Below are 72,089 nucleotides of genomic sequence, written 5' to 3' on the forward strand. Positions count from 1 at the left end.
ATTGGAGATTCCAGGATCATGAAATGACCACTAAATGCAGTAACGGGTGATGAGTGGAACAGGCCTGAGTCTGCAAAATAAGCCATGTGTACTGAGGATGGCAGAGCCAGAGAGACAGGGCTACCCAAACTCTTTGGAGCCCATAAAGGCTCCAAACTTTTGGAGCTCTAGAAGAGACTCCAGAAGAGTCTCAGATATTAAACATGAAGGGTGTATTTTGCACTTTTGGAAACTTGGTTTTGCTTTTATCTGATCTTGACTATGCCCACTCATCCTGCTTGTAATTAAAATATATATATATATATATATGTATATATATATATATGTGTGTGTGTGTGTGTGTAATTTATTCTGAATGATTTCATCTCAAACTCAACACACCTACAACTAAGCTAATTGTTCTTCCAGGTCTTTTTTTTTTTTTCCTCCTCAGGTTTTTCCTACTTATCACAACTTCCCAATACCTTAATGATGATGGTGGTCGGTGATGGTGGTGATGCTGCTGCTGCTGATGGTGATGATGATGATGATGATGATGATGATGATGATGAATCTGATACTGATGTGTATACCTCCCTCACCTTTCATGTATTGCTATGTTGCTTTGGATCTTTATTACCTATCTCTTACCTACCCTATACCCATGGTTCTTTACTGATCACCAATTCATGTTCTGCTTTGCCATAGAAAGAATAAAGTCTGCAATTCAGTGTAAAAACCAAAACATCGTTTCCCCAGCTTCAAATTATTTGTGAAGTCTCCATCCAGCACAGATAACAAAATATATCCTTTGACCCAAGAACAGCTCCATGATTGTACTTTATTCTGAAAATGTAGGTCTTGGCCCATTTGTTTGTGTGGATCTTTTCAAGTAGGTTCTAGAATTTACCTCTGTTGGCTTTTTTACTCTCCCATCCCACTCTCACACTTAGATAAAACTAAGCCCCCTGTCCTTGGTGGTAAGGCTGCATAGCATAGAGATTTGACAATGGCTCCAGAATCATATTTAAGTTTTACTTCCATCTCCAGCTCTATTGCTTAGGACCTGTGGCCTCTGGCATTCATTTCTTTAATCTCTTTGTGGCTGAGTTTATTCATCTGCAATGGGGCTGGCAATTGGATCCTTTGTATAGAGCTAAGAAGCTTAAAGGAAGCAGCCACAGGAAACACATTTAGAACAATTAACGGCCCAAAAGCACTACTTACTGAGGGTTCTGATCATTTCAGAACCCTGCAATGGTTTGCAAACACTTATAATTACCTGGTACTTTGGCCCTTATGTGTTTACCCAAATGCCTCTTTCCTGTGCTCTTTGAAGAGAACAACAAAGTATGATTCACTTTCATTATCCATATATATATATGTGTGTATATATGTATATACACATATATACATATATATATTTCAGAAAAGTACAACATATTTGTGCTTTAGGGGAAACAATGCTTAAGTGGAAAATTGAATCATTAGATCAAGCCCTTGGATTTATGGGTTTATATAATATAGAGGCTTAAGTTATCAGTGATGATGAAGTACTTTATAGCTCTGTGATAGGTAATTGATAGCAATGAGTCATGTTATTTAGGACATGCAAATAGAGCAAGCTCAGGAGATATTCAACTGGCTTCTCTCACCTTTGAAAGTAAGAATTTTGTTTTTCCTATCCATATTTGTGACCAATAAACTGTTTGTTTGTTTGTTTGTTTTAATTCTCCCTTGACTTTTTGGTAACTTCTCAATGACCTCATTAATGATAAATAATAAAGTTGCTAAAAGTTATTCGTTGTCATCTGCATGACCATCATATAATAACTATGTTTTATGGCTATCCCTTTAACATCGACGATGCTGAACACTTGACTAAGATGTGTTCTTGAGATAATGGGAAGCTTTCTCCCATGGGACATAAGACAATGACCCAGAATTAATGAATCACATTCGTCATTATATGCCAAGTTTGGGATGCTCTGTCAAGATGAGGCCTGATTTCTGTGTGTTTGCGATAAAACTTGCACAATTCTCCTAACAATGCATGTCTTTCTACAAGACAGAGAACAAAGGAGATTTTTAAGCACGCAGACTCATATGGGCCCCTCATGGAGTTCCAGGCATATGGAGCCAGAGATGTGAGAAGACTCTTGTGCATTGCAGAAAGGGAGATTTGGCAGAATAATAAAGAAAGGAAAACTGCATCTTTGAGCACCCTTTCATTTTTTTATCAAATTATAAATATTACAAAGACCACTTGAGCATGAAGAATCTACCTTAAGTAAACCCTGACCTTCTGGGAAAATGGCAAAGTGTAAATTATCAAAACCTTCTACAAGGAACAGGTCAGCTTCAGACCAGCCACACAGAAAATCCTAATTGGAAATAAGTGAAGAAGAAAAAAACCCCAACCCCCCAAGTCTAAATGAACTGCAGAAGTGACTTCCAGTGAACTTTTGTCAAGAAACACGAGTTTACCAAGGTCAGGCCTCAGAGGCGCCGTCTACTCTGCTGTCATGAGCAAACTCCAGTCATTTGTAATCAACACATTAATTATATGCAAATGTTGCGGTTCCAGCCTCAGAAACAACAGGTTTCCATAGTTAAGCACTCTGCCTCCTCGAATTTTGATTACATTATTCATTTGCTTCCCAGAACAAATGTAAAAATTCCTAATTATCATCATAGGTAAGAATCTGCCTTATTACAAAAATCCAAATGATAAATTAATCAAGAAAAAAAAAGGGGGATAAGTCTGAGCCTTAAAAGATTTTTCTCTATATTTAACAAAATTTCTCATATACTCTGTTCACTTAAAATATGCAACTGTATATGCTTAAGGTGTAAGTGTCCATTGAGGTTTGAACGATTGTTTAGTGACCCTAAGATTTCATAGGCTGGCTACAGAATACGAGGTCAACAAACACCAGCTAAGCATTTTACAAAATGCCAGTCAGTACGAAATACCTAATACATAAACTCCCATTAGAAGACTCATTTTGTGGATGGGTTAAAGTATCTCTACGTTGCCTGCTTATTATTTCACTGACACACTCTATATGGCTAGTTTCTTAAAGTAAGTGTGTGTGGTGCGTGTGTCTCTGTGTGTGTGTGTGTGTTTAGGAGCACAGATGGACATGCATTTAAGGTGCACAGGACATACAACCTTGGGTCTCATTTTTTTTCCCAGATAGGGTCTTCACTGGCTTGGGCTCAACAATCAACTTAGGCTGGCCAGCCAGTGAGACGCAGAAATCTTCCTGTCTGTGCGTTCTGAGCTCTAGGCTTTCCAGCACATACTACCACACCTGGACTTTTTATGTAGGATCTGGGGACTGAACTCAAATCCTCATGTTTGTTCAGTGAACACTTCACTGAGCTATGTCCTCAGACCCCTGTGTGTGTGTGTGTGCGTGTATGTATATACGTATGTATATATGTATATGTGTGTATATGTGCATATATATGTGTGTGTATACACACACGTGTGCACACACACACACACACACACACACACACGTATGCATATGTAGTATCAACTCAAATAATTTCCCTAATCAGAGGAAGTGTAGCCCAAGCAACAATGTAGGCTCTTAGCCTTCCTTGATGCCTTGTGTTTCTTCTTCATGGCACTTACGGTAACTATCAAGAGAGATCACTTGGCTGGCTTGTTTGCTTTTTTCTCTATGCCTTACTAGAGTGAAAAATCTCCTGAGGCAAAGATTACATTGCTTTATCAATTCAGCAATTTTTAGGCACTTTAAAAATTGTTTTTGAATAAACAAAAGAGTTCTCTAAGCCGGTAGGAATGAGTATCTTATTTTCAAACCTAGACTTTGTAGAGGTAAAACTCAGTCCTTCGCAAAGAGCCTTTGGCTTGACACGTCTTGTTAGCTCACCGTCTCCTCAGTTTTGCCCCTTCACCTCACAGCCTCGCTGATGGAGCCAAACTGTCTTCCCTGCGAGCCAAGCTGTCTTATATGTCATGGTTTCCAGGGGTGGGTGAGTCGGGGCTTGTGAACCTTTCTTTATTGAAAACACTGTGTGGCTCTGATCTTGGTGGACATTGTCTTCACCCTGCTGTCTGTCAGCTTAATTGGAACCTGTTCTCCTCTTGGGAGGGCTGGGTTGTGCAAGGTGACTTCAAGACAGGCAAAGCTAACATGAAAGCGCTCGGAGGATGTTAACTGGTTAGGAAAGCTGTAGAAGGATGTTAGTGAAGATAAAAGGAATGAAAAAATGAGGGATGTTGACAAGCTGGAATACAGCCTTTGGTTTTGTTTGCCCTGTTACTTTCCCAGTAGGCTGTAATATTACAGCAGGCTTAAGAAAAGAAAGCACAAACTTTTTAGCTACAGTGCTCATCTAAACAAACAAACAAAATCTCTAATAATGCTAACAGCAAATATATATATTATCACATATATATATATACATATATACACACACATTATCATATATATACACATACATTATCATATATATATATATATATATACACACATTATCATACACACACATATGTTAAAACATGCATTCTTCTTTCATTTAATTAACATTTACTAGATAAATTTTGGAATGAGAGTTACAAAGTCGAAGAAATGTAAAGTGTCAGGCTGTATTTTAGTAGAGAGAAATACAAGCCAGCAGTGAACCACATAGACTGAATTATGGGGGCTTCTAGTTTGGCTCTTAAACATTCGTCAATTGGGAGGGCTTGGGTGCTAGCCTGTAGTGCTGCTGGGATCTGACAGAAGCTGGGGCTTAGCAGAGGAAAACTGTGTTGCTGGTATTGTACCTTTGAAAGGGATGCACCCTGAGAGGGATGTAGACCCTTGCTTGCTTCCTCTTCCTTCTTCCTTCCTACCTGCCAGGAGGTGGCGGCTCTCCTTTACCACACAGTTCCCCCCGGGATGCTTTGACTCAGAAGCCCAAAGGCAGCCAAACCAGCTGGCCATGAGCTCTGACCTCTGAGACCAGGAGCCAAAAATCATTTTCCTTCCTTTAAGTTACCTTAGGTATTTTTTGTCCCCATGATAAAAAGCTGACGTGGTGTGATGAGAGTGAATGAGCAGGAAAAGACTAAGCTTTAAATGATCTCACGTGAGCACTGTTCTCTGGATGAATACACAAATAAATCTGATTGTACTGACGAAGCTGTTGATGTGGGAAAGGCATCTGAGGCAGGGTGAAGGAGATGACTGAAAAGACAGAACTAATTAAAGAAGAAAAGAAGCAAAGAAGTCTGTGTCAGTGGGCATCGATTACACGTGTTAGGGCATCTTAGGACTGGGTGTAGAAGAGGTAACTGGGAGATGAATTGTTGAAGATCTTCTATGCTCTGCTAGGGAGTTTATTTTGTCTATGTTACATAAAACTATAAGAGGATTTTAAAAATTATCCTTAGGTAATAGAATCCTTATTCTGGCAGTTCTCTTGGTGCTACAGATATTGTATTGCAAGAAGATTCCCAAGGATACCCTCATGTTTTTGCATGTCTTCTGAAAACACAGGCAGCCCCAGGTCTTCCCCCAGCTCCTCAAGAATGTTTGTGCAGCCAACAGTTTTGGAAGAGAGATAATGCCCTCCCCGCTGATGGCAGAAGGGAAGCCGTCTCTTTAAAAGATTACAGTTTCCCAATCTTGTGTCCAAAACTGTGACTTGGACTTACTGCGTGATCAACCTCCACCTGCGTTTATGGATAGCTCTGCTATGAGACGTGAGAAGCCCCTGCTATGGGGAAGCTCATTCAGTCTGCTGTGCCATGGTGTATATGCACTTGTATTTAAGGCTACGGAACCTTCTAGCTTTGTGACAGCCATCATTTAACTAAGTCAGCCTAATGTGTAGTTTGAAAGTAGAGGAAAGCCTCAGCACTTTAACAGTCTTGGCAGACTGAAAACATGAAGTTTCCATAGAATCCAACAGAGTACAGTAGGTTACTAGCAGTGGGCGTGACACTTATCCCAGAGATAATGGAACTGAGAAACAGAAGCAGTTCTTCCCTTGCTGGAGAAAGCCAAAGGCTCACGAGTAATGAGAGAAGAAAGATCGTTATTCAGTGGTCAAAAGATGCTGAAGTGGGAGCCTCTTAACTCTAAGGTGATCCCATCAAGATAGGCGTACTGAAGAAGGCAGGCAGGATAAGAGAGGAATAATTGTATCTTTTCTTTCAATAGGAAGGCTTCTTCCAGGATCTTGGGTACCATCTTTTCCCATTCCTTTTATGGGTTAATGTCCCAGGTTACTACAGCAGATAGGCTGAGAAAACCAAAGGTTAAAGTCACAAAGGAAACCTGGAAATTCTGATTCCAATATTTATAATCTCACAGCTGTGAGCCTGTGGGTCATCTGCAGGCTCAGGGGAAGAGCAAGCGCTTCCAGAAAAGTGATCTTTAAGTCCAGGAAGGCAAGTCCAGGTAACTGTTACTGCAAGCCACGTGACTGAGGGCTTAAATATAGCACAGCTAGGGAGAGACTAACACTGTGTGGATGGCCCTGCTGTGTGACTTCCAAAGGTCACACAGAGTGCTGAGCTAGCCGAGAGCCAGCAATGCTGGAGGGTTTATTTATGCTTTTCCTTAGTAGGAATAACCAAATGTGTAGATAAGGAAAATAAGTCTCTAAATTATAATATTTCTGACCCTTATTGCCCATGATACGGTACTTGTCTCCTAAGAAATTAATAGGAAAAAAATCATAAAATGGGAGAAAACATTGCTTTTATAAAAGCATGTGGTTTTTTTTTTGGGGGGGGGTCAGAGAAAGATGTCCCTCAAATATGTCACTTTGAACATTAAGCAGAGCACCTGTGGACATGTGGACCAGCACACACAGCAAAAGACCTTCCTGTGATTCTAGTTCTTCCGAAAGCCTAGAACCACCAATGAGCATATGAGCTTCTAATGCCATTACAGAAATTCTATTAACCAAGGCAGATTAAGCCCAGATCACTGAGAAAGAGAGTAAAAACTCAAACATCACATTTGAAGCCCCAGAGAATTTTGCCAGTCTTTTATTTCCTCTAAAAAGAAAAAAAGTCATTGGTTGGATCCAGGGTTGGTTGCTCACACTTGTAATCCCAGCACTAGGAAAGGTGAGGCAGGAGGATTGCTATAAGTTCAATGCTAGTCTGGGCTACATATTGAGTTTCAGGTCAGCGTGGTCTATAGAATGAGAATATCTTAAGTTAAGTTCCTAGTACTGTAAGGAACACCACAACCAAAAGCTACTTGGAGAGGAAAGGGTTTATTTCAGCTTACAGTTGTTGTCTGTCAGGAAGGGAGGTCAGGAGCTGAAGCAGAGGCTGTGGTGAAACACTACTACCTGGCTTACTCCTCCTGGCGCATTCAGCTTGCTATCTTACACTATCAAGTCCACCGGCCCAGGGTTGGCACAGGTCCCAGTGGGCTCAATGAACAATCCAGAATATGCCCCACAGATTTGCCCACAGACAATTTTGCTGATCGATGCATTTTTTTCCCTCAATTGAAGCTTTTATCCTCAGAGAACTCTAGGTGTGTCCAGGTGACAAAAGACCAACCAGGACAGAGAACCTCAAAACTAAAACAAAACAAAGCACCAAAATCGAATAAATAATAACAATAACAATGATAATGATAATAATAATAACTTACTGTCCTATTTCTTCCAGGTGAGTTGCTATTGTAAGTCTGGATACAGGTTTGCTGCAATATGAAGGGTGGTCACCAGAGCAACGAACATGGAGATTCCCACTTAGAATTCTGGTTCTAAATTGACCTCAGGCATCATCCTGGGTGTTCAACTCAGAAGCCCAATCAACATGGAGTGTGAGCGCCCGTCTCACCAGCAAAAAAGACGCCACAACAGGATCCTTCTGCACACGTTTATTGGGAGAGCTTGATTGCAGAGGCGAAAAGACCCCGAGCCCCAGAACTGGCGCTGCTTATATAGGCCTAGGAGAGGCATGTCTACACCCGATTGGTTATGCTTTCAGTGCCTCATTTGCATGCCTCGAGCCAGGCAGTGACTTGGCAAAAAAACTCTACTATGCGCACATTGGTTGTTTACCCAAACTTATGGGTGGTGGCCAGCGGTAGCCAGCGCCATCTTGTAATGGCGTATGTGGCTTCCCACAATGGAGTAGAGCTGGATCAAATTAATCAAACATCACCTCACTCTGGCCTCCATGAGAAACTGAGGCTCAGTGGATTGTCCTACATGTGACACTCCTTTCTTAGATCCTCTATAGCAGCCATTCTCAACCTTCCTGATGCTGTGAACCTTTAACACAGTTCCTTAAGTTGTGGAGACCCCCAACCATAAAATTATTTTTGTTGCTGCCTCATAACTATAATTTTTCTGCTATTATCAACTGTAATGTAAATATTCTTGGAGATACAGGTTTGCCAAAGGGGTGGAGACCCACAGGTTGAGAACTGTTGCTTTAAGGCAGGCATCTCTTAGATGCTCCCTGACTCTGGGGAACAGCTTTGCCAGTCAGCCTGCATGGCCTTTTCTTCCTGTGATTCTAGAACAAGGCTGCCTGAATTCCATGATGAGTTAAGTGGCTGTTTGCCAAGGACATCTACCCAATGTGTGTATCAGGCATCCTACGTCCCTTGAGTAATACTGAATGCAAAGCATTTGCAATGAAGTCTTTAAAGCTGAGGGTAAAAGCCCCAAAGAAGGCTACTTCCTCATCTGGACCCTTCAGGTAGGAGATAGCTTCCTCTACTGAGAAGGCCTAGGAGAAGTTCCTCTTCTTCCATGTGGGTTTTCTCCCTCAGCACACTTCAAAAGAGACCTTGGTGAGGAACAAATCCTTAACTTCTTGTTTTTTGTGTGTGTGTTTTTTTTTTTTTTTTTTGTGGTAAGGTTAAAAACTGGGCAAAGGATCTGAAGAACTCACAAAAGAAGATATACAGATAGCAAATAAGCATGTGGAAATATGTTCAATATCTAATGTCATTAAAGAACTGGAAATTCAGTCGGTCATGAGATTTCATTGTATATCTACTAGAATGGCTAAAACCCAAAGCAATGACAACATTGAATGCTGACAAAGATATAAAGCAATAAAAACTCATATGCATTGCATGAAGGAGTATAAAATAGTATGCTGTGTAACATTTTTTGAAGGCTGCTTATAAGCCAAGACATCCTCTACCATATAATACAGAACTGGTATTTCCTGGCAATTTAAAGGGCCACTACCAGGTATTAGAAAACCTGCTTCAGTTTGCTGATCAGGGGTCTCAGAGACTCCCACAAAACTCTACAGGCTCCTGGTTGCCCACAATAATGTGATGGTCACACCCAATTGTCGAAGAGGCGCATACTTTGGTCACAGAGCACGGGAAGATCAAGTCCAGCTTGGTCTGGAAGCTAGCTTGTAGAGTGCTGGGAGATGCTTTGCAAACTTCTGGGGAAGAAAAGTCGACAGATTTACCCCATTATCGATCCTAGAATCTACAACAATGACTAGTGCAGCAAGATACGTCAATCCTTGCAATTGTGGGATGGATGTTAGGAAGCGTTGTAGAGTATTCTAATTGGATTTGAGGCTTAACCTACAGAAGAACGAAAGCCTGGCATCAGTTAAGTGGGCCAAGCACCTGTGCCTGGGAACTTCATAAACCCTAGGTTACGAAGTGTCCATAGAATCAGACTGACTTTTAAATGCCTATCTTTCTTCCCAGAAACTGATGCAGCACTCACCTATTGTCAGAAAAGCTTCCTTTTTGCAGTGGATTTTGTCCAATAGAGAGATAAACAACAGATAAAAGCACAGAGACTAAGAGCCTGTAGAACGCCCAGGCATAATGGGACATCTATGTCATGCTGCTTCCTGACCTGAGATTGGGGGCTGCTGGCTTCCCATCAAGAAAATGTGAGTCCTGGGTTTAGCGGAAGAGACCCTCACTCTTCAGGAATAGGCAGAGAGGAGTAGAGATGGACACCAGATGTCCTCTTCTGGCCTGTGCACATAACAGAGATGTGTAAACCCATGTGCACAAATATGCATATATAATTACACAGACACACACATATAAAATAATTAAATTTAAAAATATTTTTTAAAAAGGAGTTAGCACCACAGCCATTGGACTGAGCACAGGGTCCCCAGTGGAGGAGTTAGAGAAAGGCCTGAAGGAGTTCAAGGTGTTTGTCACCCCATAGGAAGAACAACAATATGAACCAACTAGACCCCCCACCCCCAGAGCTCCCAGTGACTAAAACCAACCAAAGAGTACACACGGAGGGACCTATGGCCTCAGCTGCATATGTGGCAGAGGATGGCCTTGTCAGGCATCAATGGGAGGAGAGGCCCTTGGTCCTCTGAAGACTTGATGTCCCAGTGTGGGGGAATGCCAGCCAGGGGAAGGAGGCAGAAGTGGGTGGCTGAGCACCTTCATAGAAGCAGGGAGAGGGAGGATGAGATAGGGGGTTTCCGGAGGGGAAACCAGGAAAGGTGATAACATTTGAAATGTAAATAAATAGAATATCCAATAAAATAAAATAAAATAAAATAAAGAGTTAGCAAAGTTTAATGTAATGGAGTGATGTAATACATTGCTCTATACAAGAGAAATTGGTGGTTAGTCAAGATTGATGGATGTGTGTGCCTGTGTGTGTGTGTTTAATACAGATTTTAAATTTACCATAAAGAAGAGGAGAGATGTGCCTTGAGAATCCCAGGAGGTGACCTAATAGAAATGTCAAATGGGCTGTTCAAAATATAAATATGGGGTTTAGAGAAAGTCTCATGACTGAAGATATCCAAGAGATACGGATAATACTTAGACGCAAAGGACTAGGTAAAGCTGCTGGCAGAGAAGGGAGGATGGTAGCAGAACTCTCATCTGTTTCCTGTCTCAGAACAGCATTCAGAATTACAAAAAGGAGTAGACATATAGGACTCAAAGCTGTTCACAAGGAGTTAAGAGGAAACACGGCAGTGTGGATTCCAGGAAGCAGGCAAGCAAAAAAAAAAAAAAAAAAAAAAAAAAAAAAAAAAAAATCTTGAGTCGAGATGGGAAGTTGCCAAGAGCTGTAAAGAGAGAAGTCTGGTTAGGTGAGAACGCTTGCTCGTTGCCACTGGTTTGAGCAGGATAGAGATCACTGCTCTATGCTCCGGAGGAAACCAGTTTTAGTGACAAAGCTGGAAAAGGGCTGAAGAAAGGTTGAGAAGACTTCAAATCAAATTTTGTCTGATGTGATCGTTTCAAATTTTACCACAAAAGAAAGCATATGGGTCTACTCCACAGTCCTCTAGAAACATCAGAGGGGTGGGAAGACAAACTCTCATATAAGAGAAACATGTTTCTTACCATGTGGACGAGTAATATTGTGTCACAGGGGTTTAAAATCTTCATTGGCTCGGTAAAAGCCTGTAGGGAATCCTATACACAGTAAATGCTAAGTACAATAGAAGAAATACAAGGCTCCTTGGATAATAACTTCTTATAGAGGCACTCAAAGAAATCTCTCTCAAATGCCACAATAGCTAGGAATCACGTGAAGAACAGAATCCAATGCCCCGTGAGATCAAAGAACGAAGCAGGAATCCAGGATTGCATAGCGCTGCTGGATGATTTTCCGCATGCGCAGATCCAGACGTTTTCCAGGAACTTGCATTCCGGGATGAGGGATTCGATCCTGGTTTCTCCCGAGTATAGAGACTACAGTAATGTGTCACAATTTTCTTTGGGTGACAAGGCTAGAGAAACAGAACATTGTGGGTTCTACTGAGGTTGGAAACTAACAACCATAGTAAGGAAAACGAGCTAGTTCCTTACGACTCTGGTCCACGGGGCTGACCACCCAGCTCCGGTACGTGTCTGCGGAGTTATATTAGCCAGATACAAGCAATATTTTGAATGCAGTTCTTCCTGAGCATCCCAGAAGCTTTGATTTCTCCTCTCGGTGTTGGTTCTTTTGTATACTGCCTTTTTAATTCTCTCGACACGGGTTTCTCTCCTGACTATTAAATTTCGTTCTATGTCATCTCATGTCATAAGTCTCTCTGGACCTTAAACTCAATACTATCAAATTAAAATGATGTAACTAAAATCTGTTATATACTTATGTTGAACAATAGTTATAGGTTTTGAAAGAAACTAAGCAGAAAATAAGGATTTTTTTCACATACTCAAAACCCCAGCTCCTCCATAATTTTCCAAACTGCTAAATACCTTGCATTGATATAGATTAAATACATTTTAAGGTTGATGAGACATTGTTGATATGTTATTATTAAATAAAGTCTGTAGAGCCACCTATTCGAGTGTCGGCAACCTACCAGAGTCTTCCTTCTGGAATTGGAGTACTTGTGAGCTACCTGATATAAGTACTGAGAAACCTAACAATCCTAACTCCAGTGCTTCTCCCCCATCCCCCTCCCTCTCCCCCCGCCCCCCTCCCCCTCTCTCTTTCAAACATGATTGCTTTCTTTTACAAACTATCTTTACTTTCATTGTTTGGGATAAACGGTGTGTCTGTAGTCCATCCAGAGGAATTAAAGGTATGTGGCATGTCTGTATTCCAGACAGATTATACAGACCTATCCCCTGACAGAGCAGCCATGTTGCTGGATTAAAAGTCCTCTACACGTATATACTATCTTAATGAAAATAATTAATAATTCATAATTTATTATTAGCAATTAGATTACCTAGACAGCTTGCTCTTCAGTCTCTGGTTTAAGAAATATTATGTGCCTTCTCTAACCCAGAACATGGAGATTATGTCTCTGAATAATAAGAAAAAAAAATTCCCCTTCCTGAATTCAAATTCAAGAAAGGAATCAGAAAACAAAACAGCAGGCGGAAAATATGTAATACCATGGAAGAAGACGACGCAACATTTAAATGTGCCAGAGGGGTGTTCTGAAGTGGGAAGGAGAGAAAAGCTCTCAATGAAGAGTGTGCTTGGTAAGTCTCAGAAGTAGCAGAGCTTTGAAGGCTTAGGAGGGTGGGGGTGAGGGTGGGGGTGGGGAAGATGCTCAGGCAGCCCGGGGCCCATCTTGTATGGCTGTGGATTTTATTTTAATAGCAGCGGGAATCTATTAGGGCTTAAAGCTAAGGGTGACATAATCTTTCGCAGTTGCACATTTGCTTTTCTTTTTTATTGGATATTTTATTTATTTACATGTCAAATGTTATCCCCTTTTCCGGTTTCCCCTCTGGAAATCCCCTATTCTCTCCCCCTCCACCTGCTCCCCCATCCACCCAGCCACTCATATCTCACCGCCCTGGCACTGGGGCATAGAGCCTTCACAGGACCAAGTGCCTCTCCTCCTAATGACCAGATAAGGCCATCCTCTGCTACATAAGCAGCTGGAGTCATGGGTCCCTCCGTGTGTACTCTTTGGTTGGTGGTTTAGTCCCTGAGAACTCTGTGCGGGTGGCGGGGGGGGGGGGGGGGGGCGTCTTGCTCATGGAGTTCCTGAGGGGATTGGCTGAGAGAACAGTTGCTAGGACTCTGGACGACACTCCCGCCTGTTCCTCCTCACACACCAGGCCTTGCAATGGTAGCTGAAGATTTTGGAATGTGTTCCCATTAACATTATTTCTACATTTTAGGGAGGGCTTGGCCAGTCTCTTTGGCTTAACAGCATCTCTTTACACTAAAGTGTGAAGGGAGAGGGGAGAGATTTCAGAGCGATCAAGAAATTCCCTGGCTGCCTGAGCATCAAGGAAGAGCAAGGTAGAAATAAAGACGATGTATAGTTTGGGTCTGTCCCACAATTTAAACAAACAAATAACAAAACAAAGCAAAAGGAACAAACAACAAGCGAAAGCAAGGCCAACCCCAGGAACGTCTCCTCCCCAATGGTTCCCTAAGGTTTAATGATTAATGTAGGCAAAACTTGGAGTCAACTGACCGCCTGAGGTAAAACAGTCCCGGGGTTGGCTTGACCTACAGGCATTCGGATGACCCCTAAGACTAATGCTTTTTAAAACACGTTTCAGCTCTCACATGGTCAGTCCATGGAGAGACATTTCCGCATCAACCATGATGTTAATAAGTAAAAGAGTTACTCAGAAGGTTGGGAAAGGCCATAGTAAGATCTGACCGTAGATGAAAAAGGAGCCAAAGAATGCTCTGAGAGACTCCATAAATTCACTTCCTGGTTTCTAGAAAGACTGTGTTTGAATATATTATGTTCTCTTAAGGCTTTTTGTTACTTTAATTTGAGGATTTCACAATCCTCCTTCTTTCTGCTCAAACTCCTCCTGTAGGCTTAATCACACCCTCTCAAGTTCATGACCACACACACACACACACACAAACGCATACATATACAAACACACACACAAATACAAACATATACACACACACATATACATAGAAGCACACACAAAATACACACATATACAAACACACATACACATACAAATATATACACACATACAAAATACACACAAACACACACACAAACACACACACACATACACACCTCCTCCTCCTCAATCTACTGAGTCCTATTAGCATTTCCCCAATTGTTTAGGGCTGGCAGCTTGGGAATCTCATCCCTGTAAATTAAAAAGAAGAAAAAAATCAGGTCCTCGCTCTCAAAGCAGCCATTGACTACCTATAGGTATTCATTTAGGGATGGGGACTTGTAAACTTGTCCTCTATGTCTGTGGGCATGTTGACTGGTACAGCCTTTGTGGATCTGCTCAGGGCCCCATAGTGTTAGTTCATAGGAACAGCACTCTATCCCTTCCAGAAGGAACCAGCACACAGCCGACATCCGGGTCTTCAGGCGCTCCTAGTCTTTCTGTCCCTTCTCCTACCTGCATTTTGTTTTGTTTTTGTTTTTTTTTAGATTCATTTATTTATTTCATGTATGTGAGTACACTGTCACTGCCTTCAGGGTCCCTTCTTCTACAATGTTCCCTAAACCTTAGGTGTAGAGGTCATGTTACAGGTGTCCAGGTTGGGCCTGGGCACCTCACGGTCACTGATTTCTTACATTTTAACCAGTGGATCTCTACACTAGTCTCAATCTCCTTCCAAAAGAACCTTGGGTGAGATGTGAGGATGGCACTTACCAATGAATTTAAGGGGGAGTCTTTAGGAGGCGCTTGGAGACTATGTTATTTTAGTATATGGTGGAAGTAGGCTCTCCTGTAGGGCCTATGACCTCTCCAGCCAAGAGTTCTTGGCTAGGTTTACAGGGCCAGGTGTGAGTTCTTTAAAGTTGAGCGAACTTTTAGTCTAATTCAACAGATGTTGTTTGCCCCCTCCCTCCAAATTCAAGTACTGCTATTGCACCTCTAGGGGTATCTTGCCAGTTTCTATCTGGTGGTGATTTGTAAGCTTTATAGTTGGGTAGGACTGTTGATAACTTTCATTCCCATGGCTGCTTGCATAATACCCGCTGCTTGCATAGTTCCTGCTCAGGGAGGAAGATTTCAGATCAGTATCAGTTCCATTTTTACAACATCCTGTGACCAAAGTGTGTGGTGTCTTCAGGAATAGATCTTACCTCTCTATTCTGGTAGGAAACCAAGGGTGATGACAAGAGTCTATATTGCTTTAGGGCTCTTCCAACAACTCAAAGGGAGGGTTCCCTGGGCTAGTGCTGGGTTAATGTTAAGCAGTCTATGGTTCCCGGGAGGAACACTGTTCCCTTATGAAGTAACTCCTGTAAAACTATAAATGTGTGAACATAGTGCATGCGTCAAGCAATCCACTTTCATTGGTTGGAACTGGGTTGGGCCATTTGAATGGGATGGGTGAGGATAATACAGGTAGAGTATTGTCTTCTCATCTTGGAACAACAATCTAGGCATTTAGCCACAGGTTAATTAGAATGCCCTTCCCCCCACCCCCTTCGCTTCATGTCTTCTTTTTTATAATAAGAAAACAATCAAGTCTCACGTGAAAAGCTTAAAAGAGAACTCTTGGTGGTTTAAAAGCTACTTAAACGAGAGCAAGTGGGTGTTTTCTTTTTGTTTGTTTGTTTGTTTGTTTTTGTTGCTGTTGTTTGTTTTTTTTCCACCTGCGTTTATCTGCGATATACTTTGTCGTTTCTTATGAAGCTGGAACATAAAGGCTATAGATTTCTTCCTAAACGAGCTTTTCCCGTGAATTGCTATTACTTTATCCTTCTTTGGGAACCAAGTTAGCCATGCATCATATTGTTACTCTCTTGAACAAATCTTTCTGGCTCGGAATTCCTCACTTGCTAGATCCTAATTTGGATTACAAATAAAATGTCTGTTTATTCTCGGTCAGTCATGGGGCAAGCCTGTGTTGGATTCAGTGAGTGCTCTGTCCGCTCTTTCCGTTTTTAGAGGTTAGTGTTTGGCATAAGCCTTAAATACCTCTGCCTAAGTCTTCTGTTACTATGACTCTACTTATAAATTTTCACTAGTGACCTTAACTCGCTTCCTAGGGTTTAATCACCATGAACTCAGAACCTAATCACACTCAGCAGCTAATGTAAACCCTTCGAGTGTGTCAAACAAAGGACTTATTCAGAGAGCTCCCAGAAAATCAGGCTGCCATTTACACTTAAGAGTCAAGCAATCAGGCACATATAGGCTTAAGAGTGAACTGTCCAGTGAAGCTGAAATGGTTATTTCAAAGTCCTGTTCTGTGTTCCTTAGTCTCTTGATGAGCATTGAAGTCCGAACATGGTTATGAATGCTAATTTGAAGAAAACAAACAAACAAACAAACCAAGATTAACTTCCAAGAGATCAGGTAGTAAAGTCTTTAGGCTTAAACAGATAGATCAATCATATGTAAGTGAAGGATTTTTTATTTTTTAAATGCAACCATAGAAGGGACATTGAGTTGCAATGACAATCCAGCAAATAGAAACCTAATAAATATCCCCGTGCCTTGTCTGTAGATTGTTAGCAATCAGAATAGATAGAGCAGAGGGAAAAGGCATACTTAGGCAGAAAGACTGGTGGTAGGTCACAGCAATACTCACTAAGGATGCTGAGCCCACTGAGGGCCCCATCTGGAGGGTCTGGATGTTGATCGGATTCAAGGAGTGCTAGGCTCAGGAGCGTGGCAAACCTTGGCAACACAAACGCTCATCCCTTTACTGAATCCACCCCAAGACATCAGCTACTCTTAGGGTCCTGTGCTTATATTCTTGCTATAAATGGGTACATTTCTCATCATAAACTAAAGAAAATGGCACTTCAGCTCCTTGGAGAACATTTAAGGTGAATCCCTTAAGAATTAGTTCCCCTTGCAACCCTATAGGTGGAACAACAATAGGAACTAACCAGTACCCCGGAGCTCTTGTCTCTAGCTACATATGTATCAAAAGATGGTCTAGTCGGCCATCACTGGAAAGAGAGGCCCATTGGACATGCAAACTTTATATGCCCCAGTACAGGGGAACACCAGGGCCAAAAAGTGGGAGTGGGTAGGTAGGGAAGTGGGGGGTGGGTATGGGGGACTTTTGGGATAGCATTGCAAATGTAAATGAGGAAAATACCTAATAAAAAATTAAAAAAAAAAAAGAAAAAGAATTAGTTCCCCCTGGGGAAAGATTGGGAAAGTTCATCTTTAAGGGCTGTCAAAGGCCTTTGAATCCCAGACAGCATCTGGCTTTTGTCTCAATTTGTATAAAAGGAGCATGCAGAGGTGGAGAGAGACACCAGGGAAGAGTCTACAGGCATCTCAACTCTACCATGGTCTGGTTGGACCTTTAATCACTACACCACAGATACCCAAGTTTTATTTATAATCATTTGTTACCAGATTTTAGTGACCGGAATTGTATTTTCCTCCTACACACTTTTATATTTCCCCTAATGTGATGGACATGGTTATCTCCTGTTTAGGAACAAACCACAAGTATTGTAAAATAAAAAATTTTTATAGAAGACAAAGAATACTAAATATTGGCATTTGTAATTGTCAACCACATTTACTTCTTTCTGAGTTATAATTAATGTAAGTACGGTTTGTTTATAACACTTTACAAAGGAGCAAGAGGGACTGTCCTCATAACATATGCTTTCCCCTCCAACGGGGACGACAAGGAAGGTTTTCATGGGCGGGCTGTGTGAGTGAAAGGAAAGGAAGCCTGGGCAGGAGAATGCTTAGGCAGGCAGGGATTAGATCAGCACACAATGAAGTGGTTGGAAGTCCCACCCCTTAGCTTTCCCCAAAGGACAGGGTGAAGCTTCCAAGGGAGACCAGAGAACTTCCTTTTCATTTTAATAGTTTAAAATGGGCGCTGACTCCATTACCCGCCCACTTCTGAGTCCAGGCCTCACAGCACCGCAACACCACTTTCTTGCCACCATTAGAAATCTTTGAGGAAATGAACTCAGTACTCACAGTGCGATACAAATATATCCAAGAACGCAGAAAATAACAGAGAAAAGAACCTGTTTTTCTAAAATATGTCATTAGGGTTTTTTTTTTAATACCTACTCCATTGACAATTATTGTTTGGATTACTAGTTTTTGAAAACATAAATATAAAGAGGAAGTGATCATCTTAGTATACATTCTTTGAAAACAGATCTATTCTTTCCTTCTTTCTCTCTTTGTTGCAGAGTGAATACAAAGTAGATGCTCAATTAAGCAGCTTGGCTGTTTGTTTTTGTAACAAATGGCATGACAGCAACTACATTTGCTGAGCATTTTTGATCACCATTTCTGACTATATGTAAAATATTACATTAAATCCAAGGAGGAATTCTTAGGTAATAGAGTAAGATGCATAAAGATACAGGAAACAGAGACACCACAAAACCAGATACTTAGAATTCAAAGAAACTTCAAAAGATCATTGCCTTGGTCACCTTGCAAGTTTCTTTGGTGCCTCTTATCAGATCTTTTAAACCTTGATTTCTAAACTGCTGATCTCACAATGGTTTTAAGACACCCAAAATATAGTTTCAGGGATAGCATTTAGGGTGTGTCCTGTAGAGAAGCCACTTCTATGGTGATGTGTTATGACTTTTTTTTTCTATAAGTTCTAATTTAAAGGTGTGTCTTATGCTTTTAAAACAGAGTATATCAGAGTGAATACGTCTTGAAGAAGAGAGGTTTCCTTCATACAGCTTGGCAGCTTAGAGAAATCAAGTTCTTTTACTGTATCGGATGAGTGCCTTCATTCTGCAATACTCTATAGCAGAAGGTGGAAGCTTAGGCATACATGTATGTGCGTGCGCGCGCGCGCGCGCGTGTGCGTGTGTGTGTGTGTGTGTGTGTGTGTGTGGCACGCGCGCTCGAGAAAGAGTGTATAAGAGCAGGAGGAGGTGACAGAGATAGAGAGAAGGGCGTAGGGGAGAGCATGCTGTACCAGAAAGGGCCTGTGAAAGGCTGAGTATGCTTTTACGGAACAATCTACCCTCAAGCTAAGAATCACTCCCACCATAACACTGTAAATGCCTCATACCCCGACCGTCTCTTACAGACTCCATCTCCACACTGTGAGATTGGCGATTAAGCCTGTAACATGTGACCCTTCGGGGACCCATTCAAGTCGCAGTAGTTTCCAAGTCGGAATCGGATACCCTGGAGGAAATACTGCTTTAAATACAAGGGCCCTGATGTTCCTTCTCCTGCCCTTTCTACCACCCCGAGCGAGCATAAGAATCTTCTCTGTCCCCTGCCAGGGTTTCCATCCCATCAGCAAACCCGACTCAGTGGTGACTGCATCACGGAGGGGTTCTAGGATCAGTCAGACTTGGAGTCTCCCCTCCTTTGTTTACCCTGTGCGTTCACCATGAGTAACAGGACTTGGCAGGGCTCCCATACGAGGGCACTTTTATCGAAATTTACTGGGAGTTTCTGCCCTTTACCCAGGTGTCATCTCTCCCTGCAAAAGCCCACTTGCCGTTGGCTCTCTTTCCTGGATTGATCTTTCCTAAGATTTATGAGGGACACTTCCAACCGCACCTCATGCTCCGCCCTACTCCGCCCTACTCCTGGATAACTAGACCGCAAACTCTGTAGCAATCAAGGTGATAAATAATGAAAACTTCAAATTTCAGCAGTTGAGGCTGGGGGGCAGAATTTAGATCTGATAACCATCGAATAGCTTTGTTTCTAGAAGGGACTCCGTCGCAAGCCAGTTTTGTGAACAGCGTGTCTCTTTTTCTTTCTTTCTTTCTTTCTTTCTTTCTTTCTTTCTTTCTTTCTTTCTTTCTTTCTTTCTTTCTTTCTTTCTTTCTTTCTTTCCTTCCTTCCTTCCTCCCTTCTTTTCTTTTCTTTTCTTTTCTTTTCTTTTCTTTTCTTTTCTTTTCTTTTCTTTTCTTTTCTTTTCTTTCTTTCTTTCTTTCTTTCTTTCTTTCTTTCTTTCTTTCTTTTTTTTTTTTTTCTGAGACAGGGTTTCTCTGTGTAGCCCTGGCTGTCCTGATACTCTGAAGACCAGGCTGGCCTCGAACTCAGAAATTCGCCTGCCTCGGCCTCCAAATTGCTGGGATTAAAGTCGTGCGCCACCACCGCCCGGCTGCATGTCACTTTCTTGAAGGAGTTAATTTGAGCTTTTTTTATAGATCTGAAAACTGTACCCACATCTGTGATACTGGTTCAGGATATCTTTCTGGAAAGATATTCTATGGCTGCGGCTGTGTGCGTTTGTGCATGACCGGATATCACCCTGATATATTGGGAAGTTAAACGAGTCCAGAAAGGTTTAAAATATAGAAATGGGATTGCTGTTTGGATACCACACTCAGAGTTTACTAGGAAGCTCAAGGAAGGAGCCACTGATTGAAAATTCTGGGGATCTGTTTTGCAGGTCTATGTGCCTTTATCTCCAATGTTAGATGCTATGACTACTCAGGGCAACGGGCCAGGATCTCTGCTTTTCAGACATAAATGGTCCAATAGGAGAGAGACACTAAGAACTGAATGTATCAGGGTGTAGAGGTTGACTCAGATCATAATGGCCATGGGCCGAGGAGATGAGGGCTCAGACAGGAAAGCGTCTGGAGTAGAAACCTGGAGACCTGATTTTGGTTCTCCAGCATCTGAGTCAAAGACAGGAGAGGCCGACGATACCACTGGTGGGCCCAGGGCTGCAGTGGGTAGGAACAGATTCCTGAAGCTCATTGTCCTACTGATCCATGAGCTTCTCACGTTCTGTATTACTTGGCGAACTAATCCTAACTCTCACCTATTACATTTAATGGTACTGCTAATAATGCATCAGAAATGTATTTTTAACAGTTACAAAGTAATGGCAGATATTGGTGAAAATTAGAAAGATGTGTGTGTGTGTGTGTGACCCCAGTCACTTGTTTTAATTGGACTTAATGAAGTTTTTAGGGAATTGTTTTCCTAACAGACCCTTGAAGTGTGCAATTGTTTTACTTAGGGGGCAAGGAAGGCTGTCTGAGTGGTATAAAAGAAAAGACCCAAGGCCCAGGTCGTTTCCTCTGCCCGAATAGATGGCAGAAAGGTGCATTTACCTGGCGAAGGGGACATCCCAGTAGCACTAGAAGCAGCTGAATGGGCAGCTTTCAGGAGTCCACAAGCGCGTTCCCAAAGGAATTTTCTTTGTCAGCTGCCCAGAACCCAGAAACCGAGTTAGAGTGGAACTGTTGCTGTAGGTCATTTCTCAGAAGAGAGAAACCTGAGTCTACCTTAAAAACAAACCCAGCTATCAGCCCTGGTTACTGAGTCATAAGTAAACACAAAGGGGCAGTCAGGAGCGGCTCCTCAGAGCTTCCTTCCTTTTTTTTTTTTTCCTTTTCACACAAAGATAAAAATAAACCCCCGAATGAATGCTCTTATGAGATCACGCAAAGGCAGGCCACTTCCCCTTTAATGATTGAAAGTGGCAGGCATTTAAAGGAGCTCCTTTGAAAGGAAAAGAACAACAACAACAACAACAACAACAACAACACAACAACCAAACAAGACACTTGGCTCATTAATGTTTGTTTCATTGTTCATTTGAAGTTGAGGAGAAGAAGTTATAGTAACTTAAGTCCGGATGCTTTGCAGGTTTCCAAATACCTATGGCTGAAAGGAACTTTGTGCTCCTATCAATTAAAAAAAAGGGGGGGGATGCAAAAACGAAGTGAGACACAAGACCCATTTACTTGAGAGCCTGGCAGCCGATTTCCACAGGGTTAGAAGAGAGGGCAGCCACACCAGCCAGCCAGCCAGTCTATCCACCTACTATCTCGCTGTACCATTCTCCACCTCTGCCCCAGCCACTCCCATAACTTGATATCTGTTTACTCTAGAGGGAGCGGGCTTTGAGAAGCCATCATAAATATCCTGACCTAATGCCTTAGCAGCCATAAGAAGGAAAAGAATGTACTCGCCTGAAGATAACGTTTGGGATATTTAAAGGTGTGGGTTAATTTTTTATCCACTCCAATAACTGGTTTTTTTTTTTTCCTGTTCCTTCTGTCTACTTCTTTGCTCTCTATTTCTACCCCGAAGCTGCAGGCACACAGATCTCTGCAGGCAAAATCTTTCAGAGCCTACGCAGGACAGCCTTCTACGGACTACTTCATTCCACTGTAACTTGGTGGCTGCCCCTTCTCCGAAATGGCAGGTGTGAGCAGCTGTTTAAAGTATTCTATGTTTTTCTTCAACTTCTTGTTCTGGGTAAGTAGTTTTCTTTTAATTCTCAGTTTTGTTCAGGAAAGAAGACCTGAGATAAATATCACAACTGAGAACAGACTTACATAGAGCTAGAGGATGAGGGGGAAAAAAACATTTTCCATTGAAATATTTACACTGGTTTGTCGCTGGCTGTTTGGGGAACTGAAAAGAAGCCAATGACTCCAAAAAAACCAAACCAAACCAAACCAAAACAAAACAAAAAACCCGGTGTATTCAAGTTCTCTGAGGATAAACATTTCCCGAATGTTTTCATATTGTTGCAAGACTAAACACAGGGGGAAATATCCCTTAATTAAAGGACAATTATTCTCAGTTCTCTGATGTCAATCAGCACTCTGGTTTTAAGACTCCAAAGAAAACAGTTTGATTCAGCATGGCTTCTGGTTCCCTCTCTTTGACATCTAGGTTTGAAACAGGTGACTGACTAGTGAGTGGCGGGGTGGTAAATACATGGGAGGGTCATTTTCAGAGCCCCCAGGAAGAAAGAAATAGTCCCTGGAGAAGCAGTAAGAGTATTTAATCATAAGATTCAGCTAAACCAGTGACTAGGTATTAGTATTTCGAAGTCAATATTTTGGTGTGTCGTCAACCCATCCTTTCAAATTACAGGGTTTGTTTCTTGCAAATTATGCCTTGCTTAAGTCTGATGATGGCTCCCAAAGGCATTGAAAGCATCATTTAACATTGAAAAAGCAAATATCATGATCTGAGGGGGTGGGGCGGGATGTTGGGGAGAGAACATGTATACATATGATATAACTAGAGGTGCTCACAAGTAAAGTAGTGGAAATGTCTCAGGATGCTGAAACAGAAAACAACTCCATTGTTTCTGGATTGGAAAGTAGTTTATGCATTACGGATAAGGACCTCTGGTTTTGTGTCTGAGCCTTTTGGCCTTTAATAGATGGCTGGTATCGGTCCAATACATTCATTTTCTTTCTTAGCTTTCGGTAAAAGGCTTAATAGAGATCTGGACAGGTCAGGATGAGGGAAAACATCTATTCTCATCCATTCATTGCATTAAAATAATAATGATTTAAGTACACTAATATAACTTTATAGTATGAAATGACTTTCTACTCAATGGCTAGTAGCCCTAATGAATAAAGGTGACATATAGTGAATTAAATTTGTTAAATAAGTATTTATTTATATAAATATGTATTTATTTATATAAATAAGAGAATAAAAACATTTTTGTTCTTTATACTTCGTCTTCTTTTCCTATGAAAAGGGGCTGTTTTTGAAATTACTAGAAACTAGGACAATAGTTTGAAACTCAAGAATATATGACAAAATTTTAAAAAGTAATCAAACATATTGCTTCTCTTCAATTATTAAAGTCATCAAGGGTTGAATATAAAGAAAGAAATGAATGTGTGCTTTGGCTTTTTTTCAAACTTTCCAGCATTCACAAATGAAGACAAATTTGGAAAATTAGCTCTATTACTCGGCCACCAAAACCACGAAACCAATCTATACATGCGTAGTCTCAGTCACTTGCTCAGACAATTATGAACAAAACATTAGGGTTATCATTCATCTATCAATACATTAGCATGAATCTTGAAAGGCAATTACATTTACTAATGTAGTTACAATATCACTCTCATACTTTAAAAATTCAATAAGAATTTCTTAACCAGGGATTGAGTTTCTAATTGCTTTAAACATGCTATTTGAACTATTATCCAGAATGAGCCCATTTGACCTTGGTCCGTTGATACAGCTCCTGTGACAATTTTAATCTGTAGCCTCTTCCTCGGTCCTTGTCATTTCCCCTCTTACTGAAATTCTGAGTAATTATTTTGGTTGGCCTTATCGTCGGTTCTACTGTTCGAATTTTGCTGTTCACATCCCAGGGTGTGCCTTGCCATATTTCTCTGTCTTCTGTATTTCTGTAAATTAGCAATGGAATTAGGCCAGTTGACGATACGTGATGGCGCCGTGCTTGTGAGGATGCTCGAGTTCATTTTGGGTTTCTTATGTGACTGAAGTGGGTGATAATCAATGCTATCAATGTTACTTCATATGTTAGTTGAGGTGAAATGTAGTTTTTGGTTTTCAGGACATGGTGTGTGTGTGTGTGTGTGTGTGTGTGTGTGTGTGTGTGTATGTGTGTGTGTATGTGAGTGTGTGTGTGTTTACACAAACCTACACACACACACACACACACACACACACACATATGTATATAAAATGTGTGTGAGAATATATATGTCACATATTTTCTATATCATGAAGGCACATACAAATATGATACAAACACTTCTTTCTTACTTTTTACCAGATTTCCAAACACCCATACATTTCAATTAGATAGCTCTAACTTCCGCAATGAAATTGTCTCATGTCCCTGTGTGGTGGGACCTGCAATCTCTCCATAAGGGACAGAGACTATTGGTGAGAACAATAGTTGGGAAGGCCCATGATGACTTCTTAGCCACATGTCACATCAGCATTTTAAATAAAAACGTAGGCATCTGGCGCTCCTTCTGGGGTTGTATGAGTTAACTTTCTCATACCATTTAACAATAAGGTACTTTCCTTATAAAATGAAAATATAGCCCAATAGAGTCCTTATCCTTATTGATTTACAGTTGATTCTGGATTTTTGCCAAGACACATTTCAAGTTGGCTTTTTTGACATGATTATAATAGCCTTTCTAACTCCTCCATTCTTAAGTGAGACAAGATATTTCAGGCTCATTTGGTCATTTGCCTGCCAGAGTTAGAACCACCTATTTCTTTAAAATAAAAAAAAGTCAGAACGATGGCCATTGTTTCTATTTCTATGATATATATGATATCATATATTTATGATAAGTAAATATTAATATACTAATAAACACATAGGGGTTAAGACATTTAAAAATGTGTCTGAAAACACACCAACCAGAAACAATTTTCAAATTAGGAAAAAGTTGAAGTAGGTCTCTATTTCACGAACAAAAAAAAAGGACAAAGTGCTGATGGAGTTGGAATCCATTGTCTAACTCACAAACAGGAGTTTGAAATAGATCCAAATTTGAATCAAGAATGTTACATAAGGATAATCCAGGAAGGGGCTGTGTAATGGGTTTAAGATAAAGGTTCAAGGTCAGCTGCAACTCTCCCGCGCTCTGTACCTTTCTGTTCCCGACACTGTCACAGGTCTCCTGGGGAACTCTGATTAGTTTATGGTTACAATCTGTTCTTTCTCTGAGGTCACACATAAAATCTTTCTGACCCCATAGATTTCAGTTAGATAGCTCTAACTTCCGCAATGGAATTGTCTCATGTCCCTGTGTGGTGGGACCTGCAATCTCTCCATAAGGGACAGAGACTGTTGGTGAGAACAATAGTTGGGAAGGGCAATGATGACTTCTTAGCCACATGTCACATCAGCATTTTAAATAAAAATGTAGGCATCTGGTGCTCTTTCTGAGGTGAGGGGACATTCCTATCTTCACTCTCCTCTCTCCCCTCAGCCTGGGCTCTCAGTTGGAAACGTATGATTCTTCCTAGGAAATTAGCAATTTGTCACATTCTTAATGTTTACTTAAGCAAAAATTTTAGCCTTTCCCTTGATGTGGTTTTCTCGTAGATGTCCGCAGCCTTGCGTTTTCAAAATGCATTCTTTCTGGTTTTAACTTGTAAAACTTGGCTTTGGTAAAGTGGGGCCAGATGTTGAAATATCTCTGAGATAGGCATATGGTCATTTGATCTGAACATACTGGTTTCTCTTCTGGGAGAACTTGATGTGCCACACAAATATGTGGTGGTTTTCAGTCAATAGAATTGATAATGAGAGAAAAAAACACATGAGTTGAAAATCATCCCTAATCATGTTGGAGATTGCTGCAAACTGGAGAATTGGAGGTATTATCAATAATAGAGAAGTTACAGATACAACACCTATTTCCTTGAGTCATAAGTCAAACAGGAAATGGCCCAATATTCTCACACCCTTCTTAGAGAGGACAGACCAGGGAGTATCCAAGAGGCTTAGTGTTCCCTGGGCATGTGGGTAAGCAGAAGTATGGGCCTTCTATGGGAAGATGGAGGATAACACAAACCAGACACAGAGCATCATGTGACCGTCAGGTCTCATGAAGAAAAGCACAGAGGCACATTACCAATCTTCATATGTGCCCAGTGAGGAAAAGGGCTTCAGCCGGCCAAGGCATTAGCTCCAGAAGTGATCAATGCACAAGGAGAGATGGAAGGTAGTGTGAACACGAGGCAAATCCAGGAACCAGTGGTTCAACTTTCATTGTCTTTTCTACACTGGGTGTGGCCAGCTTTAGAAGATAGGTCCCCGGTTCTTCCTCCCAGCCCCATGCTCCCAGAAATAAGACTCAGACTTACAATATATTTACAAATACTTTGGCTGTATAGTAAGGCTCTTTTCTGACTAGATCATAATTTAAGATAACCCATTTATTTTCCTCTACATTCTGCCACATGGCTAGTTACCTATGCTTAGGTACCACACATCTGTGTCTTCAAGTCTTCCCTGATGGATCTTTCCCCACCTGTCTCTATCCCAGAATTCTTTCTGGCTCTCAGATGTCCCACCTTCTATTTCCTGCCTAAGCCATAGGCCATAGGCGTTTTAATTGACAGGTGATGCATTCATACACAAGACACTCTCTCTGTAAGAGCTTGGATGCAAAGCAGACATATCTGGGATAAAGGTACATCATAAACAATGGGACACAATTATATTTTATCCTGTCAGCTGTTGAAAACCCCTGCAATAGACAGTTAACTGTGACTGAAATCTATGGCCACTGGTAATACAGCAGCTGCTTGTCATTGTACAGTTATGCTAATCAGTTGAACTAGGGGAACAGCAAAGGTGTAAAGGCCCCGTTGTAGTGAGCTTAAGTCCCCTTCACCAGCTGTCCTACCTTAGAGGGACTAGCTTCACCGTACTTTACAGTTTGTCATCTACACAAATGATGGCCGTGCTCAATCTACCTCCTTAGATCACTGTGAGTTGATATGCACAAGGGACTCAAAGTGACAGTAGGTGCTTATGAAAAATGACGATCCAATCAACATTTCCTAGGCATTAGAACGAGTAAGGTAGGAAACTATTTCAGATCATGACGAATACTTTTCCACGTTGAATTCTGGAACCGAGGGGAAATTAATACAGAAAGAATTTATGATAAGGTAATACTTTCTTCTATCACAGTTAGAGAAATGAAATAAAAATGCTTATTCATGCCACTTGTGATTCAGATCCCGAACCTCCCCAGCCTCTTGCTTTGTGTGCTAACGTATGCTCATTGGCTCTTCTGTGCTCCACTTCCTGCATGCATAGGCTGAGGGGGGGCACTTTTACTTAGAAGGACTAACCATAAAGATTAACTAAGGAACTTTATGCCAACATATAAGCAAGGGTCGGTATGCAGTAGTTTAATTGATGTTATTTTTATCCCAACAATGGCCCATATTGCTTTTTAATATAAAAACTCTCTCCTCAAGTGATGATCCTATTTTATGCATAGTAGGTTTTTAAAACATAAGCATAATTTTAGTCTGACTCTACACTCTTCTTTTCTCACAAGGCAAGAAGTCTGGGGGAATCAGGGTACTATATCCTCAATGATGCTGGACTCCACTCTAGATGGACGAGGCCCCAAATATCCCTACCCATGTGGCATCAAACCTGTTGCTGTTGATTATACAGACTCTTCTCACTAATGTCCATTGGGGGCTACTGTAAGCTGAGCTTGGGTCTCTAGGTACTCATATGAATTTCTGTCAAGTCCTGCAGAGCTCAAATCAGAAGTTAATTCCAGATCATGTCTTGCCATTGTCTTTCTGACATTTTGTTGATATCAGCATATTTTCTGTCTTAATTGGCTTGGGTCTTGTCTTAGTCAGGGTTTCTATTCCTGCACAAACATCATGACCAAGAAGCAAGTTGGGGAGGAAAGGGTTTATTCAGCTTGCACTTCCCACATTGCTGTTCATCACCAAAGGAAGTCAGGACTGGAACTCAAGCAGGTCAGGGAGCAGGAGCTGATGCAGAGGCCATGGAGGGATGTTACTTATTGGCTTGCTTCCCCTGGCTTGCTCAGCTTGCTTTCTTATGAAACCCAGAACTACCAGTCCAAGGATGGCACCACCCACAATGGGCCGGGCCCTCCCCCCTTGATCACTAATTGAGAAAATGCCTTACATATGAATCTTATGGAGGCATTTCCTGAAGAGAGGCTCCTTTCCCTGTGATAACTCCAGCTTGTGTCAAGGTGACACACAAAACCAGCCAGTACAGGCCTCCATAAGAAATTACTATTGATTGGTAGTTGAAACAATAGAAATTCATTTCTTACAGTTCTGAAAGCTGAGAGGCCTAAGACTGAGGTGCAGGCCCATTGAGTGTCCAGTGAAGGTTCTAAGACTGAGGTGCAGGCCCATTGGGTGTCCAGTGAAGGTTCTAAGACTGAGGTGCAGGCCCATTGGGTGTCCAGTGAAGGTTCTAAGACTGAGGTGCAGGCCCACTGGGTGTCCAGTGGAGGTTCTTTTGCCTTCTCCCTTTTTGTCACGTGGTTCTTCTCAGAGGTTAAGGTAATGGACAGAGACAGAGCTCTCTTGTAAGGTCTTCAATCTCACTGGATTAGGATTCTACTTTTGATGACCTCATTTAACCTAAGCTATCTCCTAAAAGTCCTGTTTCTAAATATCGTCATTAAAACACCATCTTATGTGAGAGTCTAAGGAAAAACGAATCAGACCATTGCTTGCCCATCTGTAAATATCAAAATTGTCTACATTCTCAGAATACTGATCCGAACCAACCACATCCTAATTGTAAAAACCAAAGATGTCAAATGAGAACTGAGTGAAAACCACAGTGGTTCTCCTGAAAGTGAAACCAGGATAAAGATGGGCCAGTTAGATCTCCACGGCCACTGATGCCAGGCCTAGAGCCGACTTATTAACACCTTTCACTTTCCAGTCTTACAAGCACAGATATCCAGAGCTAGACATAACTTAACACATCCTTAGAGCTAAACGAGAAAGATGCAGGAGGCCTCACGGACTCACGTGATGGCTCATCTCAAGGCAGTGGGAATGGACCTGCTTTGTAGTTCACCACCTTGATAGGAGATGCATCTACTTCTAAGATTAGCTGTAGCCCTTGCAAACATTCTAATGATGTGACATTTATGACCTTGACATGTGAAATTCTCCAATGAGATGAGAAAAATGTTTTAAACAGTGTATTTTCATTTTAAAACTAATATATAGAAAAAAAGAGGTAGTGATGGGAGTGGACATGAAAGTTTAGCCAATTTCAATAACTGCAAATGCATTCGATTTAATTGTGGGGACTGAAATTAGAGAAAACATTCTTCGCTTATAAAGTGAGTGACTACTTTTTATTTTCAAGGTTGTAGTTATAGGTAATGTTCGGTGTCGGAGAAAACCTAATATGGTTTGAGGGTCAAGTAAATAAGATATAGATGTGCAGTTTAATTAATACAGTATTATGTATTAATAATTTAATATTTAATTGTATTAATTGTAATTAATACAATGTAATTAAATGCAGTTACAAGTATAATTAAGTATAATTACAAAATTAATTAATTAGTAAAATGTAAATATATTAATAATGTAATAATAAAGTATACGGGTTCATTATTATTATTTTTGAGATCATAATATAACTACATAATTTTTCTCTTCCATTTCCTACCTCCAGACCCTGCTATATAACTTTCTGTGTTCTTTTTCAAGTGCCAGATACTCAATAGTTACCAGCACAGATAATATTAGTTTTAGTTAAAGTTAAAGGCCAGGGTTACTATCGAGATGGTCAGCATGAAGGTGTGAGGACAGAGAAGGAGATATGGAGAGGGGTAAGTAGCAGGGGTCTATGCAGATGAGGGGGTAGAAGTATTTCGAGAGCAGGTTTGAGAGCTGCACAAGCTCGAGGAAGACAAAATCCCAGCACATAGGAGGAGAAGTGGGCAGAGACTCCCAGCCCTAGCCAGGAAGCTCTTCACAAACTCGAGCAGCTGAGAGAAGAAAAATCAGTTTTCTTCAGTGGAGTGATATCAGGCTTAGCAGACATACTCCAGGTGGCTCGTCGGCGTTGGCCAGCACAAATCAGACGCCATGATTTTCAGAATATTCTTTTGTTTTCATTTTTTAAGAGAGAGAGAAAGAATATGAAATTGGGTGGGAAGAGAGGGAGGGTGGTGTGTGAGTTGGGGGATGAAAACACATATGATAAAAAGTGAACTGTAGCAAATTATTAAAGAATAAAAACTTTAAAAAGATGAACAGCTATAGCTGTCTCGTATGAGGCTATGTCAGTGCCTGGCAAATACAGAAGTGGATGCTCACAGTCAGCTATTGGATGGAACACAGGGCCCCCAATGGAGGAGCTAGAGAAAGTACCCAAGGAGCTGAAGGGGTCTGCAACCCTATAGGTGGAACAACAATATGAACTAACCAGTACCCCCAGAGCTCATGTCTCTAGCTGCATATGTAGCAGAATCATTGGAAAGAGAGGCCCATTGGTCTTGCAAACTTTATATGCCCCAGTACAGGGGAACGCCAGGGCCAAGAAGTGGGAGTGGGTGGGTAGGGGAGCAGGGCAGGTGGAGGGTATAGGGAACTTTTGGGATAGCATTTGAAATGTAAATAAAGAAAGTATCTAATAAAGTAAAAAAATAAATAAAAAGATGATCAGCATAAACATACTTATAAAGAGAGAACTAAAAACAGAAAATATGAATAAGGAAATCAATTAATTAGCAAGAAAAATGTGATCCTTATAAAATCACTACCAGAAAGCTGAGTTATCATCTGACAGGACTTCTCTCCCTCTGGTTGGCTAACCACCACCTGCGAACCTGGGCCCTTATCTTTATTTGTCAATATTAGCTCTAGTGGGAGGAAGGGGAAACTAGGCTCGCAACGCTAAACTTTTATTAATTTATTTGTATAGCATTTATGTATGCTGGCCTGTAAGACAGTCAGTTGCATAGGTTATTGGCTAATGGACAAAGTTTCTTTTTTAATTGCATTAGAATAATTGGGGCAAAGTTTGTAGGAGTTAAAGCATGTACGACAGGTTGATTGGTTAGGAGTTGGTCTGGAGTTTCAACTGTGTGACTATAATATATCAGGTACTTTACCTTAACAAAGGTTTGGACTTAGAAGACTTTTGAGGTCTTTGAGGCAGGAGAGACTCCATGTCTCCTCAGAGGCTCCATGTACTCCTTATTCTTTTAACAAGCCCTTTGACCTTGTTTCTACCAAAAACTTGATGAGAAAGCACTCACTGGAGGTCCTTGCATATGGTTGCTTGAGGGTCCCAGGTATACAGTTCAACCATGCATATATGAAAGCAATGACAGTTCAAGGCCACTGGGTTTTGGAGAACTCAGACAGTTCTTTGTTAGAATATGGAGAGTCAGAAACATCTAGAAAGCCCTCCAAGGCCCACTATGTCTGGTATGTAACTGGGACTGCTCTTAATATATCTATCTAATAATACATCTTTGATTTTTTTGAGGCATATATATGTATATGTGTGTGTGTGTGTGTGTGTAACCTTGAGAGACAAGAGTTTTCCTTACACTAAAGTAAAATGTGTTTCACATTTTATGTGTTGGCCATGGTCCAAATTAAATAATCTGGAAAAGCCATTAAAAGGAATTTAAGAATTTAAATACTGTTTCCTGCTGTTTCTTTTTTCTGGGTAAGCCTTACTAGCTAAAATAATTTTTTTATAGTTTACTTGAGTTTTAAAATATTAATTAGTATGTACTATCATTGTTTAACTTCACATTTGGTCAAATGTTCTACTATTGTCTGTCTTTACAAACGCCTCTCTTCCTCAGAAGTCCTGAGTGCATATTGGATGGTTGGAGAGTTATGCCTTTCTTTCTTGGTCCAAGATAAAGTGCAAGCATCAAATGCAGGAGTATATTAAGGGTGTCTTATCTTTAAACCATAGGAAATATTCCACGTGATTTCAATTAAATCCTGGGGAATGTCTTTTACCACCTGGCAGAGGTCTCTTCTTGTCGTACCGCTATGAATGGACTGTGATTCTTACCAGTCTTATCCTGCTGTGCCGCACTTCAGAATGTAACAGTCTGGGTCCTGATGAACTATTCCGGCAGCCATGAAACTGGGGTTTGTGGAATTATCATTTTATTGTGTCTTTGTATTCTAATGTTCTTTCTTTCCCCCCTCCCTTTTCTACAGGTATGTGGTACACTGATCTTGGGACTGGCCATATGGGTGAGAGTAAGCAAAGACGGAAAAGAGGTAAATATAGATACACAAAGCAGCTCTTATCACCATCATGAGAAGCAAAGGCGACAATAATGACAGAAAGTAAATGTCCTATAACATTTTTCTTAAATGCCTCTCTTATGTGTGATGTTACATGGGTTTCTACTTTAGAAAGTCAAAGTTACTTATTCTGTGCCTTGCATGGCACAGTCCTTCTGGAGAGCTGAGAGGGGCGTGCTACTGAAGCATCTATGCATATTAAGGGAAAACCATTTCTCTGGCCTGGGTAGAGATCTACCATTACAAGCTACCCAAGAACGAGTTAGTCAACCCAATTGGGCCAGGCAAATCACTTGGCCAAGGGGCCAGTCCTCTGGAAGGCTGATTTACCCTAAGCCATTTAAAAAACACGGGAGGAATTATTATCCTCAACGAGATAATGTATTTTGCCTTTGCAGAATTCCAGTTCTCTGTGTAGTCAATAATGGATTATGGGAGCACAGATGGGTTAAGCCTGCTTGCTCTTCTGAGTCCTTTATCTGTACCATCCAGTGCAGTCCTGACAGGATGTCTATTCTAATGCCCCCCCCCCAGCCTCCCCCCCACTGCCCCAATATGGCTGCTTGTCTGATCCATATGGCTGAACATGTTGGCTCAAATCAAATAGCATGGCTTTCTCTCTTCCACTTAGCCATCTTTCTCTTCCAGGAAGATGCCAATATTTATAGCTTAGTTTTGCCTGTAAGCTCAAGTAAACTTATCCTTGAGGTTTCTTCTGAGCCCATTCTTAAACTGTTTTACCACTGAGACTAAGAACCCTGAGCAATGACCCCAATGTCCCTGGTAACATGCGTCATCCATCCCAGGTGAGGCTTTCTCCCAAATTCTCGTATCATTATTCTCAAACTAGAAAGACTTCAACACAGGGAGATGTGGGACAGGGTTTATGTAGAATCTTGCCTCCTTCACTACTAAAGGCCAGCCTAACGAACAGTTTGGAGACACGGAACACCTTTCCTCTCCACCAAGAGCAACTTCTCTAGCACATTCTGACTATCATATAGCTAATTCCAGAGTGGTTGGTCCAAAATGGATAGAGATGAGATGTTTTCTGGGAGACGAATGTGACTCCAGATTTCAAGGACAGCACAGTTCAGAGACAGGTGGCATTTACCTCTTGCAACTGGAACTTGAGACAACCATTTCAACCTGAGACTGTCACTCACACTTGGGTGACTCACTCACACTAGAGTGACTCACTCACATTAGTGTGACCCGGATACTGTTCAGCTTCTTGAACATGCAAACAGTTAACAAGATCCATCTGCTCCCATTACATACCTTTTCACCCCAGGAACAAAGCTTTTATCGACATGTCCCCAGGTTTGAAAGTTTGGTTTGTAGGCACAATTCCAGCCCCAGCCTTTGGATTTAATCGCATACTATTTCTATTCCATGTTCCAAACGCAGGAGGAGGAAGAAAGCAAAGGGTGTGGGCGGGTTGTTGATCCAGATTTATCCAAAATAACACCACGCTGGCTTCATTTCTTGATGCTCTTACTTTTGCTCTCTTCTCCCCTCTCGGTTCAGAGAGCCCCCTGCTCCGTGCTTTACTGTTCTCAGTTCCTGCAGAGAAGTTTGCTCAGGGTTGTGAAGGCAGACCCTTGTCCATCAGGTCTCTATTGTTAGAGCCTTTTCAAAGGTTTGGCTCCAAACGTTTTCCTCCCTGAAGAAGAATTCTGATTCCTGTCGAATGTCACAATGATACTACTAAGCCAGAAGTGCAGACAACGCTTTAAAAAGATTTAAACAAGTTGTATCATAGTGAGACCAGATGCCTTTGGACACGGCTTAGTGAAAAGAGGATTAAAAGCAAACTAAGCTGGTTTGTATGCTTTTTAAAATATGTGTAGATTTTTCATAAATGTACCCCATTTTTCCTTTCCTCTCTCTCTTCCTCCTCCTCTTCCTTCTCTTCCCTCTTTCCCTCTCTTTCTCTCTATCCCAAGAGAGTCCAGAGCCACTCCAAGGCAGTGAGGCATTTCCTCATTCTGTACTTTACCCAGTGAGTAAACTAGGAGAGGCTGGGTGGAGCAGGTTGTCTTGCCTCCCAGTTCATCAGACTTCCATTTATTATTTATACTGATAAACATGGCTCTAAATGCTTGATGGCCACAGGATCTGGTGTCTGAGAGGAGGAAGAGGGTTTTGAAGGAGCATACAATCTGCCTGACTTTGAGGCTCATAATTAAAAACAAAGACTAACAGCCAACCACTATTTTGAGAGTACTTTAGACTCTTGAAGATATATCCACAGCCTGAATTTTATATCATTATTTGATTTGTGGTCAACATTTTCTTTCTCCCCAGTGTTTCTGTTAAGCAAACGTGGTGTTTAGTCTGTTAAGAGACAACACACATTGAATGGATTAAAAGAGCTGTTGCCCTTGAGAGAATGTGAGTCCACATCTGGGAGTGAAATGGACAGAACAGGCAGGCGAGGCAGCACCACCTTCAGTTACATTTAGATCTTTGTGCTATCAGCTTCTTACCCAGAACAAAAGTCAGTCCTAGGACAACACCAACCAGCCTGGCTCACAGGAAGTCAGCTTGATTCGTGTTTATCTGCAATGAGTGGGCAAAAGTCAACACTGAGTGAAGAGTTGAATTTTATTACCGGGAAAATAGAATGAGTCGTTTTACAAGGGCTAACATGAACACAAGCACATACAAGAATGACAGGGAAGTGACATCTCTTTCTGCTAACAAGCCTTGGGAGGACGATAAATTCAATAGCTCCCAAGGCCAAAAACATGGGCATCACCCTCATCTTAGGATATCTCTTTGAATCCAAAGAAGATCCCAGTTAGCATCCTCATCTTTCAGACTCACTGGGCCTCCTTTAGGATTTCTCCCCTTTTCTTAAGAAACACGCAGACTCTGTTTCTATGAGGCAGCTTTGGTAACGTTGCTGGGTTCCAGCTGTAACAAACACTGGGCTCAGATTTCTAGTTCACTCTTCAACAACAATAGGCGTTTGTTGGGCAGCACTTGCAATGGTGACTGCTACTAGGTCAGCATGCGGCTTTTTTTTCTGTCTGGTTCCTGGCAGTGGGTGACCCAGTTGGGTTAGCCTCACCCCAGCCCTTACTACTGCCTACATGGGTACCAGCTGCACTAATCCAGGTGCTTATGAAAACAGTCCATGAATGACCACTGTGTCTGGGCTTTCTCTCCTGAGTTCTAATAACCTTACTAGAGTCTTCTACCTGTTTAGATGTCATAGCATGATCTGGAGATCATACAGAAGAGGTTTCCTGGCACATCTATTTTGTCTTTGATTATATATATATAATCAATCCTTTGTGAATCTCATACATTCATACAAGGTATTTTCGATTATATTCATCCCTCACTCTTCCTGGCCATCTTCTCACCCCTCTCAAAACTTGTCTTTACTTTTGCTGTTGTAATAACCCACCAAGCCCAATGAGTGTTGCCCATGTACGCATGGATGAGGGGCCATCCACAAGAGCACAGAAGTCTATCTACCCCAATCCTCCCTACTGAGAAGTCTGGCTCCAGTCTTAATGATGAACCAAACAAAAATCTCTCCCTCCAAATGAAAGACAAAATAGAACACAAGCAAGCTTTAAATTTGTTAACCTAAAGCATTATGTGTACGCAAATACTTTTAAAGCAAAGGAGGCCTTAGAAGTCACAGAGATGGCCTGTTTCCCCCTTATAAACTAAAAATGGGCTCAAAGGCTCAGATAGCTTACTTTTCTTGGGTTCACAAACTTGTTACATATTGGGACCCTGAGTCCCAATGGGTCATTCCATTTAAGCCTCCATAATTTAAGTACAGTCCTCTTAGTGACCTTTGAGTAAATGTCTCCTAGGGGTTATGAATGGATACTAAAAGCCTTCAAAACAGAAGGACCACTAGTGGCGCTGCTTGCTTTTGCGTTGACTGTTAAAGGAAGAGACCCACGAGTGCTTTGGTAGAGTATGGAAAACAGTTTTGAGTTTCCTTAGCCCAGTACTTGGATGCTGCAGGTAGCCTATGGACTGTACACAGCATACAGCATGCAGCATACAGCATGCAGCATACAGCATACACGTGTAACACTGGCACAGAATCTCCATCTTTAACTGTGATTGACTACTGTCAATCACACGAAGGAATGCACATGTCAGTGTGTGAAGGAAAATGAGTGGTCTATGGTCTGGGGCTCTCTGAGGTTTATGTATAAGAGTATACTTGGGTTGCATGTGGAAGACCTGAATTACACCAGATGTAATTCTACTGCCCACTCACTGTTAATAGTCCTAAGATATTCCCTGAAATATCCCATAATTTGACAGTCAGGTAAAACTAAAGTTTCTGCGTTCGGTCCTTCTGAAAAGGAGAAGACAAGATTTGATGGGCACTTGCAGGAAGTGGGCTTATTGCATCCTTAACCAAGATGTGAGAGCCCCTTCCCAGTGCGCCTTTCAGCCACTTCCTGTCTTCTGTCCTATTCTGCTCAAAGGCAAATCACCTTGGTTTTGATCACCACAGCTTTGCCTGGTCTTCAGCTCCATGTGAATGGAGCTTACAACATTTGCTCCTTTAAAGACAAATTGCCTCTTTTAAAGGCATACAGCTTCTTCAGCCCCACATGATTCTGAACTTCATTCATGCTGTAACCAGCACGGACTTGAAGAACTTAAGATGTTTTCAAGTCAAAATAATTAGGATATCATAAAACAAAGACTTTATAATGCTACTCTAGGTATAAAATATACAATGTGTGAACCAAAGAGCCCATTTAAAAAACAGGGGCGGGCTGGAGAGATGGCTCAGTGGTTAAGAGCACCGGCTGCTCTTCTGAAGGCCCTGAGTTCAAATCCCAGCAACCACATGGTGGCTCACAACCATCAGTAATGATAACTGAATCTCTTCTGGGGTGTCTGAAGACAGCTACAGTGTACTTACATAGAATAAATAAATAAATCTAAAAAAAAAAGGGACTAAAAGCATCTTTTCTTCTAAACTGTTAGAAACAACTTTAAAGGGCCATTATTGTTCCTCCATCCAACATCTACCATTTCACTCTAGGACAATTCAAGGCTGGAAACAGGACTCAGGAGGTGCCACCATTTCAATAAAATGTGAGCTGTGCCAGGACAGAGACTCTTTTTTTTTTTTTTACTTTTTTACTTTTAGATCACAAAAGTTTCTCAGGGTCTCAGACCAGGGCCTGACACCCAGTGGGGACTCAAGGGGTATTTGGAAAATGAGTAAAATAAACATCAAGGGAAGAAATCTATACACCAAGTCTTTTCTTTTCTTTTTTCTAGATCATCACGTCCGGAGACACTAGCACGAACCCCTTCATTGCTGTGAATATCTTGATTGCAGTTGGGTCTATCATCATGGTTCTGGGTTTCCTGGGATGCTGTGGAGCTGTGAAAGAAAGCCGGTGCATGCTTCTCTTGGTAGGCAACCCAACCCTTCAGACCCCCAAGGGGTTATCTGTGATGTCACAAGACTTGTCCTTGCCAAGCTTAATGAAACCCTAACTTATTTTAGAGAATTTGTTTATGGAAGATACTATGGCATAGGTTTTGGATTACATCAGTATACATTAAAATATCATTATGTCCTGTTTATATTAATTAATGTTGGAAGTTAATATGGCTGCCTTTTCCCAAACAATCACACAGAAACCTGTTAATATTTCAGAGCCTTAGCTGGTCAGACCCTGAACTAACTCATCTAAGTTAACCCAGCCTACTACCTCATCCAGCCACACGGATAGCTATACTTTGCAAGCCAGTTACCAGAACATCTCTTCCCATGTCTCCGGACAAAAGGTCTTTCCTCCTTCTCCTTCCCAGAGTCCCTTTTTCCCTTCCAGGAAGTCCTGCCTTCTACTTCCTGCCCAGCTAATTGGTCATCAGATATTCATTAAAGCCAATCAGGGAATGCCTTAGGTAGCTGAGGAAGGACAGAGAGACAGCTTCACACAGCATATGCCAACCTATCGGCTTAAATCTGAGTTTGCTCTAAACTTTAGAGTCTAAAAGAAGACACATTTTTGGTGGAATTTTTAGGGTCACTTATATATACTATCATATCATCTGCAAAAAGTGATATTTTGACTTCATCTTTTCCAATTTGTATCCCTTTGATCTCCTTTTGTTGTCGAATTGCTCTGGCTAGGACTTCAAGTACAATATTGAATAGGTATGGAGAAAGTGGACAGCCTTGTCTAGTCCCTGATTTTAGAGGGATTGCTTCAAGCTTCTGACCATTTACTTTGATGTTGGCTACTGGTTTGCTGTAGATTGCTTTTATCATGTTTAGGTATGGGCCTTGAATTCCTGATCTTTCCAAGACTTTTATCATGAATGGGTGTTGGATCTTGTCAAATGCTTTTTCCGCATTTAACGAGATGACCATGTGGTTTTTGTCTTTGAGTTTGTTTATATACTGGATTACGTTGATGGATTTCCGTATATTGAACCATCCCTGCATCCCTGGGATGAAACCTACTTGGTCAGGATGGATGATTGTTTTGATGTGTTCTTGGATTCGGTTAGCAAGAACTTTATTGAGGATTTTTGCATCAATATTCATAAGGGATATTGGTCTGAAGTATTCTATCTTTGTTGGGTCTTTTTGTGGTTTAGGTATCAGAGTAATTGTGGCTTCATAGAATGAGTTGGGTAGAGTACCTTCTGTTTCTATTTTGTGGAATAGTTTGTGAAGAACTGGGATAAGATCTTCTTTGAAGGTCTGATAGAACTCTGCACTAAACCCATCTGGTCCTGGGCTTTTTTTAGTTGGGAGACTATTAATGACTGCTTCTATTTCTTTGGGGGATATAGGGCTGTTTAGATCATTAACCTGATCTTGATTCAACTTTGGTACCTGGTATCTGTCTAGGAACTTCTCCATTTCATCCAGGTTCTCCAGTTTTGTTGAGTATAGCCTTTGGTAGACGGATCTGATGGTGTTTTGGATGTCTTCAGGATCTGTTGTTATGTCTCCTTTTTCATTTCTGATTTTGTTAATTAGGATGCTTTCCCTGTGCCCTCTAGTGAGTCTGGCTAAGGGTTTATCTATCTTGTTGATTTTCTCAAAGAACCAGCTCCTTGATTGGTTGATTCTTTGAATAGTTTTTCTTGTTTCCACTTGGTTGATTTCGCCCCTGAGTTTGATTATTTCCTGCCGTCTACTCCTCTTGGGTGAATTTGCTTCCTTTTGTTCTAGTGCTTTTAGGTGTGTTGTCAAGCTGCTAATGTGTGCTCTCTCTAGTTTCCTTTTGGAGGCACTCAGAGCTATGAGTTTTCCTCTTAGAAATGCTTTCATTGCGTCCCATAAGTTTGGGTATGTTGTGGCTTCATTTTCATTGAACTCTAAAAAGTCCTTAATTTCTTTCTTCATTCCTTCCTTGACCAAGGTATCATTGAGAAGAGTGTTGTTCAGTTTCCACGTGAAGGTTGGCTTTCTATTATTTATTTTGTTATTGAAGATCAGCCTTAGTCCATGGTGATCTGATAGGATGCATGGGACAATTTCAATATTTTTGTATCTGTTGAGGCCTGTTTTGTGACCAATTATGTGATCAATTTTGGAGAAGGTACCATGAGGTGCTGAGAAGAAGGTATATCCTTTTGTTTTAGGATAGAATGTTCTGTAGATATCTGCCAGATCCATTTGATTCATAATTTCTCTTAGTTTCTCTGTGTCCCTGTTTACTTTCTGTTTCCATGATCTGTCCATTGGTGAAAGTGGTGTGTTGAAGTCTCCCACTATTATTGTATGAGGTGCAATGTGTGCTTTGAGATTTACTAAAGTTTCTTTAATGAATGTGGCTGCCTTTGTATTTGGAGCATAGATATTCAGGATTGATAGTTCCTCTTGGAGGATTTTACCTTTGATGAGTATGAAGTGTCCCTCCCTGTCTTTTTTAATGACTTTGGGTTGGAAGTCAATCTTATCAGATATTAGAATGGCTACTCCAGCTTGTTTCTTCATGCCATTTGCTTGGAAAATTGTTTTCCAGCCTTTCATTCTGAGGTAGTGTCTATCCTTTTCTCTGAGATGAGTTTCCTGTAAGCAGCAAAATGTTGGGTCTTGTTTGTGTAGCCAGTTTGTTAGTCTATGTCTTTTTATTGGGGAGTTGAGTCCATTGATATTAAGAGATATTAAGGAAAAGTAATTGTTGTTTCCTGTTATTTTTGTTGTTAAAGTTGGCATTTTGTTCTTGTGGCTGTCTTCTTTTAGGTTTGTTGAGGGATTACCTTCTTGTTGTTTCTAGGGCGTGGTTCCTGTCCTTGTATTGGTTTTTTTCTGTTATTATCCTTTGAAGGGCTGGATTCGTGGAGAGATAATGTGTGAATTTGGTTTTGTCGTGGAATACTTTGGTTTCTCCATCTATGTTAATTGAGAGTTTGGCTGGGTATAGTAGCCTGGGCTGGAATTTGTGTTCTTTTAGTGTCTGTATAACATCCGTCCAGGATCTTCTGGCTTTCATAGTCTCTGGTGAAAAATCTGGTGTAATTCTGATAGGCTTGCCTTTATATGTTACTTGGCCTTTTTCTCTTACTGCTTATGTGTCGGGAGGTATTTCTTTTCTGGTCCAGTCTATTTGGAGTTCTGTAGGCTTCTTGTATGTTCATGGGCATCTCTTTCTTTAGATTTGGGAAGTTTTCTTCTATAATTTTGTTGAAGATGTTTGCTGGTCCTTTGAGGAGCTAAAGGGATCTGCAACCCTATTGTTGGAACAACATGATGTACTAACCAGAACCCCGGAGCTCTTGTCTCTAGCTGCATATGTATCGAAAATGGCCTAGTCGGCCATCAATGGAAAGAGAGGCCCATTGGAGTAGCTGGATATAAAATTAACTCAAAGAAATCAATGGCCTTTCTCTACACAAAGAATAAACAGGCTGACAAAGAAATTAGGGAAACAACACCCTTCTCAATAGTCATAAATAATATAAAATATCTTGGCGTGACTCTAACTAAGGAAGTGAAAGATCTGTATAATAAAAACTTCAAGTCTCTGAAGAAAGAAATTATAGACGATCTCAGAAGATGGAAAGATCTCCCATGCTCATGGATTGGCAGGATCAACATTGTAAAAATGGCTATCTTGCCAAAAGCAATCTACAGATTCAATGCAATCCCCATCAAAATTCCAAATCAATTCTTCAACGAATTAGAAAGTGCAATCTGCAAATTCATCTGGAATAACAAAAAACCTAGGATAGCAAAAACTCTTCTCAAGGATAAAAGAACCTCTGGTGGAATCACCATGCCGGACCTAAAGCTCTACTACAGAGCAATTGTGATAAAAACTGCATGGTACTGGTATAGTGACAGACAAATAGACCAATGGAATAGAATTGAAGACCCAGAAATGAACCCACACACCTATGGTCACTTGATCTTCGACAAGGGAGCTAAAAACATCCAGTGGAAGAAAGACAGCATTTTCAACAAATGGTGCTGGCACAACTGGTTGTTAACATGTAGAAGAATGCGAATCGATCCATTCCTATCTCCTTGTACTAAGGTCAAGTCTAAGTGGATCAAGGAACTTCACATAAAACTAGAGACACTGAAACTTATAGAGGAGAAAGTGGGGAAAAGCCTTGAAGATATGGGCACAGGGGAAAAATTCCTGAATAGAACAGTAATGGCTTGTGCTGTAAGATCGAGAATTGACAAGTGGGACCTCATGAAACTACAAAGCTTCTGCAAGGCTAAAGACACCATCAATAAGACAAAAAAAACCACCAACAGATTGGGAAAGGACCTTCACCTATCCTAAATCAGATAAGGGACTAATATCCAATATATATAAAGAACTCAAGAAGGTGGACTCCAGAAAGTCAAATAACCTCATTAAAAAATGGGGCTCAGAACTGAACAAAGAATTCTCACCTGAGGAATACCGAATGGCAGAGAAGCACCTGAAAAAATGTTCAACATCCTTAATCATCAGGGAAATGCAAATCAAAACAACCCTGAGATTCCACCTCACACCAGTCAGAATGGCTAAGATCAAAAATTCAGGTGACAGCAGATGCTGGCGAGGATGTGGAGAAAGAGGAACACTCCTCCATTGTTGGTGGGATTGCAAGCTTGTACAACCACTCTGGAAATCAGTCTGGCGGTTCCTCAGAAAATTGGACATAGTACTACCGGAGGATCCAGCAATACCTCTCCTGGGCATATATCCAGAAGATGTCCCAACCGGTAAAAAGGACACATGCTCCACTATGTTCCTAGCAGCCCTATTTATAATAGCCAGAAGCTGGAAAGAACCCAGATGTCCCTCAACAGAGGAATGGATACAGAAATTATGGTACATCTACACAATGGAGTACTACTCAGCTATTAAAAAGAATGAATTTATGAAATTCCTAGGCAAATGGATGGACCTGGAGGGCATCATCTTGAGTGAAGTAACACAATCACAAAAGAACTCACACAATATGTATTCATTGATAAGTGGATATTAGCCCAAAACTTAGGATACCCAAGATATAAGATACAATTTGCTAAACGCATGAAACTCAAGAAGAATGAAGACCAAAGTGTGGACACTGTGCACCTTCTTAGAATTGGGAACAAAACTCCCAGGGAAGGAGTTACAGAGACAAAGTTCGTAGCTGTGATGAAAGGATGGACCATTTAGAGACTGCCGTATCCAGGGATCCGTCCCATAATCAGCTCCTAAACGCTGACACCATTGCATACACTAGCAAGATTTTGCTGAAAGGACCCAAATATAGCTGTCTCTTGTGACACGATGCCGGGGCCTAGCAAACACAGGAGTGGATGTTCACAGTCAGCTATTGGATGTATCACAGGGCTCCCAATGGAGAAGCTAGAGAAAGTACCCAAGGAGCTAAAGGGATCTGCAACCCTATTGTTGGAACAACATGATGTACTAACCAGAACCCCGGAGCTCTTGTCTCTAGCTGCATATGTATCGAAAGATGGCCTAGTCGGCCATCACTGGAAAGAGAGGCCCATTGGACTTGCAAACTTTATATGCCCCAATATAGGGGAATGCCAGGGCCAAAAGAATGGGAATGGGTGGGTAGGGAAGTGGGGGGCTCTATGGGGGACTTTTGGGATAGCATTGGAAATGTAATTGAGGAAAATATGTAATAAAAATATTAAAAATCAAAAAAAAAAAAGAAGACACATTTTAATGAGTCATGCCCTCATTCCTTCAGTCAGTCATGTAACAATGACCGTGTTTCTGTTTGTCAGACACTGCGTTCAGTGATAGAGAAAACCCTAAGACAGACCCCATTGTGGGAAGAATCAGTAAAACCATACTGTAGTGAGGGAAACTGAAGAGGAGAAGGGTGAGGCTGGGGGAGGGAGTTTGCAAGCCAGGGTGGAACTGAATAATCTGTCTGTGTGAGGGAGGGTGTGTTGTTGAATTCCAGGTCCAAGGCTGCTGTGTTTGAGAAATGGGAGTGTCTTGCGTGTGGCTGGAGAGGCAGAGGCTGTTTTCAGTACTGGTAGGAGATGTATTTGTGTAGGCCACAGCCGAGTCATAAAGCCCCAACTGTGTAACAACATTGCAGGGGAGATAATCAGATTTGTCAGTGAGAATTTTCCAGAAGGGCAGATTAAGCAGGAATAGCTCAGAGGCATTCACTTTTAAACGTAGATGCAAACAAGAAATGGGCGGATCTTGTGAAACTATTAGAAAATAGTATTTGTCGGCGATGAATTGGAGTGACCAAAACTTGCTTCCGTAATAAAATAAGGATTGTGCCTGTCTGAGAGGGATGGTGCTGAGCGGTTTGCTGTGAGGGAAAGCAGAGACAAGTTTAATGGGACTCCAGTAACATGTCCTGCTCGAGCTGCTTGAGCAAGGCGGCCTTTTCCCCCCCATTTGGGGATGTAATTACTTGAGGTACTCGTTTTCCGAACAGTCTGGTATGTGGGCTGCAGCCTCCAGGCAGAGTTCAGGGTGTGCGTGGTTTCCAGCGATTTCCACGGGGATGATACCGCTTAGAGACTGTTCTGTGCAAGTTTTCACCTTGATTTAAACAGGAACGGAGAAACGACCCTGAGATCTTCTAGGCTTCCAAACCCATTTCCCTTTAATAGGCTGGAATAGACAGGGGTCTTTCTGCCGAGATTTAATTGCGACTACTTTCCTGGACCCATTTCTGAAGCAGATGTTTCTGGGTAGTCATAGATTGCAAATCTGTAGCTTCAACACGGTGGTGTAATAAAGGAGACGGAGTCTTGTATTCCACTTCTGAGGCTATTCTGGCTGCCAGGGGTCACATGACACTGGATACCCTGTTGGAAGTTACCTGCTGCTCTGAGAATAATGCATCCCTGTCTTGTCTTTCAGTTTTTTATCGGCTTGCTGCTGATTCTGATTCTGCAAGTGGCAGCAGGCATCCTAGGAGCCGCTTTCAAACCTGAGGTACGTTCATAGATGACTCTCACAGAAGCCCCACACATTGAAACCCTACACTACAACACGACTCATTTAACAATATGTTTTTTTCCTTCTCAATTTTCAGTATAACCGAATTCTGAATGAAACGCTGTATGAAAATGCTAATCTTCTGTCGGAGAACACTGATGAGGCAAAAGACTTCCAGAAGGCCATGATTGTGTTTCAGTCAGAGGTAAATAGAATGCTTTGGTCACTTGAAAATTTGAATATAATTATTCAATGTTTAATTGTAAATTTTAAATTATTATTATTATTATTTTATATGTGTGGTGTTTTTGCTGCTTGGATGTCTGAGCACCACATGCAAATCCAAAGATGGTGTTTGATTCCTGGAACTGGAGTTACAGGTGGTAGTAAGCTGCCTTGTTGGGTGCTGCGAATCAAACCCAGGTCCTTTAGAACTGTAGCCAGTATTCTGGACCACTGAGCCATCTCTTCAGTCCAACATTTAATTTTTTTAAATGGTTGTATTCTATGAAAAGAAATTGTCCATTTTGCAGATTTTGACTAATTGCCATTTCAAAAAAAAGTAATAAGAAAAAAGTATTTGGAACAGTTTCTAGTCCCTTGGGATTTAAAGCAATTTAGGGCATAAATTAAGAAGGTATGTGTACAACAAATTAAGTGTTTATGGGTCAAACCAATAATTACTTTAATATTTACCTTCTAAAAGAGCAGTGCTGTGGAGTCTACCTTCCCCCAAATTAAAACTAACAGTGTGCCTCTTACAACCCTATGAAATAGTGTTTCGGTTTATTTTATATTGCTTTGACAAAATGCCTGAGACTGAGTATTTTATACATGAGACATTTATTAGTCGTTAATTGGGTTCTTGTTTGTTTGCTTGTCTAGTTGGTTTCATTTAGACAGGGTCTCACTGTGTAGCTCCTGGCGATCCTACAACTCCTTCACTAGATCAGGCTTGGCCTTAAACTCGCAGAAATCTGCCTGCCTCTGCCTCCCTGGTGCTGAGATTAAAGGCGTGTACCGCCACTAGCAGAAAAGAGGCTGGTTTTGCTCGTCGGGGGTTGAATAGCATGGAGTCATTATTGCCTCCATTCTCTGAGGTCTTCACAGAGGCAGGCACCACAGCTGCGGAATTAAATATAGAAAGAGATCACTGAGACAAGAAACAAGATTCTAGAGGGTAGAGAGATCCTGCTCTTTAGTTGTTGGCTTTTACTAAAACGTCGCTTTGAGTGTTCAGATTTTTAATTTTTAAAAATTGCATACAGCTGGGCGTGGTGGCGCACGCCTTTTATCCCAGCACTCGGGAGGCAGAGGCAGGTGGATTTCTGAGTTCGAGGCCAGCCTGGTCTACAAAGTGAGTTCCAGGACAGCCAGGGCTATACAGAGAAACCCTGTCTCAAAAAAAAAAAAAAAAAAAAAAAAAGAAAGAAAGAAAAAGAAAAAAAAAATCATACAAAGCTACAAAGTATTAAGGGTAGCTTCCAGTGTGTCGTGCTGGCACATACCGTGTTGTGGTTGCCCTCCTGTCCTTCGCTCTTCTCCCGATCCTCTCGCCACTCCTACCACCGGCACCCTCCGGCCTCGATCTAGTTTCATGTCACATGCATCCTACCATCTTCCCTCGCCTTTGTTCATCTCCGTGCTCCCCTCTCATGGTAACCCACTTTCTCAGGAACACACGCAGCCCTGCAAAACCACCTATTCTTCACAGCCAGCACTAACCAGTTCAGAAGGGTATCACCTGAGTGATTCCCTCTGGCGCGTTTCCCACTTCATAAAGGTTTCAGAATACGAAACCAAAGCAGACGGTAGCATCATGTTGACGCACACCCTGTTGAGAGGGGGCTGGCAGATAGAAAATGAAAGGGTTGGAATTTGAGTTCGCATCCATAGGACGTTTTGTTTTTCCTTCCTTCCTTCCTTCCTTCCTTCCTTCCTTCCTTCCTTCCTTCCTTCCTTCCACTTTACCTCCAGATCGCTGCCCGCTCCTCCCAGGACACCCTCTCTTGTTCCTCTCCCCCTCCTCCTTTCTGCTGTGACATTGTGGGGGCCCCTCCTTGGGTACCACCCCATCCAGGCACAACAAGTCTCTGCAGGGCTAGGTGTATCCTTTCTCACCGAGGTCAGACAAGGCAGCCCAGTTAGGAGAATAGGACCCACAGGCAGGCCACAGATTTAGGGATAACCCTAGCTCCAGTTGTTGGGAGACCTCCCATGAAGACAAAGTTGCACATCTACTACATATGTACAGGGGGTCTAGGTCCAGTCCATGTATGTTCTTGCTCTTTGATTGGTGGTTCAGTTTCTGAGAGCTCCCAAGGATCCAGGTCAGTTGACTCTGTTGACCTTCCTGTAGAGTTCTTGCCCTCTTAGGGTCCCTCAATCCTTCCCCCAACTCCTCCACAAAACTCCCTGAACTCCATCTAATGTTTGGCTGTGGGTCTCTGCATCTGTTTCCGTTGGCTGCTGGGTGGAGCCTCTCTGAGAACAGCTATGCTGGGCTCCTCTCTGCAAGCATTAACTATCACTAATAGTGTCAGGGGTTGGTTCTTGCCCATAGGATGGGTCTCAAGTTGGGCTGGTTATTGATTGACCATTCACTCAGTCTCTGCTCCATCTTTGTCCCTGCATGTCTTGTAGAGAGAACACATTTTTGGGTTGAAAGTTTTGTAGTGAGTTGATGTCCTTATTGCTCCATTGGGCCATGCCTAGCTACAAGATATGGCCACTTCAGGATCCATATCATTGCTAGGAGTCTCAGCTATAGTCACCCCTGCAGACTATTGGGAGCCTCCCCCATCCCAGGTCTCTGGCACATGCTAGAGATGCCCCCACCCCCACCCCCGCCCCCACACCCTCAACCCCTGCCAGCTGATGGTTTCCATCCATGTTCCCAGTCAGTCCCCTGGCCCTCTCTCCTATCTTTATTCACTCCTGATTCTGAACCTGTCATTCCCCTCCCCATCCATTCTCCCATTCAGTTCTCTCCCTCCATCTGCCTCCTGTGGCTATTTTATTCCCTTTTCTAAGTGAGATTCAAGCATCCTTGATTGGGACTTCCTTCTTGTTTAGCTTCTTTGGGTCTGTGGAGTGTAGTATGGGTATCCTGGACTTACGGCTAATATCCACTTATAAGTGAGTATGTACTGTGCATGAGGACATTTCTTTTTTTTTTTTCAGTTGGGGTCCCTAGCCGTTTTCCTTCATTCTCTCTCTCCTCTTCCCCCTTTCTCTCTCTCCCTCCCTTCTTTTGTTTTCTTCCTCTCCTCCCCTCCTCTTTGTTTCCTTCCTCTCCTCCCCTCCTCTTTGTTTCTTTATTTCTTTCTTTGTTTCTTTGTTTCTTTTTTTGTCTTTAAGGTGAAATCAAAACATATAGTTCTGACTGTCATGGAACTCACTGTGTAAATCAGATTGGCCTCTAACTCATAGCTTTCTGCCGACTCTGTTTCCTGATGTGCTGGGATTAAATTCATCCCTGAAAATGCAGCCAGTATTTGGTTGTCGTGGTGGTGGTTTAATACCTTTTCCTGACAGTTTCCTCATGAAGCATTCTCTCCAGTGGATGCAGTTACTTCCATTCTCTTCCTCATCCAACAGTGTTCTGTGTCACTGCCACTTCCTTGCCTCCTTCCTGGACCACGGCCTCATCCTCCTCCCCTTCAGCGACTTTAGTCTGTGCTTCCATCTCTATGACACTTTTCTGAAACATTGATCTTTTGCTTGTGCTTGCTTTCCTGTTTCAAAGGTCTCTATGGAAACTCAGTCTCAGGGAGGTCCTGGAACTCCCTGCTCTTTGAGATGTCTCTGGTGCAGAGACCATGAAAAACAATTATTTTTAAAATTTCTCAAAAAATTTGAGCAGCATGTGTATTTCTCTAAGTTGAGAACTTGACTTTGTGTGTGTGTGTGTGTGTGTGTGTGTGTGTGTGTGTGTGTGACCCTAGGATACATAGATCAGACTCTTGTCATTAAAACTAAATGTTAAGAATTTTGTTTTTGCCTGGCGGTGGTGGCACATGCCTTTAATCCCAGCACTCAGGAGGCAGAGGCAGGTGGATTTCTGAGTTCGAGGCCAGCCTGGTCTACAGAGTGAGTTCCAGGACAGCCAGGGCTATACAGAGAAACCCTGTCTCGAAAAATAATAATAAAAAAAATATATAAAAAGAATTTTGTTTTTTTAAACTTTATTTCTAATTTCTTCAAACTTTTACTTCTTAGTCATTTTTGCTTTATCAATGTTTAGACCAAAATTAAACACTCCTTCCTTTCTAAAAATGGATTTTATTTATTTATTTTTATTTTAGTTATGCGTATGTGTGTTCTGTATGGGTAAGGTGGTGTATCATATGTTAGCATCGAGAGTACTGCAGAGGAGGCTCAGTGGTCAAAGGTACTTGCTGCTCTCAGAGGACTGGAGGTCATGTCTCAGCATCCATGTCAGCTGGCTGTTTCTCCCTTAAACACAATTCCAATGAATCCCACACTGTTTTTTGGCTACTGTGCACACAGGACACACCTACCATACTCCAGCACATGCTCATGCTTGCATACACATGTACATATACACACCTAGACACTCATGTGTATATGTAGGCACATATACATAACACAGAAATAAAATACAATTTATATTTTAGCCTAAGACGCATCTCCGTAACAAGATTTAGAAGAACAATTCAATGTATGACGGTGTTTCCGGTTATGTTAATGACCGCGTTTCCTTTTGCTTTTCTCTTCACAGTTCAAGTGCTGTGGCTTGGAGAAAGGAGCTGCCGACTGGGGAAATAATTTTCCGGAGGCAAAAGAGTCATGTCAATGTTCAGGAACTGACTGTGGCACTTATCAGGGGAGTTCCGTTTATCCAAAGGTGAGAATAAGGTTCAATTTGACATAATCAATAGTTCTGATATGTTCTTTTCACAATGACCGTCTCTGTAAAAACTTAAATACAGTAAGCACCAGGAGAGCTTTAGTATGAAAATATTCAGTTGCTCAAATATAAAGCTAATCTTTATTAACTGTGAAAGAAGATATTTTTAAATGAAATTTTTTTGAAATTTTAAATGAATTTTTTTTTTTTGTCTATAAGCTTAGCATCATTTAAATCAAACTTTCATGGGTCAAAGTTAGGTCAAGTACAAGTTAACATAAAAGTTTATTTTATTCTGTCTTTGGTCACTACAATTACTGTCCTCTATTCCTTTTAATCTTAATTAAAGTTCTGGAAATTAATATTTTTACTTTAGTTTTCAAAAATCAGTCTTTTTTCCCCCTATTTATAATACCTTTTCCCAAGAATCCATTTATGTAGAAATAAAGGATTTGATATTTAGGACTTCAGCTTCCAAATGTTAAATATACTTGCTAATTTATCTACTTATTGTTGCAATTGAAAAGTTGCTTAGAGTATTTGAAATCAATTTAAATGGTGAGTTTCCATCTTCTAATATGTTATATGCATCCAAAGTGTCTGAGTTGTGGGTATCAAACTTCTATTTTTTTTATGTGCTTTTTAATGAAAAACATGTGACTACTCATCATGTTTATTGACTACCTCTTGTAAGCCATGTATTCCCCATTACAAGGCTTTTCACACTATGGCTGGAAAAATGGCTCAGCAGTTAAGACTGCTCTTCCAGAGGACTCGATTTCAACTTATAGCATGGCAAGCTCACAATTGTCTGTAACTCCAGTCCCAGGGGACCCAACACACTCATGCAGACATACATGCAGGCAAAACACCAAATTCACATGAAATAAAAATAGATAGATAGATAGATAGGTAGATAGATAGATAGATAGATAGATAGATAGATAGAAAGATAGGTAGATAGATAGATAGATAGATAGATAGATAGATAGATAGATAGGTAGATAGATAGATAGATAGATAGATAGATAGATAGATAGATAGATAGATAGATAGATAGATAGATAGATGTCCCTTCTACCTGGAAAGGCTTAGTGGAAACACAACTGGCATCAATGTTGAAATGTTCTTCAGAGACGACTCTATATCAATTATACCTTTGTGGTGTCAAAATGGCTTCAGCAAATGAGTATGATCTAGTCATGAGAGATTCCCCAAAGCTACTCCAACTCACAATACATTAGTTTCTATGCTACCCAAAAATTATTTCCAATCTAGTGTTGTTTTTATTTACCAATTGTCATTAATAAATTAAAGAAAAATACCAAATCACAGAGGAAATGATTCTCCCTTCCAGACTACTCACCAGGGCTAGAGAAGCTCTGCTCTGAGGTTGTACAGGTATCACTCATATTAACAATAATTCACGGGAGAGAACTACAGGGGGCAATATTACTGTGTCATTTCATTGTCAAAATAATAGCAATTAAATTATTTCATTCTTACCTTTTATAATCCTCTCTGACTCCCTCCTGCCTACCTAAATGTATTAACACAGCATTTCCAAGGTAGAATGGAAATCATTCTCTGGTGTGGATGAATATAGCTTCTCTTTAGGATGACCAGGGGATGCCTAGGCTCTGTTGATGTGCATCTCCACTTCCGATGGAGGACTCAGCTGAAAGATGGCTTTCTTCAAGATACATTCTGAAAAGCGCTTTATGAAATGATATCGCCTGAAAGTTCAAACAGAGTTCATCTGAGTGTAAGCCAATGGCTGCCCTGCTACCCTGTAAGGAAGGCCATTATTTCATGGAATCGTCCCATTTGCAGTGTGTCATTTGAAAGTCCAGAAAAATAGGAAGCCTGCCAATGGGTACCACTCATGGTTCCTTTCCTTTTCTTTCTTTTTTTTTTTTTTTTAAGATTTATTTATGTATTTTATGTATATGAGTATGCACTGTAGCTGTGCAGAGAGTTGTAAGCCCTTTATCTGGTTGTTGGGAATTGAATTTTAGGACCTCTGCTCCCTCCAGTCAGCCCCCTCGCTCCAGCCCAAAGATTTATTTATTACTATCAATAAGTACACTGTAGCTGTCTTCAGACACACCAGAAGAGGGCGTCAGATCTCATTGTGGGTGTTTTTGAGACACCATATGGTTGCTGGGATTTGAACTCAGGACCTTTGGAAGAGCAGTCAGTGCTCTTATCTGCTGAGCCCATCTTATCAGTCCCATGGTTCCTTTTCTTTTCTTCGATCTCTTTTGCTCTCTGTTTTCTTGGAAGCAGGAGGAGACAGATATCATAAATATGAATCAATAGATGTAGACACTCATCTCTGTCTTGGTCCTAACTGACATGATCATCTCAGATGTTTGCTGCTTTGGATTGGAAGAGAATGAAGAAGTTCAAGGGATAAAGTTTGGGAAAGACCTTCCCAACTTTGTAGATTTTTAAAATTTTATTTATTTATTTATTTATTTATTTATTTATTTATCTATTTATTTATTTATTTTACTGTTTCTAGCAAGTAGTATGACCTTGGTTAGTCTTCATGCACATGTGGGTGTCACAGGGAAGACATAGCTCATGAGAACACAGATTATATTGTGCAGTGTTTTTCCATTTTAAAAAGAGTTATCCTTGTAATTTTCAGTTATTGAAATGTTTATAATTTGTCTGAAAATTTATAAAGTTAGATTTCTGGGCTGATTTGAATACATTTCAAAATAATGTATCAAAGAAGCAACTTTCTAAACTTTTTCTTAAAGCAATATCATAAAAGCACACATAGTGGACCCTTTAAAGATAAAAATAGAAGTCATTTATTATTAGAGGACTTGACATTCCCTTGTCTTTCATAGGGAATATCCGCACTATACATAGCCGGAATCCTAACACTAGACTTCCCTGCCACAGGTCACTTACCCACATAATCTGTGATTATTTTGTTTATGAAAATTATAGTTTGTGTTACAAATTGACTTATTAATTTCTTTTAAAATTTTGCCAAATCATTTTTATTATATTTTTAATATTTAAAATATTTTTAGTTTAAATCTATTTTGATCATATTCTTCCCCTCTCCCAAGTCCTTCCAGATCCTTTTTCCTATTCTACCCTCCCAATTTTAAGTTCTTTTTCAATAAACAAACAAACAAACAAAAATCCAGTACAACAGCAAAACCCCCAAGAAAAGAATGTAACCCCAACCCTCCCCCCTACCAAACTGTAACCAAATAAAAGCACACAAAAACTAAGTGGGGTCCACTATGCATTGGTCAGCTACTCCTGAACCTGAGGTTTGTGCTGGACTACTTGATCTACCCATGCCACTCTATTGCGTGTCGGTCCCAACAGTCAGGAGCTATGTAGCTAAAGAAAAAAAGAAAAGATGGCTCAAATGCTCTTTAGCTATTGAGTAAGAGTAAAAGCTAAGGCTAGGGCAGAAGAAATAGTTCAATTCCTCTTTGTTGACCTTGGTACCAATATGAAAACGTCAACCTAATAGGAGATCAAAATTTCACTAAAAGCAATGCTTTCTTTCTTTCTTTCTTTTTTTTTTCTTTTTCCAACAGACCTGTCTTTCTTTGATCAAAGATCTGTTTGAAAAGAACATTATTATTGTCATTGGAATTGCTTTTGGACTGGCTGTTATTGAGGTACAGTACAACAGTGTGATCACCTCTGCATATTGTAATAATTGTAACATTAGAACATGTGGGTCGAGCATGGCCTGGGTGGGGACAGAATAACATGGTTCCTGCCCCTGGGACAGGGCCAGCAGTAGTGTCCATGGCTGCTGTGGGCAATAAGGCTTGTTTGCATAGTACTGTACATACCTTCACGTTCCACTGTCTTCCCTGATGATCTGAGACAGCAAAGGCACGGCTAATGTCTCAGCAAGATGGTAAACTCGGGGACCTTCAGGACAGCCCTTACGGCTGTGGAAAAGACCTCTAAAAACATGGGTTCAAAAATATATGATTTCTCAACGAGGCAAAATCTAAGGGTGCAATATGAATTATGAAGGCATTCACGAATCTAAAGAGACAAAGCAGCTGCTCTGTGAGCCAACTTGTCAGAAAGATACAAAACCAGTCAGATACAAAGGCAGGCAGAGTCCTGAGTTCAAGGTCAGCCTGAGACAGAGCTAATTTAGGTCCAGGTGTGGTAGAAATGGTAATTTCAGGATAGGATCCCACCCAGCTAGTTTACTGTACTGGCTTAACAGATAGACAGGCAGATCTCTGAATTCCTTTGCAGTGTTAAAAGAAAATATGTGTTTGTTGTCTCTTAAGAATTAAGAGGCTGGGGAAACAGGAGGCTGATTCATAGGATGATCAAAAGGGAACCTGGAATAAATAACAGAATTGATATGTAAATTTAAAAAACTGGGCCTTTGGTCTGCATGAGATGAGCCAGCAGAAAGTGATAGCAGTTTTTCAGAATTTTTTTTCTGACAGGATTTCTGATTTTGGCCAGAAAAATCTATGGAGAGCGAACACATCACTTTTAGAATTTTTTCTAACAGGATTTCTTAGTCAGAAATCCCAAGAATTACTTAGAGAGCTGGCACTTTTAGAACGTTCTCCATCAGCTATCCAGAGAAACGCATCTGAAGAGGGAACACAGCTCTTTTAGAATTTTTTTTTTCTTCTGGCTTTCTGGTTTTGATTAGAGAACCCAAGAATTATTTTTAAAATTTTTCTAACAGGATTTCTGACTTGGTCGGAAGATCCAAGACATTTTTTATAGCAGTTTTTCTGACTTTGGTCAGAAAACCCATGAGCTATCCAGAGAGCTTTTAGAATTTTTACTAGCAGAGAGAACAGAAAGCTATCTGTCTCGACCAGAGAGTTGTTAAAATAGCAAGAAATGGCTGTCTAGAGCAGAGCAGAACACACACACACACACACACACACACACACACACACACACACAGCAGTCTGGAAAGCTATCCCAGCAGAACCTAAGCTACCAGCTTGGACCCATGATTTGACTTCGAGTCATTGGTTTTTGCTGATCCCAAAGACCCCTCTCTCAGGAACCTGGACCTAGCCAAGGCTTCTCCTCAGCAGTAACATGTGCTCATGATGGACCTCACTGAGAGTGTATTAAAAGCACCAAATAGACACTGCTCAGGGCACAGAATCTCTTTGAATTATTCTTGAGACTGGAATAAGTAGGGTTATATTCCTACAAACCAAGAAGGGCTGAGGCTGCTATTTCTAAAATTCTTCTTGTTTTGAGAAAAGTCATCTATACAGTTCTTAGTTGTAGGTATCCCCTTTGCATCAAAACCAGTACTCGTGTTAAATGTTCCTGAAGTGAGCTCAGGAGAGAGCGGGAATCCAAAGTAAAGGAGCTCCCGTGATTGTCCATTTCTAGCCGTGATCTTGAAACAGGAAAAACAGGCTAAACTCAAAGGCGTGAAGAAATGTGTTTCCTCCGATTCATTCTAGAGAAATCTGAGAATTTCTAAACATCTTAAGTCATTTCCTCGCATTTTCCCGGCATAGGCCCTCTTAAGCAGACTCGGAGAGGTCTCCAGGAAAGCTCTGGGTGAAGCTGGTGCATCACTCCATCAATTCAATTATTGATGCTGACAAATATATTCTCCATTGGATTCTTATCTTGATGGACTCCTTGGCATTTCTTTATGTGGCCTGAAGGAGAGCTTTTATATGGCCTCTAGATATTTGCCAAGAAGATGAAATAAAAACACTTTCAAAAGAGCATATATGGAATTATCTCCAATCTTGAGAAATGCAGATATCAAATGAGTCAGAGTCACAAGTCCGGTAGCAAGAATTTGAACACCGTGGGCAATCTCTCTGCTGAGTGATGTTTTCTCCCTTCTCCTGGAATGCTGAGCACTGGTCACTTTGGGTGCTTTAGCAGATTGCAAATTCCTGTCACATCACCACTTGGTAGGAATTTATCTTGAGAGTAAAGCGAGATAATATTTTAAGTGGTTCCTCGTGGCATTTCTCAGCCAAGTGTCAGAAACAAAAAAAAAAAAAAACAAAACAAAACAACCCAACCAAACAAAAAAACCCCAACTAGATACTGCTAGCATTAAAAAACAAGAAAAAAAAAAAAAAACCAAAAGACAAAAAAAAAAAAAACACCCCCCAAAACCAAAACAACAAAAAAGACAAAAACAAACAAACAAAAAAACCCAAAACAACACCACCTACAAAAAACCCCATAGCCTAGATTAAAAAGCCTATGTTGGTAAAGCATGGCTTTCTTTGAATCTGATTGAGAGTCAAAGTCAAAAGTTACTCTGCATTGAGTCTGTTTCTCTAGACTCTGACATTTGTCCCCTGTCCTTTGTTCCTTTGCATTCTGGCTTCATGATAATTTAGACACAAAGGCTACAAAGGTGAGGAAGATACTCACTGTCATGTGAACATATGGCACTCACACACTTGTACTTTGACAGAGTTGAACTTAAATCACGCCCGAGAACACAGCTTGGCGGTGAGCTCGAGGTTAATAAAGCTCAGAGACCTGGGCTTAATCACCAAGAACTAAGATGGGGAGAGCAGGCCTTGAATGAGGTTAAGGATTACATTTCGTGCTAGAGTTCAATTTAGAGAGATGACGACGGCAGCATACAGCTCACGTACGCTTCTAAGAGGTTTGTTGGAGCTGAGCCAAAAGTAAGGAGGCCATGATTGATTGGAAAGACTGGTGGCTTGCACATCGTAGCCAAAGTTATTGCCAGGGATCTTAACAGAGCATGTGGAACACACGGTTGCAAAAAGAGCAGCACATATCAATATTTTATGGGTTTGATCTACTCTTTGTATTTGTTACACACTTAAGGGCGTTTTTAATTCTCATATTCGTCTTTCCAGTAAAATAGCTACATAAAAATGCTATATGAAGTAATTTACCACTGTGGAGCTTGTGTGCTGCTGTTGTGATGTTTAGCCTGGAGTGAGAGAGTAAAAGTCTGATGCCTGGACTATCTGTAGCCATGGAGAAGAGCTGATTGAAAGAATTGTTGGATAATTTTCTTGTTTGGTTTCCCAATCTTAAAGTCTGTCTTCCCTCTAGAGTTTGATGTAAAAGAAAAAATATTTAGTGCCTGATTCAAAAGAGACCTTTGCAAACGGTCCTCTGGTATCAAATCAGTAGAAAGCTGGACCCGATTAGACTTTAGTCTTAGAATCATTAGGCAAGCCTCTTAGCACTTATATTCTCTGCTTCCAATTTCATGGAAACACAAAGATGCATAGAGAGAAAATACCTTCTCATAAATATTTTTCAGAAAATAGAATCAATTTCCCACAGACCTAATGTAGAAAAATCTATGCAGACATCTTATCAGAAAAAAAAAATCATGTTTCATATTTAGACCTTAGGTGGAAGCTTTGCTAAGGTTGTACCCAATGGGTTCCTCTCAGAGTGCACACTAGAAACTCAGATAAGAGGCTCACACTCGTTCTGAAAAAGAAAAAAAAATCTATGGATGTTTGGAATCCTTATCTAGAGTTAAATAAGCAGATTATTATTCTTATTAAAAAGAGATGAGCATTTTTCGGTTTTACATTCACTAAATGAAAATGATCAAATGACCTGGACTATCCACCACTTAAAAGGAGGAAGGGCGACCTCGCGGTTCTGACAGTCCTTACCCTTGGAAGATGGGATTCACGCCCAAGATTTTCAGTTGTGTTTTGTGACTTCAAAAGAAAATCCCAGAGTTAAGCTGTTACTCATAGTTTAAAACTCCATTATTTTTTCCATCTTCAAAAATTCACTTAATTTTTTCTCACTTCTAAGCATTGCCTAAAACTTTAGTAGAAGAAATTTTAGACTCCTTGATTTCTGTGCAGATGATCCAAACCAGATGACCGTGGTCGTTCAATGGAATCAATAAGTATATTTAGTTCCTGCAGGCTGTTGGTATGCAGGGCTCAAAGGGAAATGCTTACAGAAAGATACGTTCGTACCACAAGGGGAGACCATCCCAGAGTAATAGCTGGTACTGCACAATTAAGTAGGGCCATTGAAGATTGGCTGGCAAGCTGGAAAAACCTGACACACTTACACACACACACACACACACACACACACACACACACACACACGAGAGAGAGAGAGAGAGAGAGAGAGAGAGAGAGAGAGACTGAGACAGGCAGGCAGACAGACAGACAGGGAGAGAGAAGGGGGAAGAGACATCTGTACTCAGTCCTCGATATTAATTTCCCATTCAGTAGACAGTTTTTGTTTTCCATGGTCTACTTTAGCGTCCACGTTAACCCTGTGTTTTATTTCTAGATTCTCGGTTTGGTGTTTTCTATGGTGCTGTACTGCCAGATTGGAAGCAAGTAAACCTGAGGACTTACCTAGTCATCATAAACACCATTTGAGTTTTTGCTTTGGCTTCATGGCTTTAAATACTCGAATACTGTAAATAAATGTCTTATTGAAGTGTCTCACTGAGGCAGGCTACAGATATCTTCACAGGTATTCACTGTATTTAACTGTGAAGGACATAATACAAATGGTTGTGTATTTTTTTTTCTCACAATAAAAAGTGTTGGTGTTGATGCTTTTTTTGGTGTCTGGCCATTGTGTCCAAGTGGCTCTGTGTCTCTAGAGATGATCATCTGGAACGTCCCAGTGGAATAAGCACGTTTCTAAGTGACAAGATCACAGACTCTAGGGCAGTGAATCTGGGATCTGGGATTTCTTTTCTTTTTCTTTTTCAAAAACACAGCTCTGTTTCATCAGGTATGTCAACGGCTGATGATGAGATTGTCTAAAGGTGAAATACTTAACAATGTGTAAATCACCATATTATAAAATCTTTGTTTACCTTTATGACGTCTGTGTTTTGCTTCAGGTGTACTCTAAGCATCGAAACAGTGCCTGTATCTTAGCCTTAGACCTCCTGGTACCTCTCTGGATCTTCCTGTGGGACACAACAGTTAGACTAAATTTTCTTTCTAGTTTGTAGAAGTATGTTTTTTAACTTTACATTCTACTGAAATATAATGTACAGCAAAATGAATGACCTGTGAGCGTGGAACTCTGGGGCTGCGCATGCGCCTGTGTAAGCCCTGTCCAAGGACGATAGTCTTAGCGCCCCACATTGCTCTCTAATGCCACCTCCCAATTCTGTTAGTCAGAGCAGGGTATTCACATTTGTATCTCTTTACAAATCTACTCATTGAGGTCTGTCGGACCCTGCAGCCCACCATGCTGGGAGTATTTGCACCTCGGACATTGCAAACCACTTACGGGTTTCTATGTTGCATGGTTAGAGACACATGTATCAGTTCTTTGGTCCACTCAGTGTTTTTAAAATAGTAACAACTGGTCTGACTCCTGTGTCCATAGATCAATATTCCTGTTCTTAAACTTCCTCTAAGTAGAATAAGAAGCTGCCCATTCTGGCTTCTTTCTCGGCTCTTTGTCTATGGGATCCATATTGTGGCACATGTGTGTAGCTTATTCTCATTGGGTATGGATGCACATTCTTTTTCCAATGGGCATTTGGTTGTATTATTCCAATAACACTGATATAAATGTTCGTGTGTGTGTGTGTGTGTACATACAGGTGTGGAACTGATTTGTGTGCATGGATTAAGGGTTAATAGACTTTGTCAAGACATTTTCTAAAGTAGCCATGACTATTTATTCTCATTCTAGAAAAGTCTCATAGACCCATTCCCGTCTTCTAAGCATGGGGGAAACCACAGAAGACAGTCATTGTGAAGTTGCTCAAAGTGTCAGGCAGTGAGTAGAAAATTGGGGGCATCCTTGCTAGGTTGGACACCCCTAATCTATGCTCCCTCATTAGTGATAAAAGTAATAGTTCTTTGGTGGGAATGTGTCATCTGCCAAGAGCTCTGTAATAGACTCTGCATTTATTTTCTCACTTCTTCCCACACATCCCTGTGAAATAGAAACCACAATTATGCCTATTTTTCAGGAAAGACCATGAAGGCTTAGAGAAGGCAACTTGCCCATGACTCAAATGGTTAGTGATTGCCAGAAGTGAGACTCAGACCTTGACCAAAGCCCAAAGTTCATCAAGTTGGTTTCTTGATAACATACCACCCTATTAACTTGCCATCTTTTTATAATTACTGTTTTGTTTGTGCCTGTTGTATACTGAAACTCTTTGAGAGCATCGCTTCTTATCTGTGTCTATATCCTTACTGCATAGTGGTTAGTACAGAATTGGCACGCGGTAAGTAATAGCTAAGAGCTCTAGATTTACTGAGTGTTTTCTAAATCTCTAAACATATTCTAAATGCTTAACACAGAACAACCCTCTTACCCGGTTAACTATCAGGAGACCGGCTTTCAATCACGGAAAGCATGGTCTGAGAGACTAATTTAGGGCCAGACAGGAAGTAGGTAAGGGGATTAATTATGACTGGTTCCAAATGACTCAGAACCTTTATGTTTTATGTCCCAGTATCTAAAGTAGTTGTGATTATTTATTCTCATACAAGATAAATATGGTTGACTCATTCCCTTCTTCTGATCTTGAGAGAAACCAAGTAAGACAATCACTTAAAAGACAAACAAACAAACACCTCCACAACAACAACAAAAACCAACTTACAATGTTATTGAAGAAAACAGTTAAGAAAACAAGTATCAAAGTTTCTTTTGCATAATTTGTGGCCCATGCTAGGAACTTAATAAATACTATATTGTCTTAGTGATGTCAAGACCTTTGTTAGTCAGACTTGGTAGGAAAACAGAAGCCCTCCAACCCCTTCAGATAATGAAGGCATAGTACAAGAAACAGATGAATACACCAGGCACTGTGTTAGGTGCCATAACAAAATATAACCACTAGAGTGGCTTAAAAGGCAGAATTCCTCAGAGTTCTGGAAGCCAAACAATATAAGACCAAGGTGCTGGTAAGTCCATTTCTTGGTGAGGACTCTTTTTTTGCACTGTGGACAACTTCTTGCTAAGTTCTCATGTTGGTAAGGGGGATTAAAAAGAAAAAAGTGGAGAGCCTGTAATCTGGTATGTTTTTCCTAGAGGACAATGGTCCTATCAGATCAAAATTCTACTCTAGGATCATATTTAACATGAATTATTTCCTATTCAAATACCTCCATAATGGGAATTAGGGCGTTAGAATACTGAATGTCTCAAGTCTCTGACAGATTAGGAGTATCTCGAGATTTTGATGCGTCAGGGAGGGAGGATACCCAGGGAGGGTCCCACCCTCTCGAAGCAGAAGGGGAGTGAGGATGAGGCGAGGGTCTCAGTAAAGGGGGACCAGGAGGAGGGATAGTGCTTGTGATGTTAATTAATTAATCAATCAATTAGTTAATTAAAAAACACAGAATGTAGAAGGACATAATTCATTCTGTGGCAATTATATGTGCTACATAGGTGGGTGGGAAAGTTATCTTGTGCCATGGAAATGAGAGGTAAACCAGAGATAAGCAGCAGGAAGACACTGCTAACCTATGTAGAGGCAAAGGATGGAGACATTGCTGAGATCCAGGGATGTGTGGTAGAAGACAGAATCGAGAGAGGGACGGCAGGCTGAGGAAGGATTTGACTAGCGGGATTAAGAGCCACAGAAGTCACATGGCAGCTTGACATGACTTCTTCCATTCCATCAACTCCATTCTTTTGCCATCCTTCCACCGTCTGAATCCGCTTATGAGCAAGACTAGAAGAGAGCCTGGGAGTACAGTGTACAGCACCCACTCATGGAGAGCATTGCCGGGAACCGTGAAAAACCCAACTGAAGGCAGAAACGGAAAAGATCCTCATCACAATGGCAGACTTTGAGAAAAGGACACCATGCTCAACCTCATAAGAAAGGGCATAAACATGGTGAAAATAATAACGAGGAAATGTTAGAATCTGTATGAGAAACTGTGCAGCTTCTTACCCTTTTCCCCCCTCTTGGCTAAAATTTATGGTATTTCAAGGACAGAGAGGACTTGAGCGCAGTTGTTCTTAATTGGGGTCATTTTCCCCCTGAGGGGAATATTTGTCAATGTCTGGGGATGGTTTTCGGTTATCAGTGGAGGAGGGTGTTTCTGGCGTTGGGTGGGCGAGGCTAGGAAGACTATCACACAGTACATTGGTTGTACTGTGCAGAGTGGAGAGGGCCCGACTGGAGAGTCATCTGTGAACAATAACAGCAGCAGCAACCATAGAGCCTTACCTGGAGACAGTCTCCCCAGGCAGCCCTTAAGGGAAACTAGAGTTTGACAACTTTGTGACCTTCACAAGCCATTTGAATTTCCTCTTCTCCAAGAGACAAATTTTATCAGGAAGATATTAACATTTCCAGACATTCCTCTGTGTGCATCAGCCGCTGAAATGTGTCCAGACTTCTGCTTTGAATGTTTTAAAATGTTTATTTTCTTAGGATAATTTGCTTGCTTTTAAAATTTGTTTTGGTTCTGAATGTGATTATAAAGGAAGCTTTTTCTTTCCTGAATTATGTTGAATTCTGATTTAAAAATAAATCCATCCTTTACTTCATGGCTTCAAGATCAAACCAGAATATTTTAAAATACATGAAATTTCATTAATCACTGAAGAATCATAGCAAGAACAAAATGAAAAAAATTCCCCATTGGACTGTTCATTCAACTAAAACAGAAATGTTTCTCCAATTTAGAGATGTAGAGGCATTCTTATTTAAAATTTATGTTTAAGATTATACATGGCGCTGATTTGGATACATGAAATTCAAACTAACACTTAGCTATGTTTCTCAAATCTGCTCACTTCTCTGTGTCTCTCTTCATTACTGCCCTATTTTCTTTCCATGGTCTCTCCTGAAGTGATATCATTGTAGCAATCCCCTCATAAAACACTTGATTATTCATTTATGTGTGTGTCTATATGTGTGCTTATTATTCACTTATGTGTATGTGTGTGTATCCATGTGTGTGTCCATTCGGGTGTGGGTCAGCAGCTACGGAGGATGAACACTGGCCCTGGGTTCCCTGGAGCTGGACTTATGTGGCTGCCTAATCTGAGTGGTGGGAACTGAACTCTGGTCCTCGGCAAGAGCAGCGAGCACTCGTTACTACTGAGACATCTCTCCAGCTTATGTGCACTAATCTTTCAATGGGGGTTTCCATACTTATTTTACATCCTTCTAACCTAGAAAAAGAGCTGAGTTGATTAAAATTTGAGTGTAAGAATCTTTCTGGAGAAGCCAAGTTGCCAAGGAGATAATGCAAACATCTGGTTATGCTGACAAAGTGCCATAATCCAGTGGCGTGTCTTCCCTTCTCCCTAACCTTCTACTGCCTGTGTCCTATCACACTTGCTATTCACACTTGATTCTGAGGCCATATCTTTTACCTGAGGACACCACTTGGAAAAAAGAAATGCACTCATTCTTACCCGTTCGTTTTACCCAATTATAGCTTAGCAAGCAGTAGATGTTTGCCCAAGCAGTATCTTTTGAATAAATAAGAAGAAATAAATTTTATATTTTAAAAGACATTAAAATGACCACACCCATGTCACTTACAACCAATTCATTTGCCTCCAAAAAGAAGATGAGAATTCAGTGTCCCTTCCCAGGAGAGGAGCTTGTTTTAGTCACCTCTTCCATCTCCTTCTCCTTTTACAAGGGATGGCGACCACAAACTACACAATATGGAAGCGGATTCCTTAAGGTTCCCATCATCCAGCTTCACCATCCAGCAGTTGAGTGATGCTGGACATGTTCATGTTCCTGTGACTCATCCAAGAACTGAGAATGAAGAGAGGTCTCTACAGAGCCGTAATATTAACTAAGATAACACACACACAAATTGTTCAGCACACACATACAGTATGCTTAGCCCTTAAAAAGTGTCAGTATCTATAATAGCATGATTATACAAGTTATTACAATTAAATTATTTTAAAAAACATGTTCATCAAATTTTGTTTTTGACTACAAAGCTCCTTTAGACTTCAAAGCAAGGGTAGGGCCTTCTTCAAATTTGAAATGGATTTTGACAATAACTCCTCTAGAAAAGGATAAATCCTTTTGCTCAGAATCTCATACCAAGGCTGCCCTCCAGATAGTGTGCTAAGTAGTGGAACCTAACAGAGCAGAGACAGAGGGCCAGGAACTGAACCTCAGTGAGGGAAAGACAGTAAATGAAAGGGATTGGAGCTGGCCATCATCTTGATGTTTAACAGCGTGTATTGGGATGCGCAGAAAGAGGGCACGGTCCACTCTGCTGGCAGATGAAAACCTAAATAAGTCACGTCTGCTTAATACAGTCTGAGCATCATTTGCAGCAATGCCAAGAGCAATAAGGAGCTGAGTGGAGTGCAGGGCCACACCTGGCTCGCAGGATCTCCAAGAGTAATTTGTGACATTATTTCAAGTGATTCCAATAGAACATGCTGTTCTCCGAAGAAATTGTGATTTTTGGAACGCAGGTTAGTGTTCTTGGCAAAAGTGAAGATGAGAACTATTGGGGATGTTGTAAACAACAGGGAAAGTATTAATTAGTTCATAAACAAAACGCATAATAATTGACAACCAAACTTTTTAGTTAAAAAAGAAAACGCTTTAGTGCAGAACTGGGAAAGTAACACACAGTAAGCCAAACAAAGGCTCTGAAATCAAATAAAAAAATATCAGATGTGGATAATGATGGATAATGAGCATTAGCATGTGACCAGTGCTTGCTGAATTAAGGATGCGGTTCTCACGGGCCTAAAAGCTGGCATTGTGGTCCATACATTGGGCCTGGGCTAGCTATGTGTGATGCTAGCTAAGTCTCCAATACGCCCCTGTTTTTTACTACATCTTAGGTAACTATCCCTCAGTGGCTCAAAAAAAAAAAAATTCTCCACATTGGAAAGTACTTTCAAAAGATCCACAGACCTTACAAATCCTTCAATAGAAGAATTTCTGAGAGAAAAGCCAACTTTCTTTTCTGGGACACATCCAGCCATAAAAATAAATCTAAAAATAACTTGGAAATACCGTATGTTGGAGAAATATAAAGCAGAACTTTTATTTTCTTTACCACCTGCTTACTCTCACAAGCAAGGATCTTTATAGTCTAATGATACAAATGATAGTGATGTAGTTGGTTAAAGAAAGATGAATGTCGCTCTTCCGGCCGGACCAGCACCAGGGTAGCTAGGGCGCAGGGTCGGCTGACACTCGCCAGCTACCCACAACACCCGCCACAGGATCTTAAGACTTCTGGTGAGTGGAACACAGCTTCTGCTCCAATCCAATTGCGCACGGAACCTGAGACTGCATTAGTTAGGGAAGCAGAAAACCGGCCTGAGTAGGACCACAGGCCTCTTCCGGCCAGACCAGCACCGGAGTAGCTAGAGCGCAGGGTCGGCTGACACCCGCCAGCTACCCACGACCCCCGCCACAGGATTTTGAGACTGCTGGTGAGTGGAACACAGCTTCTGCTCCAATCTTTAAACAGTGACAATGACAACAACTAACCCCAGAGATTACCAGATGGCGAAAGGTAAACGTAATAATCTTACTAACAGAAACCAAGACCACTCACCATCATCAGAACCCAACACTCCCACTTCGCCCAGTCCAGGGCACCCCAACACACCGGAAAAGCTAGACACGGATCTAAAAGCATATCTCATGATGATGGTAGAGGACTTCAAGAAGGACTTTAATAACACACTTGAAGAAATACAAAGGAACACTGGTAAACAGGTAGAAGACAGTAAAGAGGAAGCACAAAAATCCCTTAAAGAATTGCAGGAGAACACTGCTAAAGAGTTACAAATCCTTAAAGAAAAACAGGATAACATAATCAAACAGGTAGAAGTCCTTACAGAAAAACAGGAAAACACATCCAAACAGATGATGGAAATGAACAAAACCATACTAGACCTAAAAAGGGAAGTAGACACAATAAAGAAAACCCAAAATGAGGCAACACTGGAGATAGAAACCTTAGGAAAGAAATCTGGAACCATAGATACGAGCATCAGCAACAGAATACAAGAGATGGAAGAGAGAATCTCAGGTGCAGAAGATTCCATAGAAAACAACGGCACAACAATCAAGGAAAATGTAAAATACAAAAAGATCCTAACTCGAAACATCCAAGAAATACAGGACACAATGAGAAGAGCAAACCGACGGATAATAGGAGTGGATGAGAATGAAGATTTTCAACTCAAAGGACCAGCAAACATCTTCAACAAAATTATAGAAGAAAACTTCCCAAATCTAAAGAAAGAGATGCCCATGAACATACAAGAAGCCTACAGAACTCCAAATAGACTGGACCAGAAAAGAAATACCTCCCGACACATAATAATCAGAACAACAAATGCTCTAAATAAAGACAGAATACTAAAAGCAGTAAGAGAAAAAGGCCAAGTAACATATAAAGGCAAGCCTATCAGAATTACACCAGATTTCTCACCAGAGACTATGAAAGCCAGAAGATCCTGGACGGATGTTATACAGACACTAAAAGAACACAAACTCCAGCCCAGGCTACTATACCCAGCCAAACTCTCAATTAACATAGATGGAGAAACCAAAGTATTCCACGACAAAACCAAATTCACACATTATCTCTCCACGAATCCAGCCCTTCAAAGGATAATAACAGAAAAAAACCAATACAAGGACAGGAACCACGCCCTAGAAACAACAAGAAGGTAATACCTCAACAAACCTAAAAGAAGACATCCACAAGAACAGAATGCCAACTTTAACAACAAAAATAACAGGAAACAACAATTACTTTTCCTTAATATCTCTTAATATCAATGGACTCAACTCCCCGATAAAAAGACATAGACTAACAAACTGGCTACACAAACAAGACCCAACATTTTGCTGCTTACAGGAAACTCATCTCAGAGAAAAAGATAGACACTACCTCAGAATGAAAGGCTGGAAAACAATTTTCCAAGCAAATGGTATGAAGAAACAAGCTGGAGTAGCCATTCTAATATCTGATAAGATTGACTTCCAACCCAAAGTCATTAAAAAAGACAGGGAGGGACACTTCATACTCATCAAAGGTAAAATCCTCCAAGAGGAACTATCAATCCTGAATATCTATGCTCCAAATACAAAGGCAGCCACATTCATTAAAGAAACTTTAGTAAATCTCAAAGCACACATTGCACCTCATACAATAATAGTGGGAGACTTCAACACACCACTTTCACCAATGGACAGATCATGGAAACAGAAACTAAACAGGGACACAGTGAAACTAACAGAAATTATGAATCAAATGGATCTGGCAGATATCTACAGAACATTCTATCCTAAAACAAAAGGATATACCTTCTTCTCAGCACCTCATGGTACCTTCTCCAAAATTGACCACATAATTGGTCACAAAACAGGCCTCAGCAGATACAAAAATATTGAAATTGTCCCATGCATCCTATCAGATCACCATGGACTAAGGCTGATCTTCAATAACAAAATAAATAATAGAAAGCCAACCTTCACGTGGAAACTGAACAACACTCTTCTCAATGATACCTTGGTCAAGGAAGGAATGAAGAAAGAAATTAAGGAATTTTTAGAGTTCAATGAAAATGAAGCCACAACATACCCAAACTTATGGGACGCAATGAAAGCATTTCTAAGAGGAAAACTCATAGCTCTGAGTGCCTCCAAAAGGAAACTAGAGAGAGCACACATTAGCAGCTTGACAACATACCTAAAAGCACTAGAACAAAAGGAAGCAAATTCACCCAAGAGGAGTAGACGGCAGGAAATAATCAAACTCAGGGGCGAAATCAACCAAGTGGAAACAAGAAGAACTATTCAAAGAATCAACCAATCAAGGAGCTGGTTCTTTGAGAAAATCAACAAGATAGATAAACCCTTAGCCAGACTCACTAGAGGGAAAAGGGAAAGCATCCTAATTAACAAAATCATAAATGAAAAAGGAGACATAACAACAGATCCTGAAGACATCCAAAACACCATCAGATCCTTCTACCAAAGGTTATACTCAACAAAACTGGAGAACCTGGATGAAATGGAGAAGTTCCTAGACAGATACCAGGTACCAAAGTTGAATCAAGATCAGGTTAGTGATCTAAACAGCCCTATATCCCCCAAAGAAATAGAAGCAGTCATTAATAGTCTCCCAACCAAAAAAAGCCCAGGACCAGATGGGTTTAGTGCAGAGTTCTATCAGACCTTCAAAGAAGATCTAATCCCAGTTCTTCACAAACTATTCCACAAAATAGAAACAGAAGGTACTCTACCCAACTCATTCTATGAAGCCACAATTACTCTGATACCTAAACCACAAAAAGACCCAACAAAGATAGAAAACTTCAGACCAATATCCCTTATGAATATTGATGCAAAAATCCTCAATAAAGTTCTTGCTAACCGAATCCAAGAACACATCAAAACAATCATCCATCCTGACCAAGTAGGTTTCATCCCAGGGATGCAGGGATGGTTCAATATACGGAAATCCATCAACGTAATCCAGTATATAAACAAACTCAAAGACAAAAACCACATGGTCACCTCGTTAGATGCGGAAAAAGCATTTGACAAGTTCCAACACCCATTCATGATAAAAGTCTTGGAAAGATCAGGAATTCAAGGCCCATACCTAAACATGATAAAAGCAATCTACAGCAAACCAGTAGCCAACATCAAAGTAAATGGTCAGAAGCTTGAAGCAATCCCTCTACAATCAGGGACTAGACAAGGCTGTCCACTTTCTCCATACCTATTCAACATTGTACTTGAAGTCCTAGCCAGAGCAATTCGACAACAAAAGGAGATCAAAGGGATACAAATTGGAAAAGATGAAGTCAAAATATCACTTTTTGCAGATGATATGATAGTATATATAAGTGACCCTAAAAATTCCACCAGAGAACTCCTAAGCCTGATAAACAGCTTCGGTGAAGTAGCTGGATATAAAATTAACTCAAACAAATCAATGGCCTTTCTCTACACAAAGAATAAACAGGCTGAGAAAGAAATTAGGGAAACAACACCCTTCTCAATAGTCAAAAATAATATAAAATATCTTGGCGTGACTCTAACTAAGGAAGTGAAAGATCTGTATGATAAAAACTTCAAGTCTCTGAAGAAAGAAATTATAGAAGATCTCAGAAGATGGAAAGATCTCCCATGCTCATGGATTGGCAGGATCAACATTGTAAAAATGGCTATCTTGCCAAAAGCAATCTACAGATTCAATGCAATCCCCATCAAAATTCCAACTCAATTCTTCAACGAATTAGAAAGTGCAATCTGCAAATTCATCTGGAATAACAAAAAACCTAGGATAGCAAAAACTCTTCTCAAGAATAAAAGAACCTCTGGTGGAATCACCATGCTGGACCTAAAGCTTTAGTACAGAGCAATTGTGATAAAAACTGCATGGTACTGGTATAGTGACAGACAAATAGACCAATGGAATAGAATTGAAGACCCAGAAATGAACCCACACACCTACGGTCACTTGATCTTCGACAAGGGAGCTAAAAACATCCAGTGGAAGAAAGATAGCATTTTCAACAAATGGTGCTGGCACAACTGGTTGTTAACATGTAGAAGAATGCGAATCGATCCATTCCTATCTCCTTGTACTAAGGTCAAGTCTAAGTGGATCAAGGAACTTCACATAAAACCAGAGACACTGAAACTTATAGAGGAGAAAGTGGGGAAAAGCCTTGAAGATATGGGCACAGGGGAATAATTCTTGAATAGAACAGTAATGGCTTGTGCTGTAAGATCGAGAATTGACAAGTGGGACCTCATGAAACTGGAAAGCTTCTGCAAGGCTAAAGACACCATCAATAAGACAAAAAAACCACCAACAGATTGGGAAAGGATCTTCACCTATCCTAAATCAGATAAGGGACTAATATCCAATATATATAAAGAACTCAAGAAGGTGGACTCCAGAAAGTCAAATAACCCCATTAAAAAATGGGGCTCAGAACTGAACAAAGAATTCTCACCTGAGGAATACCGAATGGCAGAGAAGCACCTGAAAAAATGTTCAACATCATTAATCATCAGGGAAATGCAAATCAAAACAACCCTGAGATTCCACCTCACACCAGTCAGAATGGCTAAGATCAAAAATTCAGGTGACAGCAGATGCTGGCGAGGATGTGGAGAAAGAGGAACACTCCTCCATTGTTGGTGGGATTGCAAGCTTGTACAACCACTCTGGAAATCAGTCTGGTGGTTCCTTAGAAAATTGGACATAGTACTACCGGAGGATCCAGCAATACCTCTTCTAGGCATATATCCAGAAGATGTCTCAACCAGTAAGAAGGACACATGCTCCACTATGTTCATAGCAGCCCTATTTATAATAGCCAGAAGCTGGAAAGAACCCAGATGTCCCTCAACAGAGGAATGGATACAGAAATTATGGTACATTTACACAATGGAGTACTACTCAGCTATTAAAAAGAATGAATTTATGAAATTCCTAGCCAAATGGATGGACCTGGAGGGCATCATCTTGAGTGAAGTAACACAATCACAAAAGAACTCACACAATATGTATTCACTGATAAGTGGATATTAGCCCAAAACTTAGGATACCCAAGATATAAGATACAATTTGCTAAACGCATGAAACTCAAGAAGAATGAAGACGGAAGTGTGGACACTGTGCCCCTTCTTAGCATTGGGAACAAAACACCCAGGGAAGGAGTTACAGAGACAAAGTTCGTAGCTGTGATGAAAGGATGGACCATTTAGAGACTGCTGTATCCAGGGATCCATCCCATAATCAGCTTCTAAACGCTGACACCATTGCATACACTAGCAAGATTTTGCTGAAAGGACCCAAATATAGCTGTCTCTTGTGAGACGATGCCGGGGCCTAGCAAACACAGGAGTGGATGTTCACAGTCAGCTATTGGATGTATCACAGGGCTCCCAATGGAGAAGCTAGAGGAAGTACCCAAGGAGCTAAAGGGATCTGCAACCCTATTGTTGGAACAACATGATGTACTAACCAGAACCCTGGAGCTCTTGTCTCTAGCTGCATATGTATCGAAAGATGGCCTAGTCGGCCATCACTGGAAAGAGAGGCCCATTGGACTTGCAAACTTTATATGCCCCAATATAGGGGAATGCCAGGGCCAAAAGAATGGGAATGGGTGGGTAGGGAAGTGGGGGGCGCTATGGGGGACTTTTGGGATAGCATTGGAAATGTAACTGAGGAAAATATGTAATAAAAATATTAAAAATTAAAAAAAAGAAAGATGAATGTCAGATCCAGTTAGGGGGGAATAGAAGCAAACAAAAGAAAGTTATGTATGATAATGAGATTCCCCCCCCCCCTGCCACCGAGATCAACACAGGAAAACAGCTATTCAAATTCCTCTCCCCTCAGTTTCGTGGGTTACATTTCAATGTTGGGTTGCTTGATTTTGTATAAAATATTGATAAGGTAATTATAATTTCTTTATGCAATGCATTTATTCATCCTATGAAAATGGAAGGGTCAGGAAGTAGGGACAAGAGGGGACATATCTATAGTAGATATCAGCTCATTGTCAGCGTCAATGCTAGGCACTCACTCCACAGGAAGTGTCTCAATGTCTGGGTCCGTCCCTTGAGATTCTGAAGTAACTAACAGTGATAGTTGTGAAGTTTCAAACCCAGGACAAGCAGCTACAGTGTCTATTTAACACTTCAAAGCAGACATGGGCTCCAGGTTCTCCCAGCATCCCTCAGTTTCTACCTGATACAGGGCATGGCCTGCATCTCCTACCCTTTACCCTGAACTCCAGCCTAGGGGCTTGGCTGCCTTTCCCCAAGAGACTCATCCAGACATTTTGGTTGGTTACCTGTGTCTTTTTGCTGCTTTTGTAACCTTTGACCTCCTGGGTGCTGGTGGTTCCCATCTCTCCTTCTCTTCCTCTTCCCACATGGTTCAGGGTCAGGACTACTCTGGACTAACCCAG

The 72,089-nt window shown here is 40.9% G+C and overlaps 1 protein-coding gene across 3 annotated transcripts; it reads left to right on the top strand.

The window, feature by feature from the left end:
- Positions 1 to 22,104: 22,104 nt before the first annotated feature.
- Tspan8 (tetraspanin 8) lies at positions 22,105 to 58,861 on the top strand. Of its 3 annotated transcripts, none has more exons than XM_021174903.3 (9): positions 22,105 to 22,277; positions 22,371 to 22,538; positions 32,787 to 32,849; positions 38,163 to 38,300; positions 45,212 to 45,286; positions 45,387 to 45,494; positions 50,034 to 50,159; positions 53,741 to 53,824; positions 58,461 to 58,861. In XM_021174903.3, the coding sequence occupies exons 2-9, from the start codon at positions 22,479 to 22,481 to the stop codon at positions 58,512 to 58,514; spliced, it is 708 nt and encodes a 235-aa protein (XP_021030562.1). In that variant the 5' UTR covers positions 22,105 to 22,277; positions 22,371 to 22,478; the 3' UTR covers positions 58,515 to 58,861. The 3 variants fall into 3 exon arrangements, with proteins under 3 accessions (XP_021030562.1, XP_021030563.1, XP_029338166.1); XM_021174904.3 differs by having other exon boundaries at positions 22,105 to 22,241; XM_029482306.2 differs by lacking the exon at positions 22,105 to 22,277 and having other exon boundaries at positions 22,292 to 22,538.
- Positions 58,862 to 72,089: the final 13,228 nt, after the last annotated feature.

Source organism: Mus caroli, unplaced genomic scaffold (assembly GCF_978045245.1).
Source record: "Mus caroli unplaced genomic scaffold, Mus_caroli_1 scaffold_9, whole genome shotgun sequence".
Lineage (NCBI taxonomy): Eukaryota > Metazoa > Chordata > Mammalia > Rodentia > Muridae > Mus > Mus caroli.

Bases quoted from the DNA above. Each gene is read 5' to 3' on its own strand.
- Tspan8 (XM_021174903.3), top strand. From the start codon at position 22,479: ATGGCAGGTGTGAGCAGCTGTTTAAAGTATTCTATGTTTTTCTTCAAC. The intron at 22,539-32,786 runs GTAAGTAGTTTT...CCTTTTCTACAG, and splicing joins TCTTCAACTTCTTGTTCTGG to GTATGTGGTACACTGATCTT. The intron at 53,825-58,460 runs GTACAGTACAAC...TTTTATTTCTAG, and splicing joins TTGGACTGGCTGTTATTGAG to ATTCTCGGTTTGGTGTTTTC.